At 43.2% G+C, this 72089-nt stretch overlaps 2 protein-coding genes across 2 annotated transcripts; both read left to right on the top strand.

Moving 5' to 3' along the window:
* Positions 1–32126: 32126 nt before the first annotated feature.
* On the top strand, positions 32127–33151 carry LOC127309587 (uncharacterized). The gene has a single exon (XM_051340407.2). The coding sequence runs from the start codon at positions 32255–32257 to the stop codon at positions 32762–32764; it is 510 nt and encodes a 169-aa protein (XP_051196367.1). The 5' UTR covers positions 32127–32254; the 3' UTR covers positions 32765–33151.
* Positions 33152–45551: 12400 nt separating this feature from the next.
* On the top strand, positions 45552–49020 carry LOC127309472 (small ribosomal subunit protein eS4-like). The gene is made up of 5 exons (XM_071823928.1): positions 45552–45578; positions 46927–47004; positions 47291–47471; positions 47573–47670; positions 48552–49020. The coding sequence occupies exons 1-5, from the start codon at positions 45552–45554 to the stop codon at positions 48981–48983; spliced, it is 816 nt and encodes a 271-aa protein (XP_071680029.1). The 3' UTR covers positions 48984–49020.
* Positions 49021–72089: the final 23069 nt, after the last annotated feature.

Below are 72089 nucleotides of genomic sequence, written 5' to 3'. Positions count from 1 at the left end.
TCATTGATACATTTTTGTGTATTTGTAAATACAATCTATATTGTCAAGCTGTGTTTTTGATCACTGAGCCCCCGAGCTTTTGGCTGGAGTCTATACTGTTTTTCTATCTTGGAGGTTTTCCCTCCTGTCATAATAAGATATCTCTGTTTTTTCATTGATGGGTTGGAAGCCCCCGAGTGTCGTGGTGTTACAGTTCTATATTTTTGTTGCGAGGTTCTTAGACCAAGGCAGTAAGTTTCTTTGGCGCATACACTATGTTTATGATTTTATTAGCTTCCGATATTTGGCGAGGTATTTAGTGTACCAAGGCGAAATATTTTGGTAAGTCTAATATGTCTATATTGTACGTATTTTGAAACTTGAAGGCATTGAGCCCCCGAGCGTGTCGAAAAATAAGAAATATATCTCCACTGTCTTTATTATATTGCAGCACCGCGAGCCCGCCTCATTAAAAACCTTTCCGGCCCCACTCGGTGCCCCGAAAAGGAAAAGAGTGCGTCTGAAAACTCGCGGGCGTTTCAGTACATTGTATTTTTACAGAGAAGGACTATATTTCAACTCTAGGCGTAGAACCGCCTAAGCTGTGCTACGTTCCAGGGGTTTTTCTCGGGAACCCCTGTCTTCTTGTCCTTTATCCTGTACGCTCCTCCTTCAATTACTTCCGTTATGACGTAGGGGCCAAGCCATGGCGACTCGAGTTTTTCAGTGCGCTCTTGATTGAGTCGCAAAACTAAGTCTCCGACTTGAAAGGATCTTGGTCTCAAACGTCGACTGTGGTAATTTTTCAGATCCTGCTGATATTTGGTTACCCTTGATAATACTTCGTCTCGAGCTTCGTCAAGTGCGTCGACGTCGTCTTCCAATGCTTTCCTGGAAGCATCTTCATTATACTCTGTGACTCTGGGGGAGTCGTGCTCTATTTCTATTGGTAGTACTGCCTCTGCTCCATGGACAAGGAAAAACGGGGTCTCCTGTGTCGCTGTATTTGGTGTTGTTCGGATGCTCCATAACACACTTGGTAGTTCTTCTGGCCAGGTATGTCGAGCTTTTTCCAGTGGTCCTAATAGGCGTTTCTTGATGCCATTGCAGATGATGCCATTGGCTTTCTCGACTTGACCATTGGTTTGAGGATGTGCAACTGACGCGAAGTGCAATTTGATGCCTACCTCTGCACAGTACGCCTTGAACTCCTTTGACGTGAAGTTGCTGCCATTGTCTGTGACAATGCTATGAGGTACTCCAAATCGAAAAACGATGTCCTTCACGAATTTTATTGCTGATGCTGCATCTGGTGAATTTATCGGCTTTGCTTCTATCCACTTGGTGAATTTGTCGACAGCAACCAGCAAGTACTCATATCCTCCTGGCGAAGCTTTGTGTAACTTACCCACCATATCAAGTCCCCATTGGGCAAAGGGCCATGACAATGGTATTGGTGTTAATTCCGCCGCTGGAGAGTGAGGTTTGGCGGCGAATCTCTGACACGCGTCGCAAGTTCTTACTATTTCCTTGGCATCCTCAATTGCTGTCAACCAATAGAATCCTGCCCGAAAAACTTTGGCTGCAATAGCTCGACTACTTGCGTGATGGCCACATATTCCTTCGTGTACATCCTTCAGAATTATTCTTCCTTCTTCGGGTGTGACACACCTTTGCAGGACGCCTGAAATACTTCGCTTGTATAATTCCCCTTTGATCACTGTGAAAGCTTTGGATCGTCGAATAACTCGCCTTGCCTCCACTGGATCATCTGGTATTTCTTTCCTGAGGATGTATGATATATATGCTTGCATCCAAGGAATTTGTACCATCATCACAAGCTCTTGGTCCTCTTCATCCTCCGTGGTTTCTTTGAGGGGCGTCGGAGTTTTCTCTTCTTTTGCTTTTTTCTGCACCTTTTTTGGCTTCGTGGATCTCTCCGCTATTTCTTCCCAAAATACTCCTGGCGGGATTGGGAGGCACTGCGACCCGATGTTTGCGAGAACGTCGGCTTCATCATTGCTCAATCGGCTGATGTGGTTTACTTCGCATCCATCAAACAGCTTCTCGAGCTCATTGTACACCTCCTTGTATGCCATCATGCTATCATTGACTGCGTCACATTGGTTCATAACTTGCTGGGCCACCAATTGTGAGTCGCCAAAGATTTTTAGTCGAGTTGCACCGCAAGCTTTCGCCATCTTCATCCCGTGTATGAGGGCTTCATATTCTTCTTCATTGTTAGATGCGTTAGGGAACGTCATCCGAAGGACGTATTTCAACTTGTCGCCTTCAGGTGATATAAGTACTACTCCTGCGCCAGCTCCTTCTACTCTCTTGGACCCATCGAAGTTCATGGTCCAGGTTCTCGACAAATCTGGGGGTCCCGTGTTTTGTAGCTCCATCCACTCTGCAATGAAATCTGGCAGAACTTGCGACTTGATTGCCTTTCTTTTTTCATACGTGATGTCCCGAGGGGAAAGTTCTATTCCCCAAAGGGAGGCACGCCCTGTAGCTTCTGGATTGTTCAGTATATTTGAGAGAGGTGCTTCATTAACTACTATTATCGGGTGTGCCGAAAAATAGTGGCGCAACTTCCTTGCCGTTGCAATTACTCCATATGCTAGCTTTTGGTACTGCGGGTACCGCTGTTTGGAAGGCGACAGAACTTCACTGATGAAATATACTGGCCTTTGCACTCCATGGAGTTTTCCTTCCTCTTCTCTTTCAACGACTAACACCGTGCTAACCACTTGGGGCGTGGCTGCAATATACAGCAGGAGCGGTTCCTTTTCCTTCGGCGCCACTAAAATTGGTGGTGTCGAGATTGTGCGTTTCAAATCCTCGAAAGCTCTGTCGGCCTCTTCGTTCCACTGGAATTTATCTCCTTGCTTTATCAGTGCGTAAAATGGTAACGCTTTTTCCCCCAGCCTGGCTACGAATCTTCTCAAAGCTGCGACTCGCCCAGTTAACTGCTGTATTTCTTTCAACTTTGTTGGCTTCCTCATTGTGACGATAGCTTGTATTTTGTCGGGATTTGCTTCAATCCCTCTTGCTGAAACTAGAAACCCCAGAAGTTCTCCTGCTGGGACGCCAAAGGAACACTTCGTCGGGTTCAGCTTGAGGCAAAATTTGTTGAGGTTGTCAAAGGTTTCCTTGAGATCCTCGATCAGCATTGCCCCCTTTTTTGACGTTATGACGACATCGTCGATGTATACTTGCACGTTTTTCCCAATCTGTGTCGCCAAACACTTCTGCATCATCCTCTGATATGTTGCTCCCGCGTTTTTTAAACCAAAAGGCATTGTTCTGTAGCAAAACACTCCGTAAGGTGTTATGAACGCTGTTTTGGCCTCATCGTCTTCTTTTAGTCTGATCTGGTTATAACCAGAGTATGCATCCAAGAAGGAAAGACGTTCACATCCTGCCGTGGAGTCGATGATTTGATCGATCCTTGGGAGGGGAAAGTGATCCTTAGGACAATGTTTATTGAGACACGTAAAGTCGACGCACATGCGAAGGACTATCGTGTGTTTCTTCGGCACCATCACTGGGTTAGCTACTGATACGTCCAAAACGTATCTACTTTCCCGAACACTTTTGCTATTGTTTTGCCTCTAATTTGTGTGTTTTGGATGCAACTAACACGGACTAACGCTGTTTTCAGCAGAACTGCTCTGGTGTCTCGTTTTTGTGCAGAAATCCAACTTTCGGGAAAAACCTCGGAATTTATGCAGAAGGCCCTATTTTCCCAGGAAACTAACGGAGCCAGAAGGACAATTGAGGTGGAGGCCCGAGGGCCCCACACCATAGGGCGGCGCGGCCCAGGGGGGGCCCGCGCGGCCCTGTGGTGTGGCCCCCTCGGCCGGCCTCCGACGCCCTCCTTCGGACTATTTATCGGCCTCGACCTAAAAACGCACGGGGAGAAGTCGAAGTCGCCAGAAACCCTCCAGAACGCCGCCACATCGCGAAACTCCGTCGCGGGAGCCAGAAGTCTCCATTCTGGCACTCACGGAAGGGGAATTGGAGGAGATCATCGCCGCCATCACCGCCAACGCCTCTACATCAACCAGCCATGTTTCCCCCATCCATGTGTGAGTAATTCCCCCGCTGTAGGCCGAAGGGGATGGTAGGGATTGGATGAGATTGGTCATGTAATAGCATAAGATTGTTAGGGCATAGTGCCTAGTGTCCGTAGTTGGTACTTTGATGATATTGTTGCAACTTGTTATGCTTAATGCTTGTCACTAGGGCCCGAGTGCCATGATCTCAGATCTGAACATGTTATTGCTTCATCAAGATATTCATTGTTTATGGTCTTACCTATAAGTTGTATACACATGTCGCTGTCCGGAACCGATGGCCCCGAAGTGACAGAAATCGGGACAACCGGAGGGAATGGTAGCGATGTGAGGATCACATGTGTTCACAGAGTGTTAATGCTTTGCTCCGATACTCTATTAAAAGGAGTACCTTAATATCCAGTAGTTTCCCTTGAGGCCCGGCTGCCACCGGCTGGTAGGACAAAAGATGTTGTGCAAGTTTCTCATTGCGAGCACGCACGACTATATATGGAACACATGCCTATTGATTGCTTTGTACTTGGACACTGTTTTATTATTATCTGCAAATGCCCTGCTATGATTGTTACATGAGTTTCTCTCATCCATGCAACGCCCGTCATCCGTCCCCGTGCCTACAGTATTTTAATCCTGCTGTTTACTAAAATCACTACTGCTGTCTCTCATACTCGCTACTCGTTATTTCACTACTCACATCGCTATAAACCTGTTACTACTGATAAACCCTTGCGAGCAAGTCTATTTCCAGGTGCAACTGAATTGACAACTCCGTTGTTAAGGCTTCCAAGTGTTCTTTGTCTCCCCTTGTGTTGAATCAATAAATTGGGTTTTACTTCCCTCGAAGACTGTTGCGATCCCCTATACTTGTGGGTCATCAAGACTATTTTCTGGCGCCGTTGCCGGGGAGCATAGCTTTATTTGGAAGTTCACTTGGATTAATATTGTTCGCTGCAAATTCTCCATTATGGGTAAACCTCGCGATACTAAGATCGCCATATTACCATCCACTACAAGAAAAGGTACAATTCTGAATACCTCTCTTTGCTCTTGATTCACCATCTCGTGATTGATAAACTTGTTTCACCGCCACATGCTTCGCATGCGGGTACATCTGCTGAATCTGAACACTCTCATAATATTGATAATGTTTCTGCTGTGCTTGATGATAGTGGTTCATTGGGATCTTTTCTAGATGCTACAATTGCTAGGTCTAGACAAATTGAAAATACTGAAACTCCTAATGCTACTACACCTGTTAGTTCACCTGAACTTGGTTATTTTAGTGATGATCCTGAGGAAGATTATGTGGAGCTTAATGATGATTTTATTGAAAAATGCAATGCTACTACTGATGCAAGAAAAATTAAAAAGTTGCTTGCGTAACATGCCGTTAGATATAAACTGTCTCTGATCCTAAGTTTGCCACATCTCCTATAAACATTAGGGATAAAGATTATGATTTTTCTCTTGATCTATCTCATATAGCTATTGTTGAGAAAACACCCTTTTGTGGTACTGAAAAAGAAAGTGCTGTTGAACACATGACCGAGCTATCTACTCTTAGTAGCTTGTTTTCTGATGATGTTAAGATGCGTACTTACTTTGTTGCTAAAATATTTCCATTCTCATTAAAGGATGACGCTAAAACTTGGTATAATAATTTGCCACCTAATTCTATTAAAAGTCCGAAAGAATTGCTTGATGTTTTCTTCCGCAAATACTTTCTGCTAGTGCTCAAAATATTGCTTTGCAGAGAATATATAATTTTAATCATGGAGATGAAGAGAAATTGCCTGAGGCTTGGTCGAGATTCTGCTCTCTTATTAGAGCTCGACCTGAGCATGATTTGGAAAAGCATGATTTACTTGATATATTTTATAGTGGACTAACCATTGAGTCTAGGGCATACCTGGATAGTTGTGCTGGTTGTGTTTTCAGAAAAGAACCTCCAGACGACGCTCGAAGAATTATTGGCTAAAATAAGCCGGAATCATGATGATTGGACTACGCTGAACCGACTCCAACTCCAATATTGAAGAAGCGGGGTTTAATTAAATTGAATGATGAAGATATGAGGGAAGCCAAGAAGTCTCTCAAGGAGAAAGGTATTAAATCTGAAGATGTGAAGAATCTACCTCCTATTGAAGATATATGTGAGATAATTCCCCTTTATCCATGATTGATGTAAACTTCATTCAACGATTTTCTAGGGTAGATATTCCGTATTCGAAACCTCCTGCACAATGCTTAGATGAGTTTGATAATTATATTGTTAAGCAAGAAAATTTTAATATGAGAGTAGAGAATCATTTAATGGAAAATTCTCAAGCTATTAGTGAATTGCATGATATTGTGGAGAGAACCTCCAATGATGTTAAGATGCTTGTTAAACATTTTCAAATGATCCAAACTCAAATTGATCAACTCACTAAAGTGCAAAATGACTTGTTAGGGAATAATTCTAAAGAGAAACATGCTTATGAAGTAACAACTAGAGGTGGTGTCTCTACCCAGGATCCTCTATATCCCGAAGGGCATCCCAAAAGAGTTGAACAAGATTCTCAACGCATTGAACCTAGTGCTCATTCTAGGAAGAAAAAGAAGAAGAAACATAAAAATGTTGTAGAATCCTCTCGAACTCGTTAATGATCCTAATAGTATTTCTATTTCTGATGCTGAAACCGAAAGTGGTAATGAACATGATAATGATAATGATAATGACAAGAATGATACTCGATAAAGAAGAGGTTGAAGAAGAACCTGAAAAGCATGCTAAAAATAAAAAGTACACTAAAGAAGATTTTATTGCTGAGAAACATGGTAATGAAAGAGAACCTTGGGTGCAAAAGCAAATGCCTTTTCCTGCTAAGAAATTAAAATCAAAGGAAGAAGAACACTATAATAAATTTTGCGATTGGATGAAACCTTTATTCTTGCAAATCCCTTTGATCGATGCTATTAAATTGCCACCTTATTCAAAGTATGTGAAAGATATTGTTACTAACAAAAGGAAAATCCCCAATGAGGAAATTTCCACTATGCTTGCTAATTACTCTTTCAATGGCAAAGTTCCGAAGAAGTTGGGCGACCCAGGTATACCTACTATTCCTTGTTCTATTAAGAATAATTATGTTAAAACTGCTCTATGTGATTTGGGAGCTGGTGTTAGTGTTATGCCTTTTTCTCTTTATAAGAGACTTTACTTAGATAAGTTGATACCTACTGATATATCTTTGCAAATGGCTGATAAATCTACTGCTATTCCTGTTGGTATATGTGAGAATGTTCCCTGTTCAAGTTACTACTAACTGCTTAATATTAACTGATTTTGTTGTGTTGGAAATGCCTGAAGATGATAATATGTCTATTATTCTTGGGAGACCTTTTCTTAACACCGCAGGGGCTGTTATTGATTGCAATAAAGGAAAGGTTACTTTCAATGTTGATGATAGGGAGCATACCATTTATTTCCCCAAGAAGATTGATAAAGTATGTGGAGTCAATACTATTTCTAATGTGAGAACTATCAAAGTGGGAACTATTGATTGTCCTATATATGAGCCTAAGGAAGAATATCAAACTCTCGTGATTGGATCCATATCAATACAATTCAAGGTAACATGATTGATTTGAGGTTTATTTCTTCTTATGCTATGTAAAATTTATTTGGTGGCAAGACTTGATCAACCTTGTTAACAAATACTTTTTGTATGCATAGAGAGGGTAAACAACATCTCTTTCTTCCTCCACTTGCTCTAGTTGCTGTAGCACTTTTAATTTGCAAAGTTCTTTAGTTATTTGAAGATTTCGAAATTTTTCCTGGCCAGTAATAATAAACTAAATACCCAAAAATGTGCGTTTTTCAAAGTTTTCAAAAATTCACAAAAATTATACCGTTGGTCCTATTTTTCGACGAGGCATCTGGGAACACCAGAGGATGACCTGTGGGGCACCAGAGGGCGCCAGACCACAGGCCGGCGCGGCCAAGGAGGTGGCCGCGCCACCATGTGGTGTGGGCCCCCTCTGCCCCACTTTGTCATCTCTTTCGCCCGTAACAGTCTCTCTCCCGAAAAACTCGTACCAAGTTCCTCTCACTCGCGTTTTTGCTCCAGAGCTCCGGATTTTTCGATCTCTTTGCTCAGCCCAGATTTCTGTCTGAAATTTGGCACATTTGCTCTTCGGTATGTGACTCCTCCACCCATCCAAGTAGAATTTCGTTTGGTTGAGTATATCTTGAATATTTTGCTGCTGTAGGTAACATGTTTAGTGAGCTTGCATGCTTGTTCTAAGTGGTAGAAACTAGTTTTGATGCATGATTAGTACTCTAGCAAGTTCCTATGGTAGTTTCCCTCAATTATATGTCACCAAATCAAATTTCTATATTGGTTGTTGAAATTTCAGAAAATGGAGTGGAATAGATATCACTTGAACCAGCAAGAATTGGAAGTCCAACAAGTTATGACAGTCAATCGTGAAGAGGGAGTTTACCCCTCTTACTACCCGTGCGCGGATTTCATGAGAAGCGCGGGGATATTTGAAGATGTTCAAACTCTAATTTCTCGTGCAGGGCTGAGTGACTTTGTTGAAGGAGAGCCAAGACAATATGTGAAATTAACTATGTCTTTTGTGCAGGACTTCAAGTTCAATTGGTCGCGATCTAACCCCACGGTCCAAGATAAAATTTACAATAAAGCTGTCAACTTGCCATTTAGTGCTTTCTCAGGCAGCAATTAGAGTACCGCAATGGGGATCATGTGAGAAGATAAAGGGATCGCCGCAAGAACTCTCGGATCTCTACAAGATGATTTGCGATGGAAGGAGTTTCTCAAGTGAAAGTGGTAAAATCACTAGTATTCAACTCCCGGCTATCCGCTACTTTGCCTATTTTATTACCAAGTGCGTTCTCGCTAAAAGGATTGGTGGTAAACTTTCTATCCCGGATTTGGCTTTTCTAGCTGCAGCCTTTGCCAAAATAGTAGGTCTTATAATTTGGGGGCATTAATAGCTTATAGACTTGCTACTAACCGTGAGAAAGGTGGAATTTGTGGAGGTCTCATCGCCTCTCGTTTACTAGCTTTTCATAATGTAGAACCTCATCATTTTGATATTCCGTTCCCCATAGAAAAACTTGACATAGCCTCTATGATTAAACATGAATTTATTTCAGATTCCTCCAACTTGGGTAACCTGTATTATAAGATAATATTTTATAAGAAAGTTTGGAGAATAACTAAGAAAACTGAGAAACTAGTAAGATTGCCTGCGCCTGTTCTGTCTAACCTTGATTCCAGGGGAGATTGGTCGGTCACAGAAGGTGCACTGGATGCACATATAGAGAGAGGAGGCCATCATGCAAGAGACGACATAGAGGTCGAGGAGCACCTCGACTCATCATCCGATGCAGCAAGTTCCTCACATCAACATGGTGGATATGCGGAGCCTCCACGCTTTTCTTCTGCACAGGAGCTTTACTATGACTACTCCATGGACTACCCACCGGCGAGGAACAACGACCCTCGTTGGGGTTGAACTCCACTTAGGCCAAAAGCCTAAGCTTGGGGGGAGGTATACCGGCATCACTCATTCTTTGCATATTATGGTTGCTGGATACTTGCACATACTTGTTTTGTTCGTTTGAGTGGTTTTCTAATGAGAGGAAGATGATATTTGGGGAAGTGCTGCCTGAAAACAGATTCTGGAACGTTACCATAAAAATTCTCAAAAATAGCCAGAGCGTCATTTTGAGCTGCCCATTTTTGTGCAGGTTCCCCAGGTTGTTATCTAACTTTCATTAGTTGAACACTTTTCGATCTGAGCAACGTAAGATTTTTGTAAAAATAGATTTCTGTACTGCTGTCAGGTTTTGGCAGATTTCTGTCATCCTGCTGTTATGTGTTTCTTTTAGTTTGCTATTTCTTGTTCTTGCTTTGTTTCTTTCCCAAAACACAAAAAGACCAAAAATATTTCTGTTGTTTCTCTTCACCATTTGTTTGCTTTGGTTTCTTGCATTTGTTTCACTTTATTTGTTATTTCTAGTTTGCTATAAGAAAACCCAAAAAGATTTTGCTTTGTTTGTTTGTTTCCCTTTGTTCTTGTTTGCAATTTGAAAACACTAAAAATATTTGCTGTTCTTCTTTGGTTTGTAAAGTTCTTTATGAGTTCAATGGTCTTTGGTGGCTGGAGTGTGGTTTTCATTTCATATTATCCAAGCTGCACAAGTGAAAAGGCAATAATGACGATCTACGACAATCTGATTGTGGTGAGAGGCTGGTATGAACTCTATTTGTTTTCATTTTTGTACATATACTCATCCATGTGAGCATGCTTAGTTGGTTCATGTGAGGTATATGTTATTTGAGAAAGTCTAGTAGTTTATGATCTCTCACGATTAGCTCCAAATCTATTAATATGAGTAGCATGTCATGGATGTTTGCTTGCATTGTTTTATTCATAAGTAAGTATGGCATTGTGGTATCCTCCTCTGAATAATTCATTTATATCGACTTGGCACATGCTCACGCATGCATATGACTGAACAAAAAGTCAATTAAGCCTCGATGATTTATATTGCTTTAGAGTTCTTGTATCACTTTTATGCCTCTGTTAATTTATTTTGCCGCAAGCATGATTATGACAGTTACTGCTCTCTTGATTTGTCGCTCCCTAGTCTATTGCTAGCCTTCACTTGTACTGAGCGGGAACGCTGCTCGTGCTTCCAAACACCTGAAAACCAAGTTATTCCAGAGTGTCCACCATAAATACCTATGCATGGCATTTCAAACCATTCCAAGTAAATTCTCATGCGCTACCTTTAAAACCTTCAAAATGCTTCTCAATTTGTGTTTATGTTTCATAGCTCATGAGGAAGTATGTGGTGTTTAGCTTTCAACCTTGTCATTTACTTTTGACGGACTCTCATATGGACTAGTGCCACATCCGCTTATCCAATAATTTTGCAAAAAGAGCTGGCAATGGGATTCCCAGTCCCGAATTAATTAACTTAAATAGACACTCCTCCATGGTTTGTGACTGTTGGACGGCACCCGAAGGATTCGGTTAGCCATGGCTTGTGTAAGCAAAGGTTGGGGGGAGTGTCATCATCATAATAAAACCAAAATAAAAAGGCACTCCTTCATGGTATGAGATTGTTGGCAGGCACCCGAGGATTCGGTTAGCCATGGTTTGTGAAAGAATGGTTGGAAGGAGTGCCAAATAAATATGCAATAATTCATGGGAGCCGCTCTTGAAAGTCCGGTTGGCGAGGTAGTTAGTGTACCCATTACCATTCGTTGACAACAACAAACACTTCTCAAAATAATTTTACTCCTGTCTTTATAAAAATAAAAAAGCTGTAGCGCATGTTAATCCCTGCTTCCCTCTGCGAAGGGTCAATCTTTTACTTTTATGTTGTGTCTCCATTATTTCTTTGAGCACTATCTTGAGAGCACAACTGTCATTCTTAGTATAATATGCTTGTCTCAAAATATGATTGATTGTGGTATAACTTTGATGCATTTATCTTTTGACAATCACTACTTCTAGTCTTTCTATGAACTCCAGAGGTGCCCGGGCATTTATGTTTTGCCAATCAAATACAAAAAGCGAGATACCACTTTATCATACTCTCTTATGAACATTACAATTTTGCTTATACACATGATTCATGATGCTTCTTATTAATTGTTGGTACCTCTCCATGATTGACATAGCTGTTAGATGATCTTATTTGCATATATCTCATTATGAACTGCTCGAGTATTAGCCATAGCATGAGAATATATACATCATATGAGCAAATGTGTTCGTGAAAGTTCTTTTATCGCTCGCTTGTTAACTGAATTGCTTGAGGACAAGCAATAAGCTAAGCTTGGGGGAGTTGATACGTCCAAAACGTATCTACTTTCCCGAACACTTTTGCTCTTGTTTTGCCTCTAATTTGTGGGGGTTGGATGCAACTAACACGGACTAACGCTGTTTCAGCAGAACCGCTCGTGTCTCGTTTTTGTGCAGAAATCCAACTTTCGGGAAAAACCTCGGAATTTATGCGTAAGGCCCTATTTTCCCAGGAAACTAACGGAGCCAGAAGGACAATTGAGGTGGAGGCCCGAGGGCCCCACACCATAGGGCGGCGCGGCCCAGGGGGGGCCCGCGCGGCCCTGTGGTGTGGCCCCCTCGGCCGGCCTCCGATGCCCTCCTTCGGACTATTTATCGGCCTCGACCTAAAAACGCACGGGGAGAAGTCGAAGTCGCCAGAAACCCTCCAGAACGCCGCCACATCGCGAAACTCCGTCGCGGGAGCCAGAAGTCTCCGTTCTGGCACTCCGCCGGGATGGGGAATTGGAGGAGATCATCGCCGCCATCACCGCCAACGCCTCTACATCAACCAGCCATGTTTCCCCCATCCATGTGTGAGTAATTCCCCCGCTGTAGGCCGAAGGGGATGGTAGGGATTGGATGAGATTGGTCATGTAATAGCATAAGATTATTAGGGCATAGTGCCTAGTGTCCGTAGTTGGTACTTTGATGATATTGTTGCAACTTGTTATGCTTAATGCTTGTCACTAGGGCCTGAGTGCCATGATCTCAGATCTGAACATGTTATTGCTTCATCAAGATATTCATTGTTTATGGTCTTACCTATAAGTTGTATACACATGTCGCTGTCCGGAACCGATGGCCCCGAAGTGACAGAAATCGGGACAACCGGAGGGAATGGTAGTGATGTGAGGATCACATGTGTTCACAGAGTGTTAATGCTCCGGTACTCTATTAAAAGGAGTACCTTAATATCCAGTAGTTTCCCTTGAGGCCCGGCTGCCACCGGCTGGTAGGACAAAAGATGTTGTGCAAGTTTCTCATTGCGAGCACGCACGACTATATATGGAACACATGCCTATTGATTGCTTTGTACTTGGACACCGTTTTATTATTATCTGCAAATGCCCTGCTATGATTGTTACATGAGTTTCTCTCATCCATGCAACGCCCGTCATCCGTCCCCGTGCCTACAGTATTTTAATCCTGCTGTTTACTAAAATCACTACTGCTGTCTCTCGTTACTCGTCATCGTTATTTCACTACCGCTATCGCTATAAACCTGTTACTACTGATAAACCCTTGCGAGCAAGTCTGTTTCCAGGTGCAACTGAATTGACAACTCCGTTGTTAAGGCTTCCAAGTGTTCTTTGTCTCCCCTTGTGTCGAATCAATAAATTGGGTTTTACTTCCCTCGAAGACTGTTGCGATCCCCTATACTTCTGGGTCATCAGCTACCCATGTGGCTTCTGTAGATATCTCTTTGATAATACCAGCATCCTTAAGTCGATTTACTTCTGATAGCATAGCTTTGCGGTTTGGTTCCGAAAAACGCCGCAGAGGTTGTTTGATTGGTCTCGCTAATGGATCCAAGTTTAGGTGGTGCTCGGCAAGTTCCCTGGGTACTCCTGGCATGTCAGCTGGACACCATGCGAAGATTTTCCAGTTCTCACGGAGGAACTCGACGAGCGCGCTTTCCTATGCGAGGTCCATGTCGTTTGCGATGGATGTCGTCTTTTTCGGGTCTGTCGGGTGAATCTGCACCTCCTTAGAATTTTTCTCGGTGTTGAAAGTTGATTCTTTGTTTGGCCTTCCAACGTCTGGCAGCACGTCATAGTCAGTCATACTCCTTGACGCCAGATACTCAGCTTGCATCCCGAAAGTTTCTGATATCCGGTGAAAATCTTTATTGCATTTATCGGCTAAGGCGAAGCTTCCTTTGACTGTGATTGGTCCCTTTGGTCCAGGCAACTTCCACAACAGGTATGTATAATGTGGCACCGCCATAAATCTAGCATATGCTGGTCGTCCCAACAGAGCGTGATATTGCGACGGAAAATCCACGAATTCAAATTCCAGCCTCTCGATTCTATAATTCTCTCGGGTTCCAAACTGAACGTCGAGATTGATCTTCCCCAATGGATAACTTGGTTTCTCCGGTGTGATACCGTGGAACCTTGTGTCTGTTGGCTTCAAGTTTGCTAAGGATATGTTCATCTTCCTCAATGTATCTGCATACATAAGGTTTAAGCTGCTGCCGCCGTCTATGAACACTCGAGAGACATCAAATCCCGCAATAACTGCTGGCAAAATAAGTGCTGACTGCCCTGGTCGAGGAACTTGCTGCGGATGATCTGCTATGGTGAAGCCAATATCTTGCCCTGACCAATTAAGATACTCGACAGTTGGTGGAGGCATTTTTTCTGCCATAAACACCTGTCGTGAGATTACTTTCTGAGCTCTATTGGATGGCATTCCCTTCTGAATCATCGACACTGCTCCGTTAGAGTTAGGATCAACATAAGGTGGAGGTGGAGGTGCTGCCGCTATTCTGAGCTGATGTCGATTGTCTTCTGTAATCGCGGGAGGTGGTGGCAGGTGAATCTCGCTCCTGGGTTCTCGACGATTTCTCTGTGCTGCCCGGGCGTTAGCGTGCTCTGCATACCTTAGCATTGCCTGGAAATTGCGACAGTCTTTCTGCAGGTGCCCTGACTGTCTTTTTCCATTGCTGTCGAGGAAAAAGTGCATCTGACACGGCCCATTCATCATTTCTTCGGGGGAAACGAAAGGCCTCGGGAACCTAGGCCCTCTATTTTGCCTGTTGTTGCGAGAATCGTCCCTGTTATCGCCTCGCTGCTCACTGCTTCTCTGATAATCATCTCTGTTGTTTCCTCCTGTGTTTGCCCGAAAACCTGCCGAAATTTGTCCTGGAGCGTCATAGTTCGGGTACTGCCGAGGAAATCGTCGCCTCGGTTGATAATTTCGACCACGATCCTCCTCTGGTGACCTGTGCCTTTTGTTGTGGACAGCATCTTCTCCATCTGCCCATCTGTTTGCTATTTCCATTAACGCGGATACTGTCTTTGGGTTGGTCCTTCCCAAGTCCTCGACGAAATCTCCACGCCTGATTCCTGCGACAAACGCATCTATCGCTCTCTCGTCAGATATATTTTCTGCCGAGTTTTTGATGATGTTCCACCTTTGGATGTATTTTCTCATTGGCTCATCTGGCTTTTGTCGACATGCTCTCAACTCCTCCAACGACGCAGGTTTCTTGCATGTGGACCGGAAGTTCTTGACAAACACATCCTCGAAGCTTTCCCAGCTGTCGATAGATCCTGGGGTAAGTTTCTTTATCCAAGATCGTGCGGCTCCACTCAGATGCACCTGGATGCTTTGCATAGCTGTTGCTCTGGTTCCTCCTGTGAGCTTTACTGTCTCGAGATAATCAACTAGCCAATCATCTGGATCTTGAAGGCCGTCGAATTTCTTGAAGTTGTCGGGTAACTTGAATCCTGAAGGAACTCGAGTTTTTCGGACTCTCCACGTGAAGCATGGCAAACCGCACATATCTTCGTCGTTAAGCTCCGGGGATTGCCGATGTTCCCTTCTGCTTTGCCGCGCTCTGTCGACCCTTGCTTGTGCTGTCGTGTCTCTTGCTCCGCTTGGTCCTTCAGGGGCTGCCGCTGTTGCTGCTGCAGGTTGTGGACTATTTTGCCTTGCCGCTCCTTCGGGAGGCGTTGATACAAATGCTGTCCCCATAGCTCCAACTCCTGCTACCGCCATATTGTATAGTGTTTCCCTTGGATCGCCTGGAGGTGGTTTAGATGCGAGGATAAAAGCGTGTGTCGCCATATACCCAGCCTCTGGTGTCTTAGGGATGATATTTCCTCTTATATCTATCGACATAAAAGACATGTCGAGGTTTTGGACCAAGTGCTCTCTTTCTGCTCCGGGTATGTGTTGTAACCTTGATCTTGCTCTGTTCCGAGCCTCCCTGTGGCTATCACCCGAAGTTCTAGATTGTCGACTCAGATCTGCCCTTCTCCTGCTGGATGCAGAAGCTGCCTCCTTTCTTCTGTTTAACTCAGCTGTCTGTTTTTCCAGTTCTCTTGCAGCTCGTGCGAGCCTATATTGATATGCTTGCAATTCCTCTGGCGTAGCTGTGGTGGCCATTGGTTCCGAGCCGTCCATAGCTCTCGCGGCCCTATCCCACGCTGCTTGCGAGAGTTGAACTCTGTCTCGCGGCTGTGGCCCGACGTATTTATTGCCCAGGCCTCGTCGCAGATCGGAGGGATCGACGTATGGATTTCCCAGATCGTCGAAAGCCTCAGATGTTTCCTCTTGATCTTCAATGGCATAAATCTGATGATATTTTGTATTCAGATCTATGTTGGGTTTGGTGACACCATCGTTGAGATTGATGAAGACCTTGCCCACTGTAATAGATTTTTCGATGAAGTCATAACTGTCGACATCGCTTGAGCCATCGCTTATATATGAGTCCGCAGATGACTCAAACGACATGTCGCTGAAGATCTTGGCGAGTTTCTCTCTTGCCCTGGTGCTGATGTAGCGTGTCGACGAAGTTTCTTCTTCTCCTGATTCGGTTGACGATGTATAGCTTGAAAAATCAGAATCGACCGCCGACGATCCCGACGAAATTGGAATTTCGACACGATACGATCCTTCCTTCTCGACGCGAAAGCGAAACCTTCCGAACGTCATCTCCATAGGCTCCTCCAGATACGCATATGCATCCAAACGGGAGGGTGGGTGAGGAACAAAATCGACAGGACCAGCAGCGATCTGTTTACCTCGATCCATTGCGTTGCTTGCAGTTGATGATGTCGAAGATCTTGAACGTGCCATCGAGATCAGATCCTTACGCCTCTAGTTCCCACAGACGGCGCCAATTGACAAGGTATTAACTTGTCAATGCCTATGGATTGTAGGCTAGGGTTTAGTTGGAAGTAGAGGGCAAGTAGGTCTCGAAGGTTTCAGCCGAAAAGTACTCGACGATTATGAAAACTAGGGTTTGTAAACAATGATTCGATGATCTCTGTGTCCCTCGACTCCCCCTTATATAGGAGGCGGAGCCGAGGGATTCGTGTAATACAAGTTACATAGTCCGGGAAGGTTTCTAACTCATCCCGCAAGATTACAAATAACACTTCCTATTACAATTCTATCTTTCCTTAAATACATCTTGGGCTCCCGAATCTTCTTATTCTTCGGGTAGTAGGCCTTCAGTAAACCCCGGGTACTATCTTCGGCAGGCCCATTTGGGATGCCTATGTCACCAGCCGTATGGGCAGCCCAACCAGAGAGATGTTTGCGCATTGTCCGCTTCTTATTATTCCATCTCAAAATTGGAGTGCTGCCCCCGACCGGTCTCTCCCAAACCTTCTTAACCATATCATGAAATCCCTCTCGATGTAGCCAGCCAAGTTCAAATTTGAACGGCCATTTACAAACAGGACGGGGATTCCCAGTAGTTAGGAGGATGGGAGCATGGTCAGACAGTTTTTCAATACGTTCTAGTGCACGGACTGACACCATAGGGTATTTATTTTCCCATTCGGTGTCCATCAACACGCGATCTAGTTCTCGTATGTGGGTTCAGGCAAGCTGTTGGCCCAAGTAAACTGTCGACCGGACATAAACACCTCTCTTAAATCAAGGCTATCAATGACAGCGTTGAACAAGAAAGGCCAATGTCCATCGAAACGCCCTTTACTTTTCTCATGAGGAAATCTCAACAAATTAAAATCGCCTCCGATTAAAATCGGATAAGGATTATCTTTTGTAAGATTTACCAACTCACGTAAAAAGTCAGCCTTAAAAGCATCCTGGGCGGCACCATATACAACAACCAGACTCCACGTGAAACCGTCTGCTTTATTCTGAATGTCGAGCTTAATGTGATACTCTCCATCAGAACTAGCTAAGACAGTCATGGTGTCTATACGGACGCCAAGTAAAATGCCACCGGACCTACCACGAGGCGGGCGAGAAAACCACTGAAAGTTAATCCCGCCTGACAGTCGGTCGAGAAAACTTTGTGTGAAATTTCGCCTACCCGTCTCCGATATAGCAATGAAATCTAAATCATAATCTCTACAACCATCGGCTATGTGGGAATGCTTAGCCAAGTCACCAAGACCTATGCTATTCCGAAACATGCCATTCATCGAGAAACTATTTTAGATTTAGTATTCTTGCTATATCTATGAGATTTCTTTCCAGCAGACGATCGAGAACCACGTTCAGAAGCTTGTAGATCAGAACTAAGCTCCACGTGTTCTAAATCGACTTCTGAAATATTACCAATAATAGCCGAGAGAAGCTGACCATCTAGGATGTCATCCTCTTCCTCATCGTCTACTACTGTTGTTTCATGCCCAGTGGAGACATTCGGAACAACCGTTAAACGGTCAAGCTCCGTCTGTCTCAACACATTGGCCGAAACTGAAATCTCAACAGACCGACTACCCATATTAACCCCTATGCTACTCAAATTTGAAGAAATACGAGTATCTGAAAAAGATACAAACGACTTGGACGGTTGTTTAGAACCTGCCGTGTCGAGGTTCTTCTCAGCCTTACGCCGCATGGCTCTCTGCATGACGTCCTCATCCATCGCCCTCGCCCCATCCGCCGCAGGAGCGTACCTCCCACTCCGCCTCACCGTCGGCTGAACAACGGGAGGAGGGACCATGGGTGGCGGCTGCTGCAGGGTGGAGACCGGCGATGGAGAAGTCGAGGGCGGTGGAGACCTAGCCGGTGAAGGAGAAGAGGTCGTCGATACAGGGGTAGAAGGTGATGTAGCCCCCTGTATCACAGCAGCCCCAGGCGAGTCCCTGATGCGTGTAGTTGACACGTCCGTTGGGAACCCCAAGAGGAAGGTGTGATGCGCACAGCGGCAAGTTTCCCTCAGTAAGAAACCAAGGTTTAATCGAACCAGTAGGAGTCAAGAAGCACGTTGAAGGTTGATGGCGGCGGGATGTAGTGCGGCGCAACACCAGAGATTCCGGCGCCAACGTGGAACCTGCACAACACAACCAGAGTACTTTGCCCCAACGAAACAGTGAGGTTGTCAATCTCACCGGCTTGCTGTAACAAAGAATTAACCGTATTGTGTGGAAGATGATTGTTTGCAGAAAACAGTAGAACAGTATTGCAGTAGATTGTATGCGATGTAAAGAATAGGACCGGGGTCCACAGTTCACTAGAGGTGTCTCTCCCATAAGATAAACAGCATGTTGGGTGAACAAATTACAGTTGGGCAATTGACAAATAGAGAGGGCATGACCATGCACATACATATTATGATGAGTATTGTGAGATTTAATTGGGCATTACGACAAAGTACATAGACTGCTATCCAGCATGCATCTATGCCTAAAAAGTCCACCTTCAGGTTATCATCCGAACCCCCTCCAGTATTAAGTTGCTAACAACAGACAATTGCATTAAGTATTGCGCGTAATGTAATCAGTGACTACATCCTCGAACATAGCACCAATGTTTTATCCCTAGTGGCAACAGCACATCCATAATCTTAGAGATTTCTGTCACTTCCCCAGATTCACGGAGACATGAACCCACTATCGAGCATAAATACTCCCTCTTGGAGTTACAAGCATCTACTTGGCCAGAGCATCTACTAGTAACGGAGAGCATGCAAGATCATAAACAACACATAGATATAAATTGATAATCAACATAACATAGTATTCTCTATTCATCGGATCCCAACAAACACAACATATAGAATTACAGATAGATGATCTTGATCATGTTCGGCAGCTCACAAGACCCGACAATTAAGCACAATGGGGAGAAGACAACCATCTAGCTACTGCTATGGACCCATAGTCCAGGGGTAGACTACTCACTCATCACTCCGGAGGCGACCATGACGGTGTAGAATCCTCCGGGAGATGATTCCCCTCTCCGGCAGGGTGCTGGAGGCGATCTCCTGAATCCCCCGAGATGGGATTGGCGGCGGCGGCGTCTCTGGAAGGTTTTCCGTATCGTGGCTCTCGGTACTGGGGGTTTCGCGACGGAGGCTTTAAGTAGGCGGAAGGGCAGGTCAGGGGGCCACACGAGGGCCCCACACTACAGGTCGGCGCGGCCAAGGGCCAGGCCGCGCCGCCCTAGGGTGTGGCCGCCTCGTGGCCCCACTTCGTCTCCTCTTCGGTCTTCTGGAAGCTTCGTGGAAAAATAGGACCCTGGGCGTTGATTTCGTCCAATTCCGAGAATATTTCGTTACTAGGATTTCTGAAACCAAAAAACAGCAGAAAACAGCAACTGGCACTTCGGCATCTTGTTAATAGGTTAGTTCCAGAAAATGCACGAATATGACATAAAGTGTGCATAAAACATGTAGATATTATCAATAATGTGGCATGGAACACAAGAAATTATCGATACGTCGGAGACGTATCAGCATCCCCAAGCTTAGTTCTGCTCGTCCCGAGCAGGTAAAACGATAACAAAGATAATTTCTGGAGTGACATGCCATCATAACCTTGATCATACTATTTGTAAAGCATATGTAGTGAATGCAGCGATCAAAACAATGTATATGACATGAATAAACAAGTGAATCATATAGCAAAGACTTTTCATGAATAGTACTTCAAGACAAGCATCAATAAGTCTTGCATAAGAGTTAACTTATAAAGCAATAATTCATAGTAAAAGCATTGAAGCAACACAAAGGAAGATTAAGTTTCAGCGGTTGCTTTCAACTTGTAACATATATATCTCATGGATATTGTCAACATAGAGTAATATAATAAGTGCAATATGCAAGTATGTAGGAATCAATGCACAGTTCACACAAGTGTTTGCTTCTTGAGGTGGAGAGAAATAGGTGAACTGACTCAACAATAAAAGTAAAAGAATGGTCCTCCATAGAGGAAAAGCATCGATTGCTATATTTGTGCTAGAGCTTTGATTTTGAAAACATGAAACAATTTTGTCAACGGTAGTAATAAAGCATATGAGTTATGTAAATTATATCTTACAAGTTGCAAGCCTCATGCATAGTATACTAATAGTGCCCGTACCTTGTCCTAATTAGCTTGGACTACCGGATCATCGCAATACACATGTTTTAACCAAGTGTCACAATGGGGTACCTCCATGCCGCCTGTACAAAGGTCTAAGGAGAAAGCTCGCATTTTGGATTTCTCGCTTTTAATTATTCTCAACTTAGACATCCATACCGGGACAACATGGACAACAGATAATGGACTCCTCTTTAATGCATAAGCATGTGGCAACAATTATTATTCTCATATGAGATTGAGGATATATGTCCAAAACTGAAACTTCCACCATGAATCATGGCTTTAGTTAGCGGCCCAATGTTCTTCTCTAACAATATGTATGCTCCAACCATTAAGGTGGTAGATCTCTCTTACTTCAGACAAGACGGACATGCATAGCAACTCACATGATATTCAACAAAGAATAGTTGATGGCGTCCCCAGAAACATGGTTATCGCACAACAAGCAACTTAATAAGAGATAAAGTGCATAAGTACATATTCAATACCACAATAGTTTTTAAGCTATTTGTCCCATGAGCTATATATTGCAAAGGTGAATGATGGAATTTTAAAGGTAGCACTCAAGCAATTTACTTTGGAATGGCGGAGAAATACCATGTAGTAGGTAGGTATGGTGGACACAAATGGCATAGTGGTTGGCTCAAGGATTTTGGATGCATGAGAAGTACTCCCTCTCGATACAAGGTTTAGGCTAGCAAGGTTATTTGAAACAAACACAAGGATGAAGCGGTGCAGCAAAACTCACATAAAAGACATATTGAAAACATTATAAGACTCTACACCGTCTTCCTTGTTGTTCAAAACTCAATACTAGAAATTATCTAGACTTTAGAGAAACCAAATATGCAAACCAAATTAACAAGCTCTAGGTGTTTCTTCATTAATGGGTGCAAAGTATATGATGCAAGAGCTTAAACATGAGCACAACAATTGCCAAGTATCACATTATCCAAGACATTTTAGCAAATTACTACATGTATCATTTTCCAATTCCAACCATATAACAATTTAACGAAGAAGAAACTTCGCCATGAATATTATGAGTAAAGCCTAAGGACATACTTGTCCATATGCAACAGCGGAGCGTGTCTCTCTCCCATACAGTGAATGCTAGGATCCATTTTATTCAAACAAAACAAAAACAAAAACAAACCGACGCTCCAAGCAAAGCACATAAGATGTGATGGAATAAAAATATAGTTTCAGGGGAGGAACCTGATAATGTTGTCGATGAAGAAGGGGATGCCTTGGGCATCCCCAAGCTTAGATGCTTGAGTCTTCTTAGAATATACAGGGGTGAACCACCGGGGCATCCCCAAGCTTAGAGCTTTCACTCTCCTTGATCATATTGCATCATACTCCTCTCTTGATCCTTAAAAACTTCCTCCACACCAAACTCGAAACAACTCATTAGAGGGTTAGTGGACAATAAAAATTAACATGTTCAGAGGTGACACAATCATTCTTAACACTTCTGGACATTGCATAAAGCTACTGGACATTAATGGATCAAAGAAATTCATCCAACATAGCAAAAGAGGCAATGCGAAATAAAAGGCAGAATCTGTCAAAACAGAACAGTTCGTATTGACGAATTTTATCGAGGCACATACTTGCTCAAATGAAAATGCTCAAATTGAATGAAAGTTGCGTACATATCTGAGGATCACTCACATAAATTGGCATAATTTTCTGAGTTACCTACAGAGAAAACAGCCCAGATTCGTGACAGCAAAGAAATCTGTTTCTGCGCAGTAATCCAAATCTAGTATGAACTTTACTATCAACGACTTTACTTGGCACAATAAAACACTAAACTAAGATAAGGAGAGGTTGCTACAGTAGTAAACAACTTCCAAGATACAAAATAAAAACAAAGTACTGTAGTAAAAACCATGGGTTGTCTCCCATAAGCGCTTTTCTTTAACGCCTTTCAGCTAGGCGCAGAAAGTGTGTATCAAGTATTATCAAGAGACGAAGTGTCAACATCATAATTTGTTCTAATAATAGAACCAAAAGGTAACTTCATTCTCTTTCTAGGGAACTGTTCCATACCTTTCTTGAGAGGAAATTGATATTTAATATTACCTTCCTTCATATCAATGATAGCACCAACGGTTCGAAGAAAAGGTCTTTCCAATATAATGGGACAAGATGCATTGCATTCAATATCCAAGACAACAAAATCAACGGGGGCAAGGTTATTGTTAACGGTAATGCGAACATTATCAACTTTCCCCAAAGGTTTCTTTGTAGAATGATCAGCAAGATTAACATCCAAATAACAATTTTTCAGCGGTGGCAAGTCAAGCATATTATAGATTTTCTTAGGCATAACGGAAATACTTGCACCAAGATCACATAAAGCATTACAATCAAAATCTTTAACCTTCATCTTAATGATGGGCTCCCAACCATCCTCTAGCTTTCTAGGAATAGAGGCTTCGCGCTCTAGTTTCTCTTCTCTAGCTTTTATGAGAGCATTTGTAATATGTTGCGTGAAAGCCAAATTTATAGCACTAGCATTAGGACTTTTAGCAAGTTTTTGCAAGAACTTTATAACTTTAGAGATGTGGCAATCATCAAAATTCAAACCATTATAATCTAAATCAATGGGATCATCACCCCCAATGTTGGAAAAAATTTCAGCAGCTTTATCACAAGCAATTTCAGCAGTTTTAGCAATTTCAGGCAGTTTTGTACGCTCTACACTAGGAGTAGAAATATTGCCAACACCAATTATTTTACCATTAATAGTAGGAGGTGCAGCAACATGTGAAGAATCAACATTGCTTGTGGTGGTAATAGTCCAAACTTTAGCTACATTTTTCTCTTTAGCTAGTTTTTCATTTTCTTCTCTATCCCACCTAGCACGCAATTCAGCCATTAATCTTATATTCTCATTAATTCTAAATTGGATGGCATTTGCTGTAGTAACAATTTTATTTTCAATATCCCTATTAGGCATAACTTTCGATTTCAAAAGATCAACATCAGAGGCAAGACTATCAACCTTAGAAACGAGAATATCAATTTTATTGAGTTTTTCCTCAACAGATTTGTTAAAGGCAGTTTGTGTACTAATAAATTTTTTAAGCATAGCTTCAAGTCCAGGGGGTGTGTTCCTATTATTATTGTAAGAATTTCCATAAGAATTAGCATAACCGTTACCATTATTATAAGGATATGGCCTATAGTTATTACTAGAATTGTTCCGATAAGCATTGTTGTTGAAATTATTATTTTTAATGAAGTTTACATCAACATGTTCTTCTTGTGCAACCAATGAAGCTAACGGAACATTATTAGGATCAACATTAGTCCTATCATTCACAAGCATAGACATAATAGCATCAATCTTATTACTCAAGGAAGAGGTTTCTTCGACAGAATTTACCTTCTTACCTTGTGGAGCTCTTTCCGTGTGCCATTCAGAGTAATTGATCATCATATTATCAAGAAGCTTTGTTGCTTCACCAAGAGCGATGGACATAAAGGTACCTCCAGCAGCTGAATCCAATAGGTTCCGCGAAGAAAAATTTAGTCCTGCATAAAAGGTTTGGATGATCATCCAAGTAGTCAGTCCATGTGTTGGGCAATTTTTAACCAAAGATTTCATTCTTTCCCATGCTTGTGCAACATGTTCAGTATCTAATTGTTTAAAATTCATTATGCTACTCCTCAAAGATATAATTTTAGCAGGGGGATAATATCTACCAATAAAAGCATCCTTGCATTTAGTCCAGGAATCAATACTATTCTTAGGCAGAGATAGCAACCAATCTTTAGCTCTTCCTCTTAATGAGAAAGGGAACAATTTTAATTTAATAATATCACCATCTACATCCTTATACTTTTGCATTTCACATAGTTCAACAAAATTATTAAGATGGGCAGCAGCATCATCAGAACTAACACCAAAAAATTGCTCTCGCATAACAAGATTCAGTAAAGCAGGTTTAATTTCAAAGAATTCTGCTGTAGTAGCAGGTGGAGCAATAGGTGTGCATAAGAAATCATTATTATTTGTGGTTGTGAAGTCACACAACTTAGTATTTTCAGGAGTACCCATTTTAGCAGTAGTAAATAAAGCAAACTAGATAAAGTAAATGCAAGTAACTAATTTTTTTGTGTTTTTGATATAGCAAACAAGATAGCAAATAAAGTAAAACTAGCAACTAATTTTTTTTGTATTTTGATTTAGTGCAGCAAACAAAGTAGTAAATAAAACTAAGCAAGACAAAAACAAAGTAAAGAGATTGGGATGTGGAGACTCCCCTTGCAGCGTGTCTTGATCTCCCCGGCAACGGCGCCAGAAATTTGCTTGATGCGTGTAGTTGACACGTCCGTTGGGAACCCCAAGAGGAAGGTGTGATGCGCACAGCGGTAAGTTTCCCTCAGTAAGAAACCAAGGTTTAATCGAACCAGTAGGAGTCAAGAAGCACGTTGAAGGTTGATGGCGGCGGGATGTAGTGCGGCGCAACACCAGAGATTCCGGCGCCAACGTGGAACCTGCACAACACAACCAAAGTACTTTGCCCCAACGAAACAGTGAGGTTGTCAATCTCACCGGCTTGCTGTAACAAAGGATTAACCGTATTGTGTGGAAGATGATTGTTTGCAGAAAACAGTAGAACAGTATTGCAGTAGATTGTATGCGATGTAAAGAATAGGACCGGGTCCACAGTTCACTAGAGGTGTCTCTCCCATAAGATAAACAGCATGTTGGGTGAACAAATTACAGTTGGGCAATTGACAAATAGAGAGGGCATGACCATGCACATACATATTATGATGAGTATTGTGAGATTTAATTGGGCATTACGACAAAGTACATAGACCGCTATCCAGCATGCATCTATGCCTAAAAAGTCCACCTTCAGGTTATCATCCGAACCCCCTCCAGTATTAAGTTGCTAACAACAGACAATTGCATTAAGTATTGCGCGTAATGTAATCAGTGACTACATCCTCGAACATAGCACCAATGTTTTATCCCTAGTGGCAACAGCACATCCATAATCTTAGAGATTTCTGTCACTTCCCCAGATTCACGGAGACATGAACCCACTATCGAGCATAAATACTCCCTCTTGGAGTTACAAGCATCTACTTGGCCAGAGCATCTACTAGTAACGGAGAGCATGCAAGATCATAAACAACACATAGATATAAATTGATAATCAACATAACATAGTATTCTCTATTCATCGGATCCCAACAAACACAACATATAGAATTACAGATAGATGATCTTGATCATGTTCGGCAGCTCACAAGACCCGACAATTAAGCACAATGGGGAGAAGACAACCATCTAGCTACTGCTATGGACCCATAGTCCAGGGGTAGACTACTCACTCATCACTCCGGAGGCGACCATGACGGTGTAGAGTCCTCCGGGAGATGATTCCCCTCTCCGGCAGGGTGCCGGAGGCGATCTCCTGAATCCCCCGAGATGGGATTGGCGGCGGCGGCGTCTCTGGAAGGTTTTCCGTATCGTGGCTCTCGGTACTGGGGGTTTCGCGATGGATGCTTTAAGTAGGCGGAAGTGCAGGTCAGGGGGCCACACGAGGGCCCCACACTACAGGTCGGCGCGGCCAAGGGCCAGGCCGCGCCGCCCTAGGGTGTGGCCGCCTCGTGGCCCCACTTCGTCTCCTCTTCGGTCTTCTGGAAGCTTCGTGGCAAAATAGGACACTGGGCGTTGATTTCGTCCAATTCCGAGAATATTTCGTTACTAGGATTTCTGAAACCAAAAAACAGCAGAAAACAACAACTGGCACTTCGGCATCTTGTTAATAGGTTAGTTCCAGAAAATGCACGAATATGACATAAAGTGTGCATAAAACATGTAGATATCATCAATAATGTGGCATGGAACACAAGAAATTATCGATACGTCGGAGACGTATCAGTCCCCCATCGCGGGGGAAAAAGGTGTCAAAGAAGAAGCGCCCTCTGTCCCATCACGCGAAGCGTCCTCCGAAGTCGGCAGCACCTCCTCCAGCACCCCGACACTCCGGCGCCGCTGAGCATGAGGAGACACGTACAGCTCTCCCAGCGCACCGTGCAGCTGCGAAACGACCTCCGAAGTCGGCTGCTGCGACGAAGGTGGCGACATGGCCAGCTGCTGCATGGCCAACCGGTCAGGCGGGGGCGACGCAGTCTGTTGAGGCTGCGCAGCCGGCTCCTCCACGGCCAGTGCCTGCCCACGTGGAGGCTCCGCAGGCAGCTGCAGGGGCAGCGTAGTCGGCGACGAAGCCGCCGGCAGCCCTTCCAGCCGTGCCGAAGACGAGTTGGCGACGGTGGCGGCTTGAGGACGAGCGGCGGCGGCGAAGATGTCCCTGGAACGATACGAGAACCGGTCGACCGCCCGTGATCATATGTTGTTGTCGTGAGGAACGCAGGGAGGCGCCTTCTGCACAGCCATCACGGCCCGACCGAACCAGGCCCATCTACCTTGCGGCCCTCCAGAGGAGGCCTCCAGTGTCGCGTCCGCTGGTTTGAATTGCGGCTCGAGACCCGCCGCGATCACCCCGGGAGACGCAGGAGGCCGCGCAGCCCCGACCATCTCCACGGACGAGGAGACCCCAACGACGACTTGCGCGAAGGATCGCCGCTGCCCCTGCACTTTGGGATGGCGTAGAAGCGGGTGACGACGATGGTTCGACGATGGCGGCTTGAGGTCGAGTGGCGGCGGCGAAGATGTGTCTGGAACGATACGAGAACTGGTCGATCGCCCGTGATCGTATGCTGTTGTCGTGAGGGACGCAGCGAGGCGCCTTCTGCACAGCCATCATAGCCCGACCGAACCAGGCCCATCTACCTTGCGGCCCACTAGAGGAGTCCTCCAGTGTCGCATCCGCTGGTTTGAAACGCGGCTTGAGACCTGCCGCGATCAACGGCCGCACCGCCGGTACCTCCGCCGGCACCGAAGACGAAGCTGTCGGCGTCGCCTCCACCACCACGCGACTCGGCATCGGAGACGCCCCAAGCACCACAGAGGTACGTAGCAGACCCCGACGAAGGATCCAAAGGCGCGATCGCCGCCGGCCAGCGTGCAGAAGCTGCAGCGAGGAAGTCCCCAAAAACAGGCACCGGCGTGACTCGACGACGCGGAAGCGGGCCTCTCCAGGGCTTCATCCGCGGCATCTGGGAAAGCCGCAGGCCTACCGGCGACGAGGACGCCGCCCTCATCACAGACCTCTTGACCTTCTCCCCCGGCGGCTGCGACACAGATCTTGCTAGCTCCGACGACCTGCACAACGAAAAACGTACCTCTGGCGATGCAGACCTTGACCATTCCCTGGACGCAGACGTTGGATATCCGATCTTTGTCCAGAAGTCATCTCTCACCTCCTCTTGGGACAATTCCGGCGACCGCCCGATCTGCTGCACGATAGGATCTAGACCTAGCACCGACCACGCCGCCTCCTCCGCTGTTTCCCGCGTCTCCTCGTCAGAATCCTCGTCCTCCTCTAGGCAGAAGAACCTGGACCCGACGGTTGACCGCGCCGGCGAGGGAGGAGCCGATGCGCCGGCGGCACGCGCAGGATCCGACCGAGCCACCCCATCGCAAGCCGCCATCGGAACCGGCCGGCCCGCAGTTGCCGCGTAGTGCCGCAGATCGCCTCGTGGTCTCTGATAGATCGGCAACTTACAGCAGACGGCGGCGGGCACGATCGCGCGGCAGCCGGCGGGTGTAGGTTGGCAGCCTGGCGTGCAGGATCGTGGCGGCCGGCGGCGTGCGGGAGACTCGCGCGTGCTGGATCGTGGCGGCCGATCGGTCAAGTCACGGAGATCATCACCCTCCTCTCTGTGGCGAACTTGCTGATCCCTCCTGCTTTGGTTGACGATTTTTTATATATCTACTACAATAATTTCTACTACGACAAGTTTGTCTAGCTCCAATATGGGAGGGACGAGGATAGCGGCGCGCCTTTGACTCGTTCGAGCGCTTGTAGTCGTCGCTATGTGATCCAAGAACTTATTTGTAATTTTATTATTTTTTGGTTTTCTTGTACGGTTGTTAAGGACTATGAATAGACCGGAATACTTTCCACAAAAAGAATTCTTCTTATTGAGGAAGAGTTTAGTTTACAATTTTTTGCAGTCCCAAAAGTGCTAGTCAAATTGTAGCTATGCAAGATTACCAAAGGGTATTTACGCTGCAAAATGTTGGTTCCCAATATTTTTTGTAGACGATTGTTGTCATGGTCTTGGTCGCAATCTTCATACGTGGAGGGATTGGGGCTCAACCTTTCCGGGAGCATATACTGTATATCAAGTTACAGTGAGATGCACGTCATGTTATACTCTTTTCGTTCCACTTAAAGTGTCTCAACATTATTAAAATTTAAATATATATAGACACTATCTAGTAAGTAGATACATTTAAATTTTAACAAAATTGTAACACTTTTGATTGAACAAAGAGAGTACTCCGTACTATTTTCTAACCCAAAGACAATTGGCGAGTGCCTCTCAAGTGGCGTGCGGAGTGTGAGATGTACGCGTCCCACGGCACCGAGAAGTACCCTACAAAATACACGTACTAGAGCCAACAGCTGCACTTTCGCATCATCGTCACCGGCACTTTGCCGCGCTGACATCATCCGTAGATCGTCAGCAGCTAGGTGGTTGCGCCGGAGCATTGTTCGTTACCGTGGAAGAGAATTCTAAATTCGGCTCGCCGCTGGCGCTGGGTGGCGATCGACGGAGACGGAATATGATGCTTGCGTAACCCCATGTCGTTTGCACCTGCGTCATATCATAGACTGATGACTCGCATGATGAGCCCCTCGACGGATGATCCAGCTTTGCCCACGGCCGACTGCGCTGGTCTGCGTCCGTGTGATAGGTTCAGACCAACTACTGAGGGCACTTTCATAAACCAGCGATTATAATTCGATCTGAACAGAAGAAGAGGACCTCACTGCAGAGTCTGGTCTTTTATAAACAGGGCAAGGAAGATGACGTGTGCCGTCCTTGCCCTGATGTGGATAGATTATACGGAGTAGAGTACAATACTGTATTTATAAGCATTTATAATGGCATCGCCATTGATATTCCTCTTTTAGTTTGAAGCCAGTGGCTACTACTCCAGCTAGTGCTTCAGCTAGTGCTGGCAGGAGGCACATCCTCGATCGGCCCTCCATTATTTTTGGAAGACCGGTGGCTGGTCTCAGGGCTTGAAGTCCTAGACATATTGCAATACTAAGTTAGAGTGCTATTGATACACTTTGACCACGGTTACTCGCTGTACGTGCAGCAGAACGAATCGAATCTGCCCTGCCCACAAAACACTTTGACCACGGTTACTCGCTATAACCGAATCTGCCCTGCCCACAAGACTGGTACAGTACTCCAGCTTTAACTGATGATGACGTGTTTCTACTGTTTCATTCATCGATGAATGATTTGCCCAATAATGCATGGCCATAAAAGGTTTGTCGTCATTCACACGAGGCTTCAACTGGTAGATTGCTATCTACCATAAACACCACACTTATTAGACCAAAAAAAACATCGCTTTTTTAGGAGATTTTGTTATCTGCCTCTGCTAATTAGGAGTTATTGTGAAAATCTCATTGTGGACAAAGAATAGACTGTTACATGTAAGGAGTGATGTGAGATCGCCACACCCATGACAAGATATATACTCCCGCCGTCCCATAAAACATGTAGCTAACTTTATCTAAATTTGAATGTATCTAGACACTAAGTAATAGACGTTTCAGTTTTTGGTGGGAAAGAGGTACCCCGTGCTTCGCACCCCAGGACGACACCGCGCGACGCCAGAGCGCTGGTGGTTGCCGAGGATGACCTTCATGGCTGCTGGGGTGGAGATGGCCGACGCGTTGTCGTGCAGTGACTAGGGTGGCACCCCTAGTCGGGATGGTGGCAGAGGTCCTCTCCCAGCGACGTCATGACCGGCAGTGGACGTGCAGGTGGTAGGGCCAGATCCGGTGTTGGGTCGACCCTGCTCTATCGTTACCTTTCTTGTTGCTACTATAGCTTACTCGCCTGCTTGTAGGTTTTGGTGCGGCAAATCTTACATGTTGTCGGCGAGTGAGCTAGACTAGAATGGAGGCTACCGGCATGACTTGAATAAAGGAGGCGGTACTAGGATCCCTCTCACGCCATGACAAATATCTGCTTGATGCATGTCTTCATTTATTTGGCCGGAGTGTCGAGTTTCGGAAGGCTCTCCTGATGAACTTCAATGGGTGACATGTGTGGAGAATTGCCGGATCGGATGGTATTCGATAGCACACAACCATGTTTTTTTACCGTTTGGTTGCCGAAAGAGCGATATGAACCTCTGCAGTTTGCTGCCATCGTGGGGCATGTCTTTAGTTCCATGGTGAAGTCAGTCACAGAGAATGGCATGGAAGCCAAGATTTGAGGACTAGTAAAGGTGGTTCGAGTCCTGGTGGCGATGAGGTTTTTCCTGGTGATTCGTGACTTGGAGCAGCGGCATCGGCAAGTGGAGGCGACATCACGTGAGAAATTCATACTCAACTTGCAGGGTGAAATCCAAGGTCTTGCCTTAATTGGTGTGCAAGGGCAATGACCTTGTTCAAGGCATTGTTTTGTGAATATGGATTTTTTTCTGGGTGAAAATTTATGTTCTATGATCAGGATGATGATGACGCTTTTGCACCGTTCCCTTCGTGGAGGCTCGCATTTGGAGAAGATGGATTTCTGGTGTCGTCTTGGTGGTGTTTGGTCCGCTGCAAGAATAGATCAATGTAGCGATTTTTTCTTTTCTGTAATTATTATTTTGGTGGTTGTGTTCATCTATATTGTTATTAGGGCACTACATTGATGTAGAGGCCAGGTGTAATTGCTATCTTCGTAGTATTAATATATTTTCTTTGTCGAAAAAAGTCACCAAAGAATAACTAAATACATCTAAATTTAGATAAATTTAAGACAACTTTCATGCGATGGAGGGACTATATTGATATAAAAGGGACGAAAGATTATAATTTTTAAAATATAAAAATAGGATTATAACCTATTAATAATCAAATATCGGTATGCTCATACTATTTTTAAGTAAAAATAATGCCACAATTTGTGGCACGAATCACGACCATCCCTATAAATTCAGTCGCCATGCCTCAGATGTTCTCCGCAGCATCTAGTAGCAGTTAACCATACCTGTTTTCATCTCACTCCTCCGTCCTCTCCTGCTTCTCTGTCGTCGACCGCAAAGCAGCATTGCGATTGCAAAGCGAGCTAGAAGGCAAGTGTACTTTGTACAGGCTACAGCATTCCGCTACCATGGACGCCACGACGGCGGCAGCAAATGCTATAGCCCCGAGCACCGACGACGCAGACAACGCTCCGTCTTCGCAGCGGGCGGCAGAGCCAAAGCCGGCGCCTGGGCAGGAGGAGCCGCTGCCAGCGGCTACGGCCGACATGGCGCCGCCGCCGCCGACGACGCGTGCTACCAGTGCGGAGTTCGGCGATGAGGACGAGCAGGTAGAGAAATTCTACGAGCTGCTGGCCAACATCCGGGCCTTGAGGGCCATGCACGCGAGAGGAAGCGGCAACGCAGACGCGAGCACGGACGACACTACCAGTGACAAGGTATGTGACGGCATGAGGAAGCGGGCGCGGTGGGCGGAGCAGCCGTGGCGGCCGACATTCAGGATCGAGGATTTCGAGGAGGCGCCAGGCGGCAGCGCGTTCATGAAGGACACGAGGGACGACGAAGGCGCAGCTACGAGCCGGTGGCCGGGGAAGAAGACGACGGATGAAGCGGCGGATGGTGAGAGTGACGACGCGTGAAGGAAAGGCCGTCTGGGCGTCGTCATGTCGTCTTGAGAGAAGAAAGTTCGACATTTGTTTGTCCTGAATCCTGATGCTGTAGCTGCCTGCGCATGACACACGTGCGCGCTTTACCAGTCGGTGGACAATAAGTTGTGGGTCATGAATTTCCATGGATGATAAATTATCCATGTTGGAGATCAAAATCTTTGTACTATGATATAATCCTGCGTCGATGGACACGTTTAAAGCTGTTTTACTTGTTGTATACTACTATAGCTTAGTTACAACTTCCTCTAAAAACAAGTTGTTACAAATCTGCAACCTTTAGGACTAACCAGCAATAAGGCTAAGGCCAATTAGAGTGCAAATTACCTACACTCAGAAGCCAGAATGGCAAGTTGGTTATGCCTCGTATGAGCTCCGTCCCTTTATTTTCGATAAAAGATGTTTTTTTACTTTTTGAGAAGCAATTACATCCAGCCTCTGCATAACCAGGATGCACACAGCCGTTTATGAGTCTTAAGTCCAATAGATATCAAAACAATAAAGCTAGGCGGAATACATATCGCAACGATGAATCATATAGCGTCTAAGGTGTGGGTGGGGCTTCAATCCGTAGACTATGATGTCACCCATGTAGGGAAAAAGTATCCCTCGCCGTAGTCTCCAACCGTGTACAGACCTCCGTAAATAGGTCTCGATTCTCCATGCGCTGAAGAGGTAACCACAAACGGAGAATACCTGTACATCTGTAGATGACCTGCAACAAAGAGCAATTTTTATCATTAAAAATCTTGTCATTTCTACTCAGCCAAAGCGCCCAGATAACTGCTAGCGCCCCCACCCTAAGAAGCAACTTGAACCTTGGATCTATACTATGAAACCAATTGCCAAAGACATTGACCACACTAGTCGGAGGATACAAGGTAGACACAACTGGGATGACAGAACAAATAGATCTCACAAATTGGCACTGGAAGAAAAGGTGTTTAATGGTTTCATCCTGATGACAAAAAAACATACCGAGTACTTCCGTGCCAATTCCGCTTAACAAGATTGTTTTTGGTGAGAATAACTCCTCGACGAAGGTACCATCCAATTTTATTTTATTTTTAATGGTATCTTCATCTTCCAAATTTTTTTATTATTATCAACTGGTAAATCAGAATGAAGTATAGCGCTGTATAAAGATTTGACCGAGAAAGAGTCATCTACATGTAAATTCCACCTAAATTCGTCCGGCTCAGGTGATAGGTTAATATCCCCCAGCCTTTGAATTAGTGCATTCCATGCCAATAGCCTTTGTCCTAGAAAAACTCGCCTGAACGTCACATTCGGTGGCGAGGTAGCCATTACTATGGCAATGGTATCACCTTTGCGACGAATAATACTATACAACACATGATACTGTTCACTTAGGGGGGCATTGTCTAATCAAACATCTTCCGAGAACCGTATATGTGATTCATTCTTGATCGAGAAAGTACCATGACGAAAAAAGACATTTTTTCGCCATAAGACCAGCCCAGAAGTGTGAATCCCCAGGTTTCCAAACCACTTGGGATAACGTCTTCGAGCCGATATATTTTCTCCTAAGAATAATTTGCCAAATCCCATCCTCTGTAAGAAGCTTAAAAAGCCATTTACCCAGCAGGGCTGAATTCTTGACCTCCAGGTCATGAACTCCAATCCTGCCTTGATCTTTGAGACTACAAACTATACTCCATTTAACTAGTCGATATTTCTTTTTCTCGTTGTCCCCTTGCCAAAAGAATCTGGATCGATAATAATCGAGTTTATGCAGAATTCCTTTCGGCAATAGGAAGAAAGATAATGATAACCCACAAGTATAGGGGATCGCAACAGTCTTCGAGGGAAGTAAAACCCAAATTTATTGATTCGACACAAGGGGAGGTAAAGAATACTTATAAGCCTTAGCAACTGAGTTGTCAATTCAGCTGCACCTGGAAAAACACTAGTAACAGGGGTGATGTGAAAGTAGCAATAATATGAGAGCAGTAGTAATAGTAACACAGCAGCAGTAACAGTAACACAGAGGCAATGACACCAGAAAATAGTTGATACTACTTGCAATGACATATAGAACGAATATATGATGATGAGAGATGGACCGGGGTTCCCAACGATCTACACTAGTGGTAACTCTCCAATAACAAGTGACAAGTGTTGGGTGAACGAATTACAGTTGGGCAATTGATAGGATTGAAATAGCATTAAGACAGAACATCAAGATTATTAATCATGTAGGCATGTTTTCCATATATAGTCATACGTGCTCGCAATGAGAAACTTGCATGACATCTTTTGTCCTACCAGCCGGTGGCAGCCGGGCCTCAAGGGAATCTACTGGCTATTAAGGTACTCCTTTTAATAGAGCACCGGAGCAAAGCATTAACACTTGGTGAAAACATGTGATCCTCATACCTACGCCTTCCCCTCCAGTTGTCCCAATTTCTGTCACTTTGGGGCCTTTGGTTCCGAACATAGACATGTGCATATAACTCGTAGATACAATCTAAGCAATAAGTATAGAGATTAAATCTAAGATCATGCCACTCGGGCCCTAATGACAAGCATTAAGCATAACAAGATTGCAGCAACAATAACTTCACAAACTTTATAGATAGACTAATCATAATGTATCATCCATCGGATCCCAACAAACACAACACCGATTACATCAGATGAATCTCAATCATGTAAGGCAGCTCATGAGATCATTGTATTGAAGTACATGGGAGAGAGAATACCAACTAGCTACTGCTAGAACCCGTAGTCCATGGGGGAACTACTCACGGAGCATGATGGAGGCGGTGGCGTCGATGGAGATGGCTTCCGGGGGCACTTCCCCGTCCCGGCAGGGTGCCGGAACAGAGACTTCTGTCCCCCGAATTGGAGTTTCGCGATGGCGGCGGCGCCCCTGGAGTCTTTCTGGAGTTTCGTCAATTCGTGTTGCGTTTTTAGGTCGAAAGGGCTTATATAGGCGAAGAGGCGGCGCAGGAGGGCGCCTGGGGCCTCCTCCTCATAGGCCAGCACGGCCCTGTCGTGTGGTGGCCCCTAGCCCGCCTCCGACTCTCCTTCGGTGTTCTGGGGTCTTCCGGGAAAAATAAGATACTGGGTCTTTGTTTCGTCGAATTCCGAGAATATTGCCCGAACAGCCTTTCTGGAACCAAAAACAACAGAAAACAGGAACTGACACTATGGCATCTTGTTAATAGGTTAGTTCCGGAAAACGCATAAAACATTATAAAGTGCGAGCAAAACATGTAAGTATTGTCATAAAACAAGCATGGAACATCAGAAATTATAGATACGTTGGAGACGTATCAGCATCCCCAAGCTTAGTTCCTACTCGTCCTCGAGTAGATAAACGATAAAAAGAATAATTTCTGTAGTGACATGCTACTTACATAACCTTGATCATACTATTGTAAAGCATATGAGATGAATGAAGTGCCTCAAGGCAATGATCTATAGTTGCTAACAAATAGATAACATATAGCAAAACTTTTCATGAATAATACTTTCAAGACAAGCATCAAAAGTCTTGCATAAGAGTTAACTCATAAAGCAATAAATTCAAAGTAAAGGCATCGAAGCAACACAAAGGAAGATTTAAGTTTCAGCAGTTGCTTTCAACTTTCAACATGCATATCTCATGGATAATTGTCAACACAAAGTAATATAATAAGTGCAAATAAGCAAGTATGTAAGAATCAATGCACAGTTGACACAAGTGTTTGCTTCTAAGATGAAAGGAAGTAGGTAAACTGACTCAACATAAAGTAGAAGAAAGGCCCTTCGCAGAGGGAAGCAGGGATTAAATCATGTGCTAGAGCTTTTCAAGTTTTAAAATCATATAGAGCATAAAAGTAAAGTTTTGGGAGGTGTTTGTTGTTAACGAATGGTAGTGGGCACTCTAACCCCCTTGCCAAACAGACTTTCGAAGAGCGGCTCCCATATTTATCTCTCACATGTACTTTAGTTTAATTTTTATTTTTGAGTGACACTCCTTCCAACCTTTGCTTTCACAAGCCATGGCTAACCGAATCCTCGGGTGCCTTCCAACAATCACATACCATGAAGGAGTGTCTATTTGCAAAATTAAGTTGCTTACTGATGAATCAGAGAAAAACATGTAAAGATAATTATTAATGAAAGTTAACTAATTGGGGCTGGGAACCCCATTGCCAGCTCTTTTTGCAAAATTATTGGATAAGCGGATGAAGCCACTAGTCCATTGGTGAAAGCTGCCCAACAAGATTGAAAGATAAACACCACATACTTCCTCATGAGCTATAAAACATTGACACAAATAAGAGATGATAAATTTTGAATTGTTTAAAGGTAGCACATGAATTATTTACTTGGAATGGCAGGAAATACCACATAGTAGGTAGGTATGGTGGACACACATGGCATAGTTTTTGGCTCAAGGATTTGGATGCACGAGAAGCATTCCCTCTCAGTACAAGGCTTAGGCTAGCAAGGTTGTTTGAAGCAAACACAAGTATGAACCAGTACAGGAAAACTTACATAAGAACATATTGCAAGCATTATAAAACTCTACACTGTCTTCCTTGTTGCTCAAACACTTTTACCAGAAAATATCTAGACCTTAGAGAGACCAATCATGCAAACCAATTTCAACAAGCTCTACGGTAGTTCTCCACTAATAGGTTTAAACTACATGATGCAAGAGCTTAATCATGATCTACTTGAGAGCTCAAAACAATTGCCAAGTATCAAATTATTCAAGACATTATGAGGCATTTTCTATTTCCAACCAAATAACAATAAGTGTTGTAGCTTCCAACTTTTACCATTGAACATCAAAAGTAAAACGAAGAACACAAGTGTTCATATGAAAAAGCGGAGCGTGTCTCTCTCCCACACAAGGATTGCTAGGATCCGAATTTATTCAAACAAAAACAAAAATAAAAACACACAGACGCTCCAAGTAAAGCACATAAGATGTGACCGAATAAAAATATAGTTTCAATAGAAGAAACCTGATAAATTGTTGATGAAGAAGGGGATGCCTTGGGCATCCCCAAGCTTAGACGCTTGAGTCTTCTTGAAATATGCAGGGATGAACCACGGGGGCATCCCCAAGCTTAGACTTTTCACTCTTCTTGATCATATATCATCCTCCTCTCTTGACCCTTGAAAACTTCCTTCACACCAAACTTCTTATAAACTTCATTAGAGGGGTTAGTACTCAAAAAACTTTAATTCACCTTAGTCCTGTAGTGACACATTGCAGGAACTCAATAAAACATTAGCTACAGCTCTCCACGTCTAGAAAGCCTCACTTAAAGTCCACAAGAGACAATGCAAAAAAACAGAGACAGAATCTGTCAAAACAGAACAGCCAGTAAAGACGAATTTTTAAGAGGTACTTCCGTTGCTCAAATCAGAAAACTCAAAACTAGTGAAAGTTGCGTACATATCTGAGGAACACACACGTAAATTGGCAGATTTTTCTGAGTTACCTACAGAGAACCCTGCCCAAATTCGTGACAGATAGAAATCTATTTCTGCGCAGAAATCCAAATCTAGTATCAACCTTCTATTAGAGACTTCACTTGGCACAACATTGCAATAAAATAAAGATAAGGAGAGGTTGCTACAGTAGTAACAACTTCCGAGACACAACAAAACAGTAGCAAAATAAAGACATGGGTTATCTCCCAAGAAGTGCTTTCTTTATAGCCATTAAGATGGGCTCATCAATTTTAATGATGCACTCGCAAGAAATAAGAGTTGAAGCAAAAGAGAGCATCAAAAAGCAAATTCAAAACACATTTAAGTCTAACCCACTTCCTATGCATAGGAATCTTGTACACAAAAAAATTCATGAAGAACAAAGTAACAAGCATAAGAAGATAAAACAAGAGTAACTTCAAAATTTTCAGCGTATAGAGAGGTGTTTTAATACCATGCAAATTTCTACAACCATATTTTCCTCTCTCATAATAATTTTCAGTAGCTTCATGAATAAACTCAACAATATAACTATCACATAAAGTATGCTTTTCATGATCCATAAACACATAATTTTTATCAAGCTCAAAGATAGTGGGATTAAAACTTTCAAACCCACTTTTATTAATAATATAACAAGATGATTGATCAATCTCAAAAGATATGGGACTCCTAGATAAAGTGAAGACTTCTCCAATCCCATTCATTAGTAGTACAATTAATATTATCAAGTAACATAGGACCATCATCTAGAGCTTTATCATAAACATTTGTTACGCAAAACTCTTTAGGATCATGCATTTCGACATCAGGCACAAACAAAGCATTATCATAAGATTTATGAAAATAACATGGATTATCATAGATAACAGTAGCATAATTATTCTCACAAGTTTTACTCATAGGTACTATTTCAAGAGAATCCACAGGAACATAAAATTCAACCTCCTTCGATAAGCATGGAGGACAATCAAATAGTGTAAGAGATAAAGAGTTACTCTCATTAGAAGGTTGGCATGTGTAGCTAATCCATTCTTCCTCCTTTTGTTCATCACTCCCCTCTTCTTTTTCATCCAATAAGCTTTCAGGTTCATCAATTTCCTCCTCCTTTTCATCCAATGAGCTTTCAGGTTCATCAATTTCTTTTTCCACAGGTTCCTGCAAATTGTGAGTGCATTCTTGTGCATTAATGAGTCTCTCTTTATAATCAATGATATAAGGATTATCACTGTAACTTTCTATGCAAAAATTAAGGATAGAAGAGACATAATCTTTAAGGTCCTTACAAACAACACAAGTTTCATAATTTTTAGCCATGAAGGATTCGATCTCAGAAGCTCCCATAAATAAGACAAATTGTTCTACCTCTTCGAACCCAAGATGAATATAGTTATTCCAATTATAGTTCTTAATTAAAACTTCTTCACTAAAGCCACATTGAAATTTCAGATGTTTAGTATCCTCTTTAGAGCAACAATTTATATCATGGCGTTTAAGCAAGATTTTAGCAATTGTATTCAATTTTTCTATCATAGCACTCATTACTTTACCCGTTCTTGATTCTCTATAATTATTATAATATTCGATAAGCTCCAACATGGTTGTAGGTTCTCCCATAACAAAAGTTTTTAATTTTTTGGTTTTTCAATTTTTTATGGATTTTTGGGTATATAAGAAAAATAAAACAAGACAAAAGGAAACTAAGCAAAAGTAAACTAAGCAAAATAATACTAGACAGAAATAAACTAAGCACAAATAAACTAGACAAAAGTAAACTAAGTAAAATAAAATAAAATAAAAACAGAGACAGAGGTATAGTGTACTCCCCAGGTGAACTTATGAGTAGAGCTATGCCTCTCCGGCAACGGTGCCAGAAAATAGCTTAGTAGCCGAGATCCGGAGTGTGAATGCCTTTTACCTTTCCTCCCCGGCAACGGCGCCAGAAAATAGTCTTGATAACCCACAAGTATAGGGGATCGCAACAGTCTTCGAGGGAAGTAAAACCCAAATTTATTGATTCGACACAAGGGGAGGTAAAGAATACTTATAAGCCTTAACAACTGAGTTGTCAATTCAGCTGCACCTGGAAAAACACTAGTAACAGGGGTGATGTGAAAGTAGCAGTAATATAAGAGCAGTAGTAATAGTAACACAGGAGCAGTAACAGTAACACAGAGGCAATGACACCAGAAAATAGTTGATACTACTTCCAATGACATATAGAACGAATATATGATGATGAGAGATGGACCGAGGTTCCCAGCGATCTACACTAGTGGTAACTCTCCAATAACAACTGACAAGTGTTGGGTGAACGAATTACAGTTGGGCAATTGATAGGATTGAAATAGCATTAAGACAGAACATCAAAATTATTAATCATGTAGGCATGTTTTCCATATATAGTCATACATGCTCGCAATGAGAAACTTGCATGACATCTTTTGTCCTACCAGCCGGTGGCAGCCGGGCCTCAAGGGAATCTACTGGCTATTAAGGTACTCCTTTCAATAGAGCACCGGAGCAAAGCATTAACACTTGGTGAAAACATGTGATCCTCATACCTACGCCTTCCCCTCCAGTTGTCCCAATTTCTGTCACTTTGGGGCCTTTGGTTCCGGACATAGACATGTGCATACAACTTGTAGATACAATCTAAGCAATAATTATAGAGCTTAAATCTAAGATCATGCCACTCGGGCCCTAATGACAAGAATTAAGCATAACAAGATTGCAGCAACAATAACTTCACAAACTTTATAGATAGACTAATCATAATGTATCATCCATCGGATCCCAACAAACACAACACCGATTACATCAGATGAATCTCAATCATGTAAGGTAGCTCATGAGATCATTGTATTGAAGTACATGGGAGAGAGAATACCAACTAGCTACTGCTAGAACCCGTAGTCCATGGGGGAACTACTCACGGAGAATGATGGAGGCGGTGGCGTCGATGGAGATGGCTTCCGGGGGCACTTCCCCGTCCCGGCAGGGTGCCGGAACAGAGACTTCTGTCCCCCGAATTGGAGTTTCGCGATGGTGGCGGCGCCCCTGGAGTCTTTCTGGAGTTTCGTCAATTCATGTCGCGTTTTTAGGTCGAAAGGGCTTATATAGGCGAAGAGGCGGCGCAGGAGGGCGCCTGGGGCCTCCTCCTCATAGGCCGGCGCGGCCAGGGTGGAGCCCGCGCGGCCCTGTTGTGTGGTGGCCCCCTGGCCTGCCTCCGACTCTCCTTCGGTGTTTTGGGATCTTCCGGGAAAAATAAGATACTGGGTCTTTGTTTCGTCGAATTCCGAGAATATTGCCCGAACAGCCTTTCTGGAACCAAAAACAACAGAAAACAGGAACTGGAACTATGGAATCTTGTTAATAGGTTAGTTCCGGAAAACGCATAAAAACATTATAAAGTGCGAGCAAAACATGTAAGTATTGTCATAAAACAAGCATGGAACATCAGAAATTATAGATACGTTGGAGACGTATCAGATAACATATACAGTACCATATTTGTCAGTACCGAATTAATGAGTATCAATCTTCCCCCTAGGGACAACAATTTAACTTTCCAACTACTAAGGCTCTTTTGTAATCTTTCTTCCACTAATTTCCATTCAGCAATTGTAAGTCTCTGATAATGAATCGGAATACCCAAATAGCGAATAGGAAATTGGCCTTGCCCACAACCAAACAACTCTGTATACAAAGTTGTATCATCTTGGGCTTCACCGAAACAGAACAATTCACTTTTATGGAAGTTGATTTTTAATTCCGACAACTGCTCGAAAGCCGCCAAAATTAATTTTAGGTTGCGAGCTTTTTCGAGATCATGATCCATAAACAGAATTGTATCATCGGCATATTAAAGGATAGATAATCCACCATCAACCAGATATGGAATCACAACCTCAATTTGACCATCAGACTTGGCCGCTCTATAAGTATAGCCAACATATCCGCTACAATGTTAAACAACATTGGTGATAACGGATCCCCTTGGCGTAACCCTTTTCGAGTTTGGAGTGTCATCATTAACCCTGATTGCCACAGTACCTCCATACACGAAGTCATTTATTAGAGCGCGCCATTTAGGAGAAAAATCTTTCATCCTGAGCGTCTGATGGAAGAAAGACCACTTGACCTTGTCATAAGCCTTTTCAAAGTCTAATTTTATAATAATCCCATTTAATTTCTTAGAATGCATCTCATGTACCGTCTCATGTAATACCACCACTCCATCGAGGATATTTCTTCCTTTCATAAAAGCAGTCTGAGATGGCAGAACAACATGATCCGCAACCGAATTAAGTCTAATGGTGGCCACTTTCCTGAAAATCTTGAAACTTACGTTTAAGAGGCAAATAGGTCTATATTGTTGAATCCTTTCTGCCTCATTAACTTTCGGTAACAAAATTACTTCACCAAAATTTAGACGAAATAATTCTAGTTGTCCTATATGCAGAGCACTGAACAAATCTAGAAGATCGGGTTTAATAATATCCCAGAAAGTTTGATAGAACTCTGCTGGAAAACCATCCGGACCCGGTGTCTTGTTGCATTCCATTTGAAAAATTGCCTTTTGTACCTCTTCCTCAGAATAAGGTGCGGTTAATAAGGCATTTTCTTCCATAGAAACTTGGGGTATGCCATATGTTAAGTCATCATTTAGAGAAATGGAACTTTCATCCGGAGAACCAAACATACCTTTATAGTAATTAGTAATGTAAGATTTGAGTTACTCATGGCCTTCAATCAACCCTTCATATTGATTAAGAGAGTGAATACGTTTTTTCCGATGTCTCCTATTGGCTATGCCATGGAAATACCGCAAATTTGAGTCTCCTTCCAAGATGAATTGGGCTTTGGAACATTGATACCATTTGAGTTCCTCTTCGCGAAGGAGACTCACCATCTGCGCATTGGATTGATTCTTAAGTTCAATCTCATGCAAAGTCAGTGGTCTCACCTCAGCAAAAGCCTCTAACTCATCAATCACCTTTGATAAGCGAGTCTTCTCCTTTCTAAGGATACCAGCCATATGGGCAGCCCACCCAGAGAGATGTTTACGCATTACACGCATCGTATTATTTCATCTCAAAATTGGAGTGCTGCCACCAACCGGTCACTTCCAAACCGACTTAACCATCTCATGGAACCCTTCCCGATGTAGCCAGCCAAGTTCGAATTTAAAAGGCCGTTTACACATAGGGCGGGGATTCCCAGTGGTTAGAAGGATAGGTGCATGGTCAGACAATTTTTCAATACGTTCTAGTGCACGGGCAGACACCATAGGGTATTTATCTTTCCATTCGGTATCCATCAACACACGGTCTAGCTTTTCGTATGTGGGTTCAGGCAAGCTGTTGGCCCAAGTAAATTGTCGACCAGACATAAACACCTCTCTTAAGTCAAGGCTATCAATGACAACATTAAACAAAGAAGAATGTCCATCGAAAATACCTTTACTTTTCTCATGAGGAAATCTTAGTACATTGAAATCCCCTCCGATTAAAATCGGGTAGGGGTTATCTTTAGTAAGATTTACCAACTCACGTAAAAAGTCAGCCTTAAAAGCATCTTGGGCGGCACCATACACAGCAGCTAGACTCCAAATGAAACCGTCAGCTTTATTCTGGATGTCGAGCTTAATGTGATACTCTCCATCGGAACTAGCTAAGACAGTCATGGTGTCTATGCGGACGCCAAGTAGAATACCCCGGACCTACCACGAGGCGGGCGAGAAAACCACTGAAAGTTAATCCCGCCTGATAAACGGTCGAGAAAACTCTGTGATAAATTCCGCCTACCCGTCTCGGATATAGCAATAAAATCTAAATCATAATCTCTACAACTATCGGCAATGTGAGAATGCTTAGCCAAGTCACCAAGACCTCTGCTATTCCGAAACATGCCATTCATTGAGAAACTATTTTAGATTTAGAATTCTTGCCATATCTACGAGACTTCTTCCCAGCCGATGACCTAGAGCCTCGTGCAGAAGCGCTTAGATCATAAACTGAACTAAGCTCTGAGTTCTCTAAGTCGACTTCTGAGACATTACCAATGATAGCCGAAAGAAGCTGACCATCTAGGATGTTATCCTCTTCATCACCGTCTATAATGGATGTTTCAAGCCCAGCGGAGTCATTCGGAATAACCGTTAAACGGTCAAGCTCCGTTTGTCTCAACACTTAGCCGAAACCGAGATCTCATCAGGCCGACTACCCAACGAGACCCCAAGACTACACAAATTTGAAGAAATACGAGAATCTGAAAACGAAGTAAAAGACTTGGAAGATTGTTTAGTACCAGCCGTGTCGAGGTTCTTCTCCGCCTTGCATCGCATGGCTCTCCGCAAGAGCTCCGTCCCTACTCCGGAAATTTTTCTGAAGATAAAATTACATAGAAACAGGTGAACATTAAATATGTTTAAATTTGGAAAAAAATGTACAAGAACATAAAAAAGCAAGATTTAAATTCAAAATCAAATTTATTTGGTAGTTATACAAAACCGAATACAACAATACAACAACACTATTCATGTCTCCCTTAGAGAAAAAAAAGCTATTCATGTCTAACATGTTCTTTTGTCACCTCCTAAATAATTATGAGTTTGAGCTTAAAATTTCACATGTTTATAGATCATTTTCTTTCTAAGACACTTTGTGAAAATATACAAACTTTAGTTTTCGCGAAGTTTCTATAATTCTATTGCAACTTGGGAAATGGCACAACCGGTGATGGTACACAAAATACGGCTGACAAGACAACATAAACTCGTCTGGTGAAAATGTCCGACAAGACACTGTTTGGTTCGGGATCCATTTTTCCAAAATATCGTTTGTCTGACAAGACAATCTAAACTCGGGATCCATTTTCAAAAATGAACTCCGGTGCAGCATTTGCCACACAGAACAGCGCAGGAAACTGAACAGGCCTCCACACTGGTCACCTCTGTGCTGGGCCACTAACCCAATTAAGAGCCCAAGAGCACCGTGACCTAACGCGGACTCTTAACGCCGTATCCGACGGCAGGTACCTTACGCAAGGCCATAAAAAGCACCTCCGCGCACCCCCAACGCCGTCACAACAGCTAGGGTTTATCTCCGCGAGACTCTATCGTACATTCGGTTTCGCACCTCAGTCACTACGGCGTCGCCCGCGAAAAGATCCTGCAGAGTCCGAGCAAAATGGTCAGACTTCTGGTTTATTGTTTTGTTCTTGCTATTGTGCCCGATGTTTCTCTCTGTGATTCGATCATTCGATCAAGGGATTCGTCACATAGTTTGAGGCCATGACATGTGCATCCTTCTGCGTGTTTGTAGGTTGAGCTTTCTTGATGCAGTCGGTTCCTTATTAGTTCTTGTTAGTTGTTATAGCGAACATTTCGCATAAAGATGACATTCTTCTACTGGAAAACCTTTGCTGCCATTTTGATCTAAAATGTAGAGTGAATCGCCAGAAATACAAAATATCGTTTGGCAATGACGTATATAGATCGGCTACTTAGTACCAAGGGATCACGTCTCACTTAAAACTTAAAAGTGGCATTCCTCTAAAGGGAAATCTTTTTGTCCATTTTGATCTACGCGCAGAGCTAATCGTTCCTAATTGCATATTTGTCGGAGATACTGCTTACATATCTGTAGAATCAAATCTTCCTGTCATTTTGATCTTCACACATAGCTAATCAGGGGCCTGGCCAGTATGGCATACTGATCGATGATTGATTGCTTCAGTTCACAGTTTATACATGGACCTTCTGCCGAGGTCCTTTTTTTTTTCTGTCCACACAATAGAACTTTTAGTTTGACGGTGAATCCTGGTATCGCTGGATCACGTGATTCATGGAATGTGCACTTTTCTTTGTTTTCCTAGATGTCTTAAATTGATGTGCCGCTTAATGCTGTATTGATGATTTTAAATTAAAATTGCGGTGTTGTAAGTTGGATGATTTTTCTTATTCCTTTTATGATTTCCATTCCATTTTCAAAAGCCAATTGCGCTAAAATCTCGGCTGCTCTACTGAAGTGCTAATCCAGTCTCTGCCCATTAAGGATGATGCGAATCGGCGTAGAAGCCTTTTTCTCTTGCACCTCTTTGACACGCCCATGCTATCCTGAATAATACACCTGTCTGGAGGCGTAGCTTGAGCATTTATTTAGTTACTTGCCATTCCGTTGTATACTCTAGGAAACTATGAAGTTTTTTCTCTAAAATATAAAACCACTAGTATATTATACTCCCTCTATTCCATTCTATAGTGCCTATAGTTTTTTGGCACGGAAATTAGCGCAAGAGTATTTTTTACACAAGACCCCTAACTAAACGATTTGATATCAACATAAAATTTGGGAAATCCATATCTTCCTAACTTACCATAACAAATTTGGGAGCTGAACAATTTGGGAGCTGACCGGGAAGGGGGTAATTGAAAAAAAGCTAAGCTACAACCTTATATTATGAAATAAATGCCAAAAATCTATAGGCACTATAAAAAGGAACGGAGGGAGTATCTAAGACTGTTGTTCTAATTGACGCTTTCCTAAGCCATCACGTCACCTGATTGTAACTTCTGGTCCACGCATCAATCACAACAATTAATGAATAGTATCAAGAAATCACTGGTTATATGGCTCTTGGTGCTCATTCGTTGTTTCTCTTCGCAGGCGAGGGGTCTGAAGAAGCACGTGAAGAGGCTTAATGCCCCTAAACATTGTACGCTTGACAAGCTTGGTGGAGCATTTGTAAGTACATTCTGTAACTGTACGCTTTTACTAATTTTCAGTTGCCTGAACTTTTTGGAAAATGTCAATAACCTGAAATGCACACTACTAAGACTGTTGAGAGTGTTCAATTTTACCAAAATGTTAGTACAATGTTGAGTCCGCATGGTTGTACATAGCTTTCTGTCTATTGGTTGGTTATACAGTACATAGAGTGAGGTTGAGGTGATGATTGTTGTATGTCGATACAAAGTTAAATGGTTTTGCTTTTTACTAAATCAGAGAACTCATGATTTTTTATGAGCAGGCACCCAAACCTTCTTCTGGTCCACACAAATCTAGGGAGTGTTTGCCCATGCTTCTTATCATCAGGAACAGGTTGAAGTATGCTCTGAGCTACCGTGAAGTTAATTCAATCTTGATGCAGCGACATATCATGATTGATGGGAAGGTCAGGACTGACAAAACATATCCTGCTGGGTTCATGAGTATTTTTCTTGCTTGCTTCTGTTTAATCCTATTTTCAGTACCTATTATTGACTTACTGATCACGAAATGTTGTTGCCTCCTTTATTAATTTATCTTGCAGATGTTGTATCAATCCCAAAGACTGGGGAGAATTTCCGCCTTCTCTATGACACCAAGGGCCGCTTCCGTCTCCACAAAATTAGGGATGAGGAGGCTAAGGTATGTACTGTGATAGGAGTAGCTCTTGCTTATTACTCCATCCGTCCCTTGATATAAGCTGTATAATTTCTTTGCACGAAAATTAATGCATGGTCTAAGATGGCAATTTTCGTTGGTTTTGGACATAATAGCCTCGAATGACCGAAACTAGAGGAATATTAGGAAAGTTGGAATTTCCTCTTATGATCAGATAACATGCTTTGAGTATCCAACAAATCCCACAAATCTCTCACTAAGCAACCCTACCTAAAGACTGATAGAAAAGAATGCCTCATACAGGCTAGGTGGGAAACAAAGACTCCTATATTTCAGAGATTGGGGCATATAAAGAAGTGGATTGCATGCGGCAATTAAAACACAGATTACATGCGGGAGCTACTCCTTAATTTTATGAGTTGCATTTGACCAGGTCGGGGGTAAATTTGCCGACAATTGTATTAACTATATGGTTTATATCAAGGAACAGAGGGAGTATGCTTTTGTGTGATGTTGTTTTTCATATACCAAACTTAGATTGTCAGCTAGTCCATGGTTATGTTGCCCCCAAATGGCTATATGTTGTTAAATTTACTACAATAATATTAATATGACAAGTTGAATAGTAAGTAGATTATTGTGTATATTTTGATTCAGTGACTAGGAAATTTGAAGCTGAGTTGCTTCCCTGAAGGCACAATCATGTTGTTCAGTTACTTGGTGGTACTGTGTCCAAAGCACTTACATTTGTCCTTTGCTCATGTTGTTTTCTGTCTTTTCGAAAATTAAACCCATTCTTGGATAAATTAAGACACTTCTAAATGAGGATTAGATTGTGCTCAGGCTATATGATCATTTTCGCAACACATGTTTCTGCACTTATGAGGCTGTATTCTGTTCTGCAGTTCAAGCTCTGCAAGGTTCGATCTGTGCAGTTTGGACAGAAAGGCGTTCCTTCCCTGAACACATACGACGGCCGCACCATCCGCTACCCTGACCCTCTCATCAAAGCCAATGACACCATCAAGATTGAGCTGGAGACCAACAAGATCGTGGATTTCATCAAGTTCGACGTTGGGAACTTCGTGATGGTGACGGGTGGCAGGAACACCGGGCGCGTCGGGGTGATCAAGAGCAGGGAGAAGCACCAGGGCAGCTTCGAGACCATTCACGTCGAGGATGCACTCGGCCATCAGTTCGCCACCCGCCTGGCCAACGTATTCACCGTTGGCAAGGACAAGAAGTCGTTGGTCTCTCTCCCCAAGGGCAAGGGCGTCAAGCTCACGATCATTGAAGAGGCAAGGAAGCGCAATGCTGCAGCTGCTGCTGTGGCTTGACACCTCTCCCCTCCTAGAATAAAATGTTTTTACTATGAGCGAGTTCCTGTTGGAGACAAGCCATGTTAGTTCCCCATTTTATATTTTCATTGAACTGTTCTCCCTGAGTTGGTTGCTTTGAGCACTGAAAGTGCTGGATTAAGAACATATTTTTGCCGATCTTAAATGTGTACCTATGAGTTAAAAAAGAATTTTTGTAATGCAATTTTTTGTTCTTACTGATTTTAGGTATGGGCCTGTTCACACCGTTTGGTTTGCTTGGTGGGTTGATATTTGGTTCAGGCAGCTATTCATTCGTTTGTCCCCTAAAAAAGAACTATTCATTCGTTCATCCATAACATGTTCATTCGGGAAACTAGTGCCACTGACACTATTTCATTCTGAAACTTTAGTTATGCCAAATGCGTTCTGTTAGATTTATCTTCTCTTCATGTACACATTTTTTGAACTTATCCATCATCCATGAACAGGTGTTGGCCGTTAGTTCAACTTGCCTAATTGGCCTAGGCTATTTGTTTTTACCAAGTACCCACCAAACAGTTAAAATTTGAACTCCTTACAATAAATCTAAATATATTTTCATAAAATCAAGGAGACTCATGAGCTTACTGTTCAATTGTCGACCAAATTAGAAAATTGCGTTTGAACTTTCTGTCTAGGCGTCTACCAGCAATTCAAATTATGGAAGTGCTCAGAAAAATCCGAAGTTTTTACAGAAAATCTAGCTTACTCATACTACTGTATTTTCCAAATTCAGGCCAAATCCAACACAAGTTTTAGGAGAAAATCGTGCAGGCTCCGCCCAGTTCAATAAGAGAAGGGGTAGTTTGATCATTTTAGGCTTGGTCAGGCTATTCCAAGGGCTTTGACTAACAATAAGACCCACCTATGGTAAAAAGGAGAGGAAAGCCTAATTAAACTTCCAAGGTGACCTAGTGGTGTCACATAAATTTTGCTACCGATAAGGCTTCAGAACTTAGGATAGAGTCCTAGACCTCGCTATTTCGCAAAACCAACAAGCCAACAAGAACTGAGATCGATCACGTTCTGCTAACTTTGCTTGAACACGAGAAGCCTTATTACAGAAGCGATTTTACATGGACAAGAAATCACAGGATGGGAGTACTTTAGTAGCACGCTTGATGCTATGAACAACGACTCCAACAATGGATTTGTCTTGTTCAACGTCCTGTCATTCTTTTAATCAGATTCAAGTAAGTCTAACTCCACTTAGAGCAACTATATCATACTGAAAAGCTACTTTTGTGTATGCTCAACATATATTGAGTACAACCAATGTTCTTCTTTTCCAGACACACTATAAAGCATACTACTTCCATTCCTAAAATAGCTTTGCAACTTTTTCTAGATATGAATAAATCTATAGCTAAAACATGTATATATATCTTCGTATCTACACAAAGTTGGTAAGGTTTTTAGGAACGGAGGGAGTACTATAGTTGTCACATCTCTATGCATAGTTCATAACATTATGTATCCCACTATTATTCATATCTCTATATTCGACGCACAAATCAATCATAAACATTCCAGACACATAATTGAAACAGTTCACTTCACACACAAAACTAAAACAACATAGTTCAAACACCAGTCCGAACACCATAATTTAGATAACAAATACAACTGAGTACAATGAAGCGACAAAGTTCGAGCACATTCATTTGAATACTTCTTTGGCCCCCTCATCAGGGTTCAATGGTGAGAAGCTATGCACTAGAACTTTGTCGGCGTGGGAGAGACACACGGCCTAGGGGAACATAAAGAGAGGAAACGGGGGAAATTTCCCTCCCACCACGGATTAGTGTTTCTGCGTACCCTAAACTCCTAAAGGACCCCCACCCTCCCGTAGCGCTAATTTGTGGGGGAGGGGGCGTCAAGTATCACAATTCAGAGAAGGTCCAATCCTGTAAGAACGTAGGAAAAGCTTAAGGTTGTACATTATAAAACACAAACTATGCTGGAGAGTGGATTTGGTGTACAGATGGGTACGTGTGCATGCATTAAATACCGTTGGATCTTTCTCAGCATCGTCGGATGCAGCTCAATGACAGACGGCGACTTCACGGCCCCGTAAACTTTTCTATGCACCAGACCCTCCCTTTTGGCAGCAAATTTGTTTTGTCGTTTGCGCGGCTCTACTTTTCTTCAGCTGAACCGCGGCATGGAGCGCCCAAACCTCGCGCCGTCGGGTACCCCACCTCCACCAGGCGCTGCCGCAGCACCCTCCACCTCCATACCTCCCTCCTGCAGCGCCTTCTCCCAACCCCCTCCACTATTGCCTACGCGGCCCACACGCCCGTGTCGGGGCCGGCGATGGCCAACGGCGGGTTCGTCGGGGTGCCGCGGAGGCCACCAATCACTCCAAGCCGTCTGCCGTGTACAAGGCCCTCAGCAGCAATGGTGACATCTCGTCCGCGTTGGCCAAGGGGAAGCACAACGATGTGAACTGTGACCACGTCCGACAAGACTCGGGAGAGAGTAGGACTCGAACGGCGAGCGGCTCGGTGGAGGTTTGCCAGGGAATCGACTGGTGGAGGACCGTGGAGGCGGACGTGGTCCCAAGTGGCCTCCAACCGGCCGACAAGGCGCGGCGGTGGACGGCGTCCGCATCGGGATCTTGGGCGTCCGCCATTACCGCCGCCTTGAGATTCTGGCCGCAATAGCTGGAGCCCGTTGACTCGATTTGAGAGATGGGTGATAGCTCGGATTTGGGAGAGGGGAGATGGATGCATCCGAGATTTCGTTCATGGCACAGACGAATTTCTTCAACACGCTGGTGACAGACGACTCGCTCCTGATTTGGGCGTGCTTGCAGGCGGCTCTACTGCTTCGTGCGGTGTGGGATTAGCGTGGTGGGGATTTTTATTCCCAGATTAAGATTAAGTATTGAGTTTACTGTATTGAATTTCCTAAGCTGGCATCGATCGCCCGTCCCTTCTCAGCCCTGTCTGGCTCCTCCTTTCCACCTCAGCCCCTCACGGCAAGGACAAACGCCGTTAGACACGTGTCGTTTCGTGGGGGCGTGCTCACGTACCCATGTGATTACCGAGCTTCATCCCAACTATGCTGAGGGTGACATGAATATTGTACACATCCAATTACTTCTTATAAGGTGTACTAGTTCTTTGATAAGTCAAACTATGCTAACATACACCAATTTTCTAGACAAAACTCCTAGCCTCTATACCAAAAAAAATACAATATGAAAATATTTTTCATGATGAGTATAATAAAACCACTTTAGTGTTTACATGTTGCAAGGTTTTTAATAAATACTTGGTTAAAGTTAACGTAGTTTGACTTTTTTCACAAACTAATACACCTTATAAGAAGGGACGAAGGGAGTAGGAAACATGGATTTCCATATATAACATGATAAGCAAAGTGTGAAATCTTATTCTTATTGGATGGAGTCTAAGCTAGGTGCACACATATCCATGTGAATTGCATACCTAATGGTTGATACCCATGCCATATATATGTGCATTCAAGGGAGTTATTAAGGCATATGTCCAGCCATATTGCAGTTCCATAAGTTTTAGAAATTGGTTTTCGTCACTCCAAGATTTGGGAAACGGTTTCTGTTATCTCTGGCATTACCTCCTCCATTCCTTGCTCTAAGGATCGACCCTATGAGCCTTTGGAGATGAAGTAAAGTACATTATAAATGCGTACAATACCATAATAGAAACACAACTAAGAATAAAACTTGACTATATAGTCATAGCATACTGCACATAGTTAAAATATTCCCTTAGGAACATAGATAACAACTTAGAACAGTGAAACATGAAAATATTTAGTAGCATATGAAATACAACACAATTTGAAAGTATGTAACTTCACCAACAAATAATAACAAGGTATCAATTTCTAGTATGCAAACAACAGTCAAAAGCTATCCATGGTTCCCATCGATACAAATTATGAATCGGCGGAACTGAATGAAGGAGACGGTGGCGGTGATGTTGGCGGGATGATAAAGGTGCTCCTTACCACGCCAAGGAGGTGTTGGTGGGGACAATGGTGTTAATTTGCTGCTTCCGACAACAAAATGATATCAGGATAAGCCCCTTAATTTGTTGACTAGGAGAATACTTTAGGATCCTTCACTGCCTCAGGAAATCCACCAGACTTAGGGCGATGCTTTCGGACACTACAAGAAAAGTTGCCATGGCCGACGAAGTTGAAGTCGCGCCGTGGTTGCTGGTGTACCATGGCCGACGATTTTGGGTCTGTCCGTTGTGCATGTCAAAACGTTTTTTTCTCGTTTTTGAGGCCACCTAGCCCGACGAAATCGGCCAAAACGTTGCGTATGGTGGCCCGGGACGTGGTGCATCTCGAATTCTCGGGTTCGCCGGCCGAGTCAACGCAAATCCGCACCGCCGAGAGATGTAGGGCCCAGATGGCAGCCTCTCTGGCATTGTTTTTTTTCTCGATCGCGCCATCTCGTTCAACGCTCTCCGATCGAGCCGTTTACGATGCAGGATCATGGGTCCCGCATGTCATCCTCTATGAACCAAAATTCTTTCTATTCTTGGATTTTTTTTGACCCCCTGATTTCTGGCTACTTCCTTTTTCTTTTGATCCCTTGCCGCCTTGGAAACGTTGACACCGCTGCTGCTAATTGGGACCCGCATGTCATCCTCTATGAGCAATCAACTTTCTTTTCTTGGAGTTTTTTTGGCACCTCAAATTTGGTCACTTGCCTTTTTCTTTCGATCCCCTGCCGCCTCTCAAACGGTGATACCGCTGCTGCTAAATGGGACCCGCATGTCATCCTCTATGTACTATAAAACTTTCTTTTCTTGGATTTTTTTGGCACCTCATATTTGGTCACTTACCTTCTTCTTTCGATCCCCTGCCGCCTCTCAAACGGTGAGACCGCTGCTGCTAAATGGGACCCGCATGTCATCCTCTATGTACTATAAAACTTTCTTTTCTAGGATTTTTTTGGAACCTCATATTTGGTCACTTGCCTTTTTCTTTCGATCCCGTGCAGCCTCTCAAACGGTGATACCGCTGCTGCTAAATGGGACCCGCATGTCATCCTCTATGTACTATAAAACTTTTTTTTCTAGGATTTTTTTTGGAACCTCATATTTGGTCACTTGCATTTTTCTTTCGATCCCGTGCAGCCTCTCAAACGGTGATACCGCTGCTGCTAAATGGGACCCACATGTCATCCTCTATGTACAATCAAGTTTCTTTTCTTGAATTATTTTTGGCTCCTGATATTTGGTCACTTGCATTTTTCTTTCGATCTCATGCCACGTTGAGGACCCTGCAGGCTCATGGGACCCGCATGTCATCCTCTATGTACAATAAAATTTCTTTTCTTGGATTATTTTTGGCTCCTGATATTTGGTCACTTGCCTTTTTCTTTCGATCCCGTGCAGCCTCTCAAACGGTGATACCGCTGCTGCTAAATGGAACCCGCATGTCATCCTCTACGTACACTCAAGTTTCTTTTCTTGAATTATTTTTGGCTCCTGATATTTGGTCACTTGCCTTTTTCTTTCGATCTCATGCCACGTTTGAAACGTTGAGGAACCTGCTGGCTTATGGGACCCGCATGTCATCCTCTATGTGATATAAAAGTTTATTTTCTTGGGTTTTTTTTCACCCTCTGATTTTTGGCTATTTCCTTTTCCTTTTGATCCCCTGCCGCCTTGGAAACATTGAGTAAGCTGCTGACTCATGGGACCCGCATGTCATCCTCTATGTACAATCAACTTTCTTTTTCTTTTGATCTCAAGCCGCATTTGAAACGTTGAGACCGTCTTTGCTAATTGGGACCCGCATGTCATCCTCTATGTACAATAAAGTTTTTTTCTTGGATTATCTTTGGCTCCTGATATTTTGTCACTTGCCTTTTTCTTTCGATCTCATGCCGCCTTTGAAACGTTGAGTAAGCTGCTGGCTCATGGGTCCCGCATGTCATCCTCTATGAACAATAAAAGTTTCCTTTCTTGGAGTTATTTTTGACCCCTAATTTCTGGCTATTTCCCTTTTTCTTTTGATCTCCTGCCCCCTTTGAAACGATGACGACGCAGCTGGCAGGTCGGTCCCACATGTCATCCTCTGTGAACAATAAAAGTTTCCTTTGATGGATTTATTTTGAACCCCTAATTAATTTCGGGATATTTCCTTTTCCTTTTGATCCCCTGCCGCCTTGGAATCGTTGAGGATGCTGCTGCCTCATGGGTCCCGCATGTCATCCTCTCAGAACGGTAAATGTTTCTTTTCTTGGATTTTGTTGACCAAACGATTTTTGGCTTATTTTTTCTTTCGATTCAGGGCGCTGCTGGCTCACGGGTCCCACATGTCAACCTCTATGAACAATAAACGCTGAGGATGCTGCTACCTCATGGGTCCCGCATGTCATCCTCTCAGAACGAAAATGTTTCTTTTCTTGTATTTTTTACCAACAGATTTTTTGTTTATTTTTTCTTTCCCTCCCCTGCCGCCTTTAAAACGTTGACGACGCTGCTGGCTCATGGGTCCCCGATGTCAGCCTCCCCGTACAAGAAACATGTGATATCTTGATTATTTTGCAGACAATAAACATTGTATTTCGCTCTGAGCTATTGCAAACTGATAAATTAAATCTTTATTTTTACATAAACAAACTTATATGTTGAATCTCCTTGTTTTGTGTTTTTGCGAAGCATAGGACTTTCCTGTTTTTTTAGAAAAATCCAAACTTTCCTGTTTTGGAGTGGGCTGAAATTGTACGAGTCAAAAGGCCCAGCAGGATAGTTCGAAGGCCCAGATGTCCAGATGCAGCCCAATTGAAATCTTTCTTTTCTTGGATTTTTTTCACCCCCTGATTTCTGGCTACTTCATTTTTCTTTTGGTCCTGTGCCGCCTTGGAAATGTTGAGACCGCTGCTGCAAAATGGGACCCGCATGTCATCCTCTATGTACAATAAAATTTCTTTTCTTGGATTATTTTTGGCTCCTGATATTTGGTCACTTGCCTTTTTCTTTCAATCTCATGCCGACTTTGAAACGTTGAGGAAGCTGCTGGCTCATGGGTCCCGCATGTCATCCTCTATGAACAATAAAAGTTTCCTTTGTTGGATTTATTTTTTACCCCTAATTTCTGGTTATTTGCCTTTTTCTTTTGATCCCCTGCCCCCTTTGAAACCATGACGACGCAGCTGGCAGGTCGGTCCCACATGTCATCCTCTATGAACAATAAAGGTTTCCTTTGATAGATTTATTTTTTACCCTAATTAATTTCTGGCTATTTCCTATTTTTATTTTGATCCCCTGCCGCCTTGGAATAGTTGAGGATGCTGCTGCCTCATGGGTCCCGCATGTCATCCTCTCAGAAAGGTAAAAGTTTCATTTCTTGGATTTTGTTTACCAACTGATTTTTGGCTTTTTTTTTGTTTCGATCTCCTGCCGCCTTTAAAACGTTGACGACGTTGCTGGCTCATGGGTCCCCAATGTTAGCCTCCCTGTACTGCAAATCCTCTTTCTGCAAAGGTTGTATTTCTAGCTAGATAGCTAAGGTGGATTTGAATCTGCCGTGGTTCAGGCAGCTCAGGTAAGCCTTCTTGCACTGATTAATGGAACTAGTGTATAGCAAGGTCAAGACATGTGGCTTGGTGTAATGAATCTATTTGAATCATGTTGTGGATTCAATCTGATAGTTCTCTAACAGGTCAGCCAAAATAGAAATTAAGTTTTTTTCTAAAACGGAAATGCAAATTAAGATGAACACAAACATTAGTTATCATAATAGCTGATCATACATACATACTTGCTAAGAGCAAAAGCTTGCCAGAGTTTTACCACCCATACAATTAATTAGTAGTTCAGATAAGATAACCTTATATAAGTATAACTACAAATGCATTTGCTAAGGTCTCATGGGACAATAGAACTAGACAACCGCAAACTTGATGACCAGCATGTCACAGTGGCATCGAAAGATCTTGACCTTCAACTTTGATCCAATGCGAAGTTTGGCACCGTCAATGAACTTTGTCCACCTGGAAGTAACAGCCAAGCGGCCATCTGTGGGACTGACGGAGTACCGTCCCTCCACGGTGAGACCTTCACTCTCCATGATGAGGGAAATCTTGCCCCTTCGGCCAGCATTGAGATCCTTGGCGATACTTTTAGGCAATTTCTGATTCAAAGCAAGAGATACCAACAAAAATTAGTCAATGGCACCAATGCACTGAAGACTGAACCATGTGAGACTTTGAGCAGAGAAGACATCAAGATAAGAGCAGTTATGCTGTCATATACTCACGAACATAGCCTTCAGATGCGTCCTGGTCACCACACGGGTGGCCACGGACAATGAGCCGAGACCTCGGTGATCCGGCCGGGGCAGGTGCAGGAGCCTGGGCTGGTACACGAGCTGGTGCCGATGCAGAGACTGCTGGGCAGGTGCAATAAAAGGGGCCTCTACAGGACCCGCTGCTGAGGCAAGAGACTGTTGGGCAGGTGCCGTAAACGGTCCAGCTAGAGGAACCAAGGGTGATGCGGGAGCCGCTGGGCAGGTGTAGTATAAGGGGCCTCTACAGAACCAATGCTGATGTAGGGGCCTGCTGGGTAGATGCAATAAACGGTCTTTGGTACAGGAACCGGTGCTGATGCAGAGAGTGGGAAGCCGGTGCCGGTGCTGGTGTGGGTGCCCTTTGTGACATCCGCTCTGTTCCATCGGGGATCTGCAGCTTTGATCATGTTAAACCCAGCAAGCTAGAACAGAGGGAATGGTTTAGAACAACTGCTCGTAATGCAGTAATCAAAGGATATGAGTACAAAAAAGTTACATATTATATATTTGGAAGTGTCTCCAACTACGTAAGCGCTACGTATATCTGCCCGTTTGAGTTTCGATCCTCACTCGTCGCCCTTCTTCGCACCGTAGTCAAAAGCAAACTTTCTCCAATCATGTCCATACAAATATGTGATGGCCTGCGTCTTGAAGACATACACCTCCGAGACCGTGGAGGTGTGCATCAATGTGCCAATGCCATGAATAGTGAAAGATCCTGCAAGCGGACACATCGGTTAATCATTGGACGAAGTTCACAAGGTACAAATCTGCAGTGAAAATTGATACTAATGTAAGAAGCAGGAAGACTAAAAACAAGACTTTACTATATGCCAATTCATGCTAAACCACCGAGAATACATACCTGTAACTCGTGAAGGAGTTATTAGAAAGGTAGATAGAGCCATAGGAGGTGTTATATGCGGGGTATGTACATGGGCCCGCCATATTCCGCAAGCTCGGCATCGGGATGGTGAAGGAAACATGGGAGGTACTACTGGTGCGTAGCGCTGAATGTAAGTGGAAGAATTAGGTTGTGTAAAGTGCATAGTTCAGAGCAATGCAAATGTTGACAAGCGAGTGCATAACACTATGTTACAAACTGAACAGTCAAAATTTAGTGTATGATGAATATAAGCATGCTAATTTGGCATTTCCGAATTCCAAGAAGCAAGAGATGAGCCGGTGATAATATCAGAATAAATCATGGCATGTATATGTGGCTTAAGAAAATATACCCGAACCCTTGGATGGTTACGGCCCGGCTGGTCCTTGGACTTGAGCTTATATAAGCATCCAGAAGGTGGGGCTGGCAGTAACTTGGTGGCAGCCTCTGCAGATGCCTCATCAGCAGCAGTTGCAATCCTTTTGACCAATGAAGGCTTAGCAGTTTCAGTCTGCATATGAAAATTGATGAGCAACAGACATCAGCAGTGATATATAAAATGAATCTATGAGACACTGATGCATATAGTGCTGGATGTAAGTGGAAGAATAGGGTTGTGTGTGTTTCTGAACTATTGGTAAGCATAATTAGACAAAGCCGGCAATAAACAGACAAATCAAATCACGTATGAGGATTAAGAAAATATACCTGCTTAAAAAGGATACCACCCACTGGCTGTGGCCTTGTGCTTGAGGAGGTTTTCGGAAGATGGTGGCGGCACCATCATCTTCACACAGCAGCCTCATCGGGATCATTTTTTATCCATTTGAGTAGAGGCACAGAAGCTTCATCCTGCATATGAATAGCAACAGAACTCATCATTGATATTTAATAAATCTATGAGATGGACTGATGCAAAAAGTGCGGGATGTAAGTGGAAGAATAGGGTTGTGCATAGACAACAGTTGACAACAATGCAAATGATTACAAAAGAAGCCAACGGAACTCAACAGTTTATATACTGGATGAGACAGACTGAAAAGTGAAAAATTAGTGTATGATGATTGTAAGCAAACGCAGTGTTTCTGAACTTTTGGTAAGCATTAGGCAAAGCCAACAGTAATTAAAAAGATAATAATAAAATCATGTATGTGGATTAAGAAAATATACCAGATTCATTAAAAGGTCACCACCCAGCTGGCCCATGGCCTCGTGCTTGTAGAGGTTTTCGGATGATGGTGCCGGCACCATCGTCCTCACAGCAGCCTCATCAGCCTCATTTTGCATCCACTTGAGTAAAGGCGCAGCAGTTTCAGCCTGCATAAGAATGGGAATAGATCTCAGCAGTGATATTGAATGACTACGAGACAGATCGATGCATATAGTGCTGGATGTAAGTGGAAGGGTATGGCTGTGTATGGACAACAGTTCACAACAATGCAAGGGTGTGTTCGGTTCTGAAACAGCGTGGAATGGAATGGAATGGTTCCATTTCAGAGGAATGGAATGGTTACATTTTTTTCGGTTGGGAAAAATGGAGAGCGGAACAGATCAAGGTTAAACTAATCATTTGCCTCAAAATTGTAATTATCAATTACAAATGACATTTAATCTCAAAATCGTAATTAACAGCGCCTAATGGTGCTCTTTTAATCTAAAAATCGTAATTAACATCATTTTTTGTTGGGTTAGGAGAACTGGAGAGTAGATGAACATTACTGTATGATGATTGTAAGCAAACGAATTTGGTGTTTCTAAACTTTTGGCTTCGAGATCTTATGGGCTTCAACTATAGCCTACCCCAACTTGTTTGGGACTGAAAGGCTTGGTTGTTGTTGTTGTTGTAAACTTTTGGCAAGCATTAGAAAAACCAACAATAAACAGGACAAATATCAAGGCATGTTTTGTGGATTAAGAAAATATACCATATTCATTAAAAGATCACCACTCAGCGGGCGCGTGGCCTTGTGCTTGTAGAGGCATTTAGAAGATGGGGCGGCATCAACATGCGGCGGCCTGATCAGCCGCAGCTTTGATCTTCCTTTTGAGTAAAGGCCCTAAAGTTTCAATGCATATGAATAGCAAAACAAAAGGCAGACCTCAGCAGTGATATTGAATTACTGTATGAGATAGACTGATGCATATAGTGGATGCTCTTAGCCTTTTGCACCATGAACACTAGCTATGGACAGACAAAAAAAACTACTCCAGTTGACTCAGCTTTGTCTAGATACCTCCATCCCAAAGCTTAAGGCTTATTTATTTTTGAGAAATCAAAACAAGTAAAGTTTGACCAAAATTTTAGAACATTCTATCAACAAATATAATATTGTGTAGATACCGTAGGAAAATATATTTCACAACCTATTTAATGATATTAATTTTGTATTTTGCATGTTAATGATTTTTGGTAAAAGCTTAGTCAAACATGATATAGTTTGACTTTCTAAAAATAATATAATCCCTAAGCTTTGGGATGGAGGTAGTAGTATCTAGAGCTAAAAACACATCTAGATACATCCGTATCTACAGATAGTTGAGTCAATTAATTTGGATCTGAGGGAGTATCAGATTCAGACTACATCATGGTAAGTTGGTTAAAAAAAATTACCCCTCGGCGGTCCCTGCCCAGCTCGGCAGTGGCATTTCGCTTCTTGTCTTTGCCGCAGATCGGGCCATGCTCCTGCAGCAGGTGGGGCGCTATTCTCGTTCCCCATAGCCTCGGCCACGGAACCGGGAGGTACCAACCTGATACAGAGAATATAGAGCATGGTGTCACAGAGGCTTTATGCACAAACAGCTGAAGACATGTGCTACTTTAAGCATCTTCCAGAACAGGAACAGATTGAGGATGCAGACAGACAGAGTGGATAAGCAAACGGAGTACCTGCTTTGCGGGGTTGGGGACGCAGCTCAGGCTCAGCCAACTGCCCACATGCGTGGTGGCCTTACGCTCCATTGCCCCCACCACCACCACCGAGGTATTTCCTTTCCTGTACAAGCTGACAAAAGATACATTGAGGATCTGCAGAAACTACAAAGGTGGCAAATGTCGACAAATAAAGGAAGAACACCCCAATCCAAGCAAAGGTAGCCCCCGCCCCCCACCCCCATCAATCACTCCCAGCGCGAGGGTGACCAGAAAGACACCCCTTCGCCCAGAATAGGAAATAGTAGATGCGCAAGATATCGAGGTGAGGAAAAAAGAACCGATCTCGAGAAAGGAAAGAGCATTACTAGTACTACCTAATCCGCTTGGTCTAGATGCAGCTTGCCCCTCCAAGCTGGATGCCTGGACGGTGGAGGCGAAAGGAGGGGATCGAGTTAGCGGCTTGCATCCGTCGGCTATCGGCACTCGATCGGGAGAGACAAAGGAGGCTACATAAAGGGGAGGGGTAACATATTTTATTACACAGTGAACTTACTGCTGTGACTAGTCATTACATGTCTCACTGAAACTGGGGCCCATAGTGTGGCACCCCAAATTCACTTGAACCTGCACGGCGGGACGCATTGGCGCGTCAAGAAAACCCCCGAATTGTAGCGGGGAAATGAAACATTTCACAAAAAATTGAAATTCAAGCACACTGCCACGCGCCAAGCACGAGGGTTGTTCCTTCCTCTTCCTCGGTTCCTCCTCCCCTATCCGAAAAAACCCCAAATCCCAAGCTCAAACAACAACAAAAAAAAAACCAAATCCCCTGGCCGCCATGCATGTCCTCGTTAACCCGCTGGAGATCGTTCCCGGACGAGGTGGACCCCCCGCCCTGAGATCCCGAGCTCGTCCGTTCCGTCCACCTTGAGGCACTGCGTGCTGTCTCGCAGCGGCGGCTTGAGGGCGCTGCAGAGGAAGTTCCGCCGGAAAGTGCTCATGGCAACCGTGCAAGCTCACCGGCGTGCTGTATCCCGAGAGGAACTGGTCAAAGCTTTGCTATTCGCCAAAAAAAAGCGGGCCAAGATCTGGTCAAAGCTTCGTCGATGGCTTGCCGCGAGAGGCTTGGAGTCCAGAGTCAATAAACTAGCTGCTGGAGGACTTGGGCGGTTTACACCGATTCATATTAACTGACTCAAGTTTGTTAGTCTAGTTAACAAATGCATCTAGATACATCCATATCTAGACAAAATTGAGTCAATTAATATGAATCAGAGGGGAGTGCCTGAAAGTGTTTCATGCTACCAATTAATGCGCTGGCAGGACTGGCTATAGAAGTAATTGTGCTACTACTCATACGATGAACTGATTGTGTGGGTGTCAAATTTTGCAACGCGATCATCCACTGAGTACTTAATTATAGTTCTAGCGCCAAAGGCGTACAAATCATAACAAAGATAGTACATACTACAGCACCAGAACATAAAAGTACGAATCATAAAGTAGCTCAACATTTTGCATCAGGGCTAGGTGGTCCTGAGACTACCGGGACGCCCCTGATGATCTCCGGGCGTGCATCCGCTTCAACGCAAAGCTGTGTACTCGGTTGATACGTCTCCAACGTATCGATAATATCTTATGTTCCATGCCACATTATTGATGTTATCTACATGTTTTATGCACACTTTATGTCATATTCGTGCATTTTCTGGAACTAACCTATTAACAAGATGCCGAAGTGCCGATTCTTTGTTTTCTGCTGTTTTTGGTTTCAGAAATCCTAGTAACGAAATATTCTCGGAATTGGACGAAATCAACGCCCAGGGTCCTATTTTGCCACGAAGCTTCCAGAAGACCGAAGAGGAGACGAAGTGGGGCCACGAGGTGGCCAGACTACAGGGCGGCGCGGCCCAAGCCCTGGTCGCGCCGGCCTGTGGTGTGGGCCCCTCGTGACGCCCCTTGACCTATCTCTTCCGCCTACTTAAAGCCTCCGTCGCGAAACCCCCAGTACCGAGAGCCACGATACGGAAAACCTTCCAGAGACGCCGCCGCCGCCAATCCCATCTCGGGGGATTCAGGAGATCGCCTCTGGCACCCTGCCAGAGAGGGGAATCATCTCCCGGAGGACTCTACGCCGCCATGGTCGCCTCCGGAGTGATGTGTGAGTAGTCTACCCCTGGACTATGGGTCCATAGCAGTAGCTAGATGGTTGTCTTCTCCCCATTGTGCTTAATTGTCGGATCTTGTGAGCTGCCTAACATGATCAAGATCATCTATCTGTAATTCTATATGTTGCGTTTGTTGGGATCCGATGAATAGAGAATACTTGTTATGTTGATTATCAAAGTTATGTCTATATGTTGTTTATGATCTTGCATGCTCTCCGTTATTAGTAGATGCTCTGGCCAAGTTGATGCTAGTAACTCCAAGAGGGAGTATTTATGCTCGATAGTGGGTTCATGTCTCCGTGAATCTGGAGGGGTGACAAGAACCTCTAAGGTTATGGATGTGCTGTTGCCACTAGGGATAAAACATTGGTGCTATGTTCAAGGATGTAGTCACTGATTACATTACGCGCAATACTTAATGCAATTGTCTGTTGTTAGCAACTTAATACTGGAGGGGGTTCGGATGATAACCTGAAGGTGGACTTTTTAGGCATAGATGCATGCTGGATAGCGGTCTATGTACTTTGTCGTAATGCCCAATTAAATCTCACTATACTCATCATAATATGTATGTGCATGGTCATGCCCTCTTTATTTGTCAATTGCCCAACTGTAATTTGTTCACCCAACATGCTGTTTATCTTATGGGAGAGACACCTCTAGTGAACTGTGGACCCCGGTCCAATTTTCTATATTGAAATACAATCTACTGCAATACTGTTCTACTGTTTTCTGCAAACAATCATCATCCACACTATACATCTAATCCTTTGTTACAGCAAGCCGGTGAGATTGACAACCTCACTGTTTCGTTGGGGCAAAGTACTTTGGTTGTGTTGTGCAGGTTCCACGTTGGCGCCGGAATCCCTGGTGTTGCGCCGCACTACATCCCGCCGCCATCAACCTTCAACGTGCTTCTTGGCTCCTACTGGTTCGATAAACCTTGGTTTCATACTGAGGGAAAACTTGCCGCTGTACGCATCACACCTTCCTCTTGGGGTTCCCAACGGACGCGTGTTGTACGCGTATCAAGCTCTTTTTCTGGCGCCGTTGCCGGGGAGATCAAGACACGCTGCAAGGGGAGTCTCCACATCCCAATCTCTTTACTTTGTTTTGTCTTGCTTAGTTTTATTTACTACTTTGTTTGCTGCACTAAATCAAAATACAAAAAAATTAGTTGCTAGTTTTACTTTATTTGCTATCTTGTTTGCTATATCAAAAACAATAAAAAAAAATTAGTTACTTGCATTTACTTTATCTAGTTTGCTTTATTTACTACTACTAAAATGAGTAATCCTGAAGTTGAAGTTCGTACGTTTAAGCAACGAGGGGGAGAATGTTTAAGAGATGCTTGGTATAGAATTAGTCATGCCCATAATAGGTGCATTAAAAAACACTCCACCACTATTTTACTCAGGAATTTTTATGTTGGTATCTCTAGCTGGAATAGGTATGTTCTTGATAGTCTCGCGAAAGGTAACTTCCTAAGTACTCCTGCATTAGATGCTAGCTGCATTATTGAGAGTCTATTTGGAATACCCCCTGTTGATGAAGTTAAAACTGAAATCTCTCTTGAAGATATTATGAAAAAATTGGAAACCTTAGAGAAAATTTTTCCAAGTATTGAAGCTAAATTGGAAATGTTACTTGATAAAACTGATGAACTTGATAAATCCTTAGGAGGAATTGATGAAAGAATTAGTGTCCTAGGAACTTGTGTTGTCCATGACGATCAAAGCAATAGGATTGACGAACTTGAAAAAGCTATGGGAACCTTGGGTTCAACATTTTCTTCTCTTAAATATAAGGAGAAAGCTTATGTGGGTAAGGAGCAAAAGTTTATGTATGTCTCTAAAATGCCTAAACCAAAGAAGTATTATTATTGGCCTAAAATTGACAAAGCCCTTAGTGCCACTACGGATGGGGGAGCTCATAATAATGATGCACCACCCTCTGATAATACTTGATACACACTTTCTGCGCCTAGCTGAAAGGCGTTAAAGAAAAGCGCTTATGGGAGACAACCCATGGTTTTTACCTTCAGTACTTTGTTTTATTTTGTGTCTTGGAAGTTGTTTACTACTGTAGCAACCTCTCCTTATCTTAGTTTAGTGTTTTGTTGTGCCAAGTAAAGTCGTTGATAGTAAAGTTCATACTAGATTTGGATTACTGTGCAGAAACAAATTTCTTTGCTGTCACGAATCTGGGCTATTTTCTCTGTAGGTAACTCAGAAAATTATGCCAATTTACGTGAGTGATCCTCAGATATGTACGCAACTTTCATTCAATTTGAGCATTTTCATTTGAGCAAGTCTGGTGCCTCGATAAAATTCGTCAATACGAACTGTTCTGTTTTGACAGATTCTGCCTTTTATTTCGCATTGCCTCTTTTGCTATGTTGGATGAATTTCTTTGATTCATTAATGTCCAGTAGCTTTATGCAATGTCCAGAAGTGTTAAGAATGATTGTGTCACCTCTGAACATGTTAATTTTTATTGTCACTAACCCTCTAATGAGTTGTTCTAAGTTTGGTGTGGAGGAAGTTTTCAAGGATCAAGAGAGGAGTATGATGCAACATGATCAAGGAGAGTGAAAGCTCTAAGCTTGGGGATGCCCCGGTGGTTCACCCCTGCATATTCTAAGAAGACTCAAGCGTCTAAGCTTGGGGATGCCCAAGGCATCCCCTTCTTCATCGACAACATTATCAGGTTCCTCCCCTGAAACTATATTTTTATTCCATCACATCTTATGTGCTTTGCTTGGAGCATCGGTTTGTTTTTGTTTTTGTTTTGTTTGAATAAAATGGATCCTAGCATTCACTTTGTGGGAGAGAGACACGCTCCGCTGTAGCATATGGACAAGCATGTCCTTAGTTTCTACTCATAGTATTCATGGCGAAGTTTCTTCTTCGTTACATTGTTATATGGTTGGAATTGGAAAATGATACATGTAGTAATTGCTATAAATGTCTTGGGTAATGTGATACTTGGCAATTGTTGTGCTCATGTTTAAGCTCTTGCATCATATGCTTTGCACCCATTAATGAAGAAATACATAGAGCATGCTAATATTTGGTTTGCATATTTGGTTTCTCTAAGGTCTAGATAATTTCTAGTATTGAGTTTGAACAACAAGGAAGACGGTGTAGAGTCTTATAATGTTTTCAATATGTCTTTTATGTGGGTTTTGCTGCACCGGTTCATCCTTGTGTTTGTTTCAAATAAGCCTTGCTAGCCTAAGCCTTGTATCGAGAGGGATTACCTCTCATGCATCCAAAATACTTGAGCCAACCACTATGCCATTTGTGTCCACCATACCTACCTACTACATGGTATTTCTCCGCCATTCCAAAGTAAATTGCTTGAGTGCTACCTTTAAAATTCCATCACCTTTGCAATATATAGCTCATGGGACAAATAGCTTAAAAACTATTGTGGTATTGAATATGTACTTATGCACTTTATCTCTTATTAAGTTGCTTGTTGTGCGATAACCATGTTCACTGGGGACGCCATCAACTACTCTTTGTTGAATTTCATGTGAGTTGCTATGCATGTTCGTCTTGTCTGAAGTAAGAGAGATCTACCACCTTATGGTTAAGCATGCATATTGTTAGAGAAGAACATTGGGCCGCTAACTAAAGCCATGATCCATGGTGGAAGTTTCAGTTTTGGACATATATCCTCAATCTCATATGAGAAAATTATTAATTGTTGTTACATGCTTATGCATAAAAGAGGAGTCCATTATCTGTTGTCTATGTTGTCCCGGTATGGATGTCTAAGTTGAGAATAATCAATAGCGAGAAATCCAATGCGAGCTTTCTCCTTAGACCTTTGTACAAAGTGCATAGAGGTACCCCTTTGTGACACTTGGTTAAAACATGTGCATTGTGATGATCCGGTAGTCCAAGCTAATTAGGACAAGGTGCGGGCACTATTAGTATACTATGCATGAGGCTTGCAACTTGTAAGATATAATTTACATGATACATATGCTTTATTACTACCGTTGACAAAATTGTTTCATGTTTTAAAAATCAAAGCTCTAGCACAAATATAGCAATCGATGCTTTTCCTCTATAGAGGACCATTCTTTTACTTTCATTGTTGAGTCAGTTCACCTATTTCTCTCCACCTCAAGAAGCAAACACTTGTGTGAACTGTGCATTGATTCCTACATACTCGCTTATTGCACTTATTATATTACTCTATGTTGACAATATCCATGAGATATACATGTTATGAGTTGAAAGCAACCGCTGAAACTTAATCTTCCTTTGTGTTGCTTCAATGCTTTTACTTTGAATTATTGCTTTATGAGTTAACTCTTATGCAAGACTTATTGATGCTTGTCTTGAAGTACTATTCATGAAAAGTCTTTGCTTTATGATTCACTTGTTTACTCATGTCATATACATTGTTTTGATCGCTGCATTCACTACATATGCTTTACAAATAGTATGATCAAGGTTATGATGGCATGTCACTCCAGAAATTATCTTTGTTATCGTTTTACCTGCTCGGGACGAGCAGAACTAAGCTTGGGGATGCTGATACGTCTCCAACGTATCGATAATTTCTTATGTTCCATGCCACATTATTGATGTTATCTACATGTTTTATGCACACTTTATGTCATATTCGTGCATTTTCTGGAACTAACCTATTAACAAGATGCCGAAGTGCCGATTCTTGTTTTCTGCTGTTTTTGGTTTCGTAAATCCTAGTAACGAAATATTCTCGGAATTGGACGAAATCAACGCCCAGGGTCCTATTTTGCCACGAAGCTTCCAGAAGACCGAAGAGGAGACGAAGTGGGGCCACGAGGTGGCCAGACTACAGGGCGGCGCGGCCCAAGCCCTGGTCGCGCCGGCCTGTGGTGTGGACCCCTCGTGACGCCCCTTGACCTATCTCTTCCGCCTACTTAAAGCCTCTGTCGCGAAACCCCCAGTACCGAGAGCCACGATACGGAAAACCTTCCAGAGACGCCGCCGCCGCCAATCCCATCTCGGGGGATTCAGGAGATCGCCTCCGGCACCCTGCCGGAGAGGGGAATCATCTCCCGGAGGACTCTACGCCGCCATGGTCGCCTCCGGAGTGATGTGTGAGTAGTCTACCCCTGGACTATGGGTCCATAGCAGTAGCTAGATGGTTGTCTTCTCCCCATTGTGCTTAATTGTCGGATCTTGTGAGCTGCCTAACATGATCAAGATCATCTATCTGTAATTCTATATGTTGCGTTTGTTGGGATCCGATGAATAGAGAATACTTGTTATGTTGATTATCAAAGTTATGTCTATGTGTTGTTTATGATCTTGCATGCTCTCCGTTATTAGTAGATGCTCTGGCCAAGTTGATGCTAGTAACTCCAAGAGGGAGTATTTATGCTCGATAGTGGGTTCATGTCTCCGTGAATCTGGAGGGGTGACAAGAACCTTTAAGGTTATGGATGTGCTGTTGCCACTAGGGATAAAACATTGGTGCTATGTTCAAGGATGTAGTCACTGATTACATTACGCGCAATACTTAATGCAATTGTCTGTTGTTAGCAACTTAATACTGGAGGGGGTTCGGATGATAACCTGAAGGTGGACTTTTTAGGCATAGATGCATGCTGGATAGCGGTCTATGTACTTTGTCGTAATGCCCAATTAAATCTCACTATACTCATCATAATATGTATGTGCATGGTCATGCCCTCTTTATTTGTCAATTGCCCAACTGTAATTTGTTCACCCACCATGCTGTTTATCTTATGGGAGAGACACCTCTAGTGAACTGTGGACCCCGGTCCAATTCTCTATACTGAAATACAATCTACTGCAATACTGTTCTACTGTTTTCTGCAAACAATCATCATCCACACTATACATCTAATCCTTTGTTACAGCAAGCCGGTGAGATTGACAACCTCACTGTTTCGTTGGGGCAAAGTACTTTGGTTGTGTTGTGCAGGTTCCACGTTGGCGCCGGAATCCCTGGTGTTGCGCCGCACTACATCCCGCCGCCATCAACCTTCAACGTGCTTCTTGGCTCCTACTGGTTCGATAAACCTTGGTTTCATACTGAGGGAAAACTTGCCGCTGTACGCATCACACCTTCCTCTTGGGGTTCCCAACGGACGCGTGTTGTACGCGTATCATCGGTCCACGGCCTCCTTCTGTAGGCTGGATAATCTCAGGTGCAGGACCTTCGTCTATGAAAGGCTCATCATCAGTACCATCCACATGTGCATCAGGGCTGGGTGGTCTTGAGACTACCCGGACGCAACTGACGATCTCTGGGCGTGCATCCACTTCAACGCAAAGCTGTGTACTCGGTCCACGGCCTCCTTCTGTAGGCTGGATAATCTCAGGTGCAGGACCTTCGTCTATGAAAGGCCCGTCATCAGTACCATCCACAGGTGCATCAAACTGAGATCCATCTTCAAATCTCCCATCAAACTGAGAGACCTCTTCAACTCTATGCTTCTGCAATTAGTACGTCAACAGATTAGACAAACATCTAAGGGATGCAACCTGAACAAATGCCGTTTTACATATTTACCTTCTCATCTGGCACAGCACATGTCCCAGAGCTGAAACCCGGTTCCTGAAGCAAGCGCTTTTTCTCTCCTTCCCGTCCATCCATCTGCAACAAGTTAAATTTGAGTACAGAACTTGCACAGCAATGCAAACTATTGATCGAAACAGCGGCAGCATCAATATAAATAATTAACTACATATGCCAGCACACATACAGTGTGAGCAAGATCTGCTTCTCGCACTGAAGGATCATTATGTGGTTCACCATGATAAACCCACCTAACATATGTGCGGTCCATCCCAAAAATGTGTAAATGATCTTCCACTACATGGTGAGGCCTTTTCTCACCATTCATACATGTGCAGCGCGGGCAATACACGTCCAGGTCGTGACCTTCATGAGCTCTAATAAACCCCATAAAGGGTTGACCACCATTTATATATGAAGGGGAACATAAGTGTCCATGCAGTATCCAAGTTCTGTCCATCTGTTGAATTATGAGATACAATGGTTGGTGATTAATTTAAGGCGAAGTAGGAAATTTATATCCATCGAGTACAAAACTATACTAGTACATGATTATGCATTTCAGCAATCATGTCGAGTACAAAACAAAAAATGCCCATCGACATTTTAGCAAACAAATCGTGTACAAATCTCTTCCATGGCATTTCAGCAAATTAACGGATCGAGTGCAGAACTGACTCTATATGCCCACGCAAATGAACAAATTGATCGAGGACAAATCGAGCGGAAAACTATAAAGTGCCAATTAGTTCGAGCATACTGACGATTTTTTTAGCAGCATCAAGAAAATATAAATCGTTAGGCCGTCTTGCCCGATGCATGATTGAGCTAGAGATAGCAACCCTACCGTGGATCAACTTGACCGCCGGTGCGTCTCGAGAAGAACGATGGGGAGGGGAAGCTTCTTCTTCGCACGGACGGGACGGGGAGGGGAAGCTCTTCGCATGGACGGGGATAAGTTGTGTAGCGGTGGGTGGGGGGTCATGCGGCCGGGCCGCCCGGTAGGTGGTGTTTAATGGAGTTGCGTGTGTAATTTGCCGTGCACAAGGTTGAGGAATAGGCGGTTCCCTTTGTCGCGCGCACAATTCAAACTATCCCGCCCATGTAGTTTAAATTCGCCCTATTTTCGTTAAATCGACATAAAGTCATGTGAGTGGGTGGAAATTAGCAAAGTTGCTTGAAAAATAGTAAAACTCTGGAATTATCCTTTAAATATGCTCTACTTCCTGTGAAAATCGGGGTGTGGAGGCATGTTGAGCTGTTTTATTTGTACCTTCTTCATTAAAACTCCCATTTTATGTACTTTGGATGGAAAGAAATCATTTGTACATAAATTTTGACAACGCCATTTGCAAACATTAATTGTTTTACATGCCAAGATGCACCCATCCACCAAATATGGGGCAAAAGTTTATCACAATCTGGATATATATGTATAATTAGTGAGGGACCCCTTTTGATTTTGTGAAATTTCCACTAATTAGCTAGAGAGAAGGGGTCAGTTAATTAGGCCATGTTAGGGGCTATGTGTTTTAGATTAGGGTTGTGTGGATTCAAATACAACTTCTATATTTGTGTGCTATGATTAATCAAAACTAGACCGATCGATCACACACATTATTAGAGGCACATGCCTTTGCGCACAAAGTGCATGTGTGTGTTGTTGGCCACCAACGAGAGAGCGGCGAGAGAGCGATTGAAATCTCCAAATTAAACACATATATAAGCATACATGGTTAGGCCATGCATGCATATTTATTATATATATTGTGAGGAAAATAAATTAAAGTACATGTGTATATATATAAGTGTGTTTCTTGGCCACCAACGATATATAGATCGAGAGAGAGAGATTGAAATATATATATCCCCAAGAATATCTTCAAACATGTATTGAAATATATGCACGAATGATATGCAAGGTATGCCATGCGCACATGCACACTAATTATATATATTATGAGACAACTTAATCAAATGTGTTTTCATTGGAGATCGAGAACTTGTCAAAAATCAAGTTAATTAATTTATCAGTGCTAATTAGTTAATTGGTCGCCTACTTGATGAGCAATTAAGTGTCGTTGGCCTATATATATATGTAGGGTTTAATTAGGGTTTAGGGTTTAGGGTTAGCTAGCTAGGGTTTTAGGGTTAGGGTTTACGGTCTAGGGTTTAGGGTCTGGGGTTTAGGGTTTAGTGTTTAGGGTGTACATTTAGGGTTTATGGTCTAGGGTTTAGGGTCTAGTGTTTAGGGTGTTTAGGGTATAATTAGGGATTAGGGATTAGGGTTTTAGGGTTTA

The sequence above is a fragment of the Lolium perenne genome, chromosome 1, assembly GCF_019359855.2.
Source record: "Lolium perenne isolate Kyuss_39 chromosome 1, Kyuss_2.0, whole genome shotgun sequence".
NCBI lineage: Eukaryota > Viridiplantae > Streptophyta > Magnoliopsida > Poales > Poaceae > Lolium > Lolium perenne.
This window is presented reverse-complemented; position numbering and strand designations above follow the sequence as displayed.

Excerpts from the sequence above, each read along its gene's own strand:
- LOC127309587 (XM_051340407.2), top strand. The coding sequence starts at position 32,255 with ATGGACGCCACGACGGCGGCAGCAAATGCTATAGCCCCGAGCACCGAC.
- LOC127309472 (XM_071823928.1), top strand. The coding sequence starts at position 45,552 with ATGACATGTGCATCCTTCTGCGTGTTT. Across the intron at positions 45,579-46,926 it reads GTGCATCCTTCTGCGTGTTT|GCGAGGGGTCTGAAGAAGCA; the intron begins GTAGGTTGAGCT and ends TTCTCTTCGCAG. Across the intron at positions 47,671-48,551 it reads TTAGGGATGAGGAGGCTAAG|TTCAAGCTCTGCAAGGTTCG; the intron begins GTATGTACTGTG and ends TCTGTTCTGCAG.